Source organism: Gymnoscopelus microlampas, assembly GCF_963454915.1.
Source record: "Gymnoscopelus microlampas genome assembly, chromosome: 10".
NCBI lineage: Eukaryota > Metazoa > Chordata > Actinopteri > Myctophiformes > Myctophidae > Gymnoscopelus > Gymnoscopelus microlampas.
Window position 1 is genome coordinate 32,000,163 of NC_139947.1, and position 60,948 is coordinate 32,061,110.

Consider the following 60,948-nt stretch of genomic DNA (forward strand, 5'->3'; position numbering starts at 1 on the left):
GGCGAGAAACATGGGCTTGTTTGTGTAGTGGGTTGAGAAAGAGTCAGGTGAAGCTAATTATGCATGCTAGCATGGCGGTGGGGTGAGAGCTTAGTATCCATCATCACAGCTTCCTGCTCCCTGGTGTTTCATACTGTAACATCTGGTGCTAATCTTGAATTGCCACAGGGTGGTGACACATTTAAGAGATGGAACTCTATAAAAAAAACAAAAAAACAAAGTGGTACCCTACATTCACTCCTCTTTATTTGCCAAGTGGGCAACTCTTTAAAGAAGAAAGTGGCTCCTCCATCTCCTGACTCTTACGATCTGCATTGATTCAAACTGTCAGTCTGCAAACACCCGTCCTCAGCATCACATTGGCTCCAACATATTCAGTGAGGGAGTTAGTCCATCCACCTACCTGTCTCTCTCTGGCATATCAATAGAGTCTATGTGTGTGTTCCCTTTAGCCAAACCTCAGTGGATACAGACGATGAAGGACACGGCCTTGGCCATAGAAGAGCGGCTGTACTGGGAGTGTAAAGCCAATGGCAAGCCCAAGCCCTCCTACACCTGGCTGAAGAACGGCCAATCACTGGCCTTAGAGGTAAAAACAGGAACATGTGTTCTTGTTTTATAACCCACTCACGTTATATTTCATATATTTTGGGTCATTCTGTTATTTGTTTTTAGGACAGATCATTATAGCATGGAACAGATTTCTCATTTGGAGTACAAGGCACGGCGACATGAAATACAGGTGTGTGAGTAGGGTCACGCGTGTAAGTGCCTTGGCGACGCGTGTCGTGATAGATGCGACTGAGCTTTTCTCTGTTCTACTCCTCCTCGGCACGTTACAGAGTCTTGAGTGGATCAGTGTAGTACCCAGGAGGCCGCTCCATTTCATCTGAATGGGGCCAGTGGTTGTTTTCATTATTCATGCTACATGGTCAAGCTTCTCTAGCTTGAGGGACAATGGGCTTAATCTACTGTGAAATGTACACGGTAGCAGCAAACGTAACTCAGTTTCTGTAGCGTGGTGTCTCTGTTTTTCAACTTGAGCACAACACTGATTCTGCCCTGTTGGTATGTTCCATTTTCTTACAGGATGTTGGAGATGTTCTGTGCTAGATTGCACTTCACTTGGATAAGAATTTCTTTGCTAGTGGTCACTGCATGTTACCATAAATATCGATATAAAATAAAAATATATATATATATATTTCGTAAGAGAAACAATACAGAAATAATTAATTAAAGATAACTTGGAAGAAAATAATACTATATACTATAATATAACGAATCACCACTTTTTCAGGTGACCAATTTTTCTGCCAAAATGTATGTATTTTGTAGTGTTTTAGAATTAAATAATTCAGTTGCATTCTATCCTCTTTGTCTTATCAGGAAAGGATCCATATTGACGATGGGGTCCTCTCTGTGTCTGTCTTGATGCTGTCCGACGCCGGAATGTACCAGTGTGTGGCTGAGAATAAACATGGCGTCATATATTTCAGTGCTGAGCTCATGGTTTTAGGTAAAATGGCTTTTTCTTATCTTCGGTGCAAATCCCTAAGTTGATGTAACCAAAGAATCGGAAAGGTCACCTTACTGTCATTCTAAAGGTTGTCTGGATTAATGGATAATGGGTTCCGTGAGATTGGTTTGTGGGGTCAAACACATTTTTTTTATTTATCCTGACCTAATATACTGATTTACTTTTATGTAACCGCTGAAAAGGGCGAAGATGAGATGATAGATGAATGTTTGATTTTAATAATTTTCTTCAAAGTTGGAGCTCTTCTCACTAAATGTGAATATCAAATATGAGTATGACCATATTTTATGCAACCTGATAAAAAAAGGTTACGGTTACTTTCATCCATGTAGAGTTTTGTCATAAATCGTTCTGGCTTATATATTTAAAAGAACTTGTTATGTAAAAAAAGAAAGAAAAATCAAACAGTAGACTTCAGGGTGATTCCACTTTCATTTCATTGTAAATCCCATTACAAATGTTTGAAAAAGCCGTCTCTGCAGAACATTAAGGGTTGACAACTTTCATCGACCTGGTTGTAACCTAGATCAAGTGTCCTGTGAGATTTGCAATGGTCCCCTTCTTAGGTCTGTTTGCTTCTTCCCATCAGCCTCTCCTCCAGACTTCACAGGGAACCTCCTGAGAGCTCTGCTCAAATCCAAAGCAGGCACCACGGTGACTTTGGAGTGTAAGCCCCAGGCCTATCCTCTTGCAAGCATTCTGTGGAAGAAAGGCAACTTGCCTATTCACACCAATGACAGGTATTAATTAAATACACTAAAGTTAACAACAGTGATGATGATGAACCGTTTTCAATGTACCCACAGGGTGGTCATTCCAATGGATCCCAGGGAAATTGAATCGGCCTCTAATAATATGTGACTGTTTTTGTTTAGTTTTTTGTTCCAGAGGGGTAATAAGAATTATTGTCTCCGCCAGGCCGAAAGGCATGGCGAGAGAGTATGTTTTGCCCCCTGTCCGTCCGTGTGTCCGTCCGTCCGTCCTTCCGTCTGCGAGCAGCTAATCTCCGCCACCGTTGGCCCGGTCGCTGTGAAACAGTGCACACACACTCCCTGGATGCCACAGCAGAACTTCTGCCCCACATTTTTCAGATCAGCATGTCATAGCGCCACCACGAGGCCGACTTTTGCAAAACACATTTTTGGATATTACTGCTACAGATTTTGTCCGAACAACACGCAAATCGGTACACAGTATCTCTATAGTCATGTGATAAACACGGATCTGTCCGATTTTCTATATTCCATCCTAATTGGCTAAGATTGGCCTCCAAAGTTTGCAGGATTCCTTCGTTTTGAACAAAATGCCTCAAATCATGAACGTAGCATGTGATTTCCGTCAAATTTTCCACGTAGATTCCCACTTGGCCCAGGAAGAAATGCCACTTGAAAACTTTCACATCAGCCTCATGGTGGCGCTATAACAGGCCAATTCACGTTTTTATTTATAACTGCACCGATCTTCGTGCAACTTTGCAAGCACACTCCCTTCATTTATTTTACTTTCACTTTTAACTTGCTTTGTTGCCATGTCTGCGTTTTATAAGCGACTTTTGGGGTAATTTGGCGCCTGTTTTGGGCTTGTTTTCAAGCTTTTCATGCTTATTTCTCTCGTAAAATAATAATAATAATAAATATGGCACCTGGTACAAAGACCCCTTAACGTGCAGTAGGCGGCTAATTTGTGCCTGATGTAAAATTACGTAATATTAAAATACTACAAACGCACGACGGCGAGATTTTGTGCTTTTTAAATGCTATAATAGGCCTATAGATTGATATCATTAATGTAATTCCCACATTTTTTCACCCGCGGTTTATCCAATATTAATTCATTATTATATTTGATTGACCCAAATCCACCCAAACTGTGGTTAACTGTGGCAACCGCGGCTAAAACCGCGATCCGCGCATCTCTATTGTACGCACATTCCCACTAGGCCGAGGAAGAATTGCCCCCCTTTTCACATTGGCCTGTTATAGCGCCACCAGCAGGTCTAATTTAGCAAACCACATTTTTGGAACAAAATGCCTCAAATCATGAATGCAGTGTCCGATTGCTGTGAAAGGCCTAAGAAGAAATGACACCCTTTTCACATTGACCTATTATAGCGCCACCAGGAGGCCATGATAACCTACCTGACCTGGCGGAGACTTGTGCTCCGAGGAGCACTTTTTCTAGTTATGGTTGAATTCATGTATGTTGAACTGATCTGAAAATGTTACATATAAAATCAGCCAAACGTTTTAACTTTATTCATAAAAGAAAACTATACAATTGTCATATTATCTCACCTAAAATGTGTATTCAAAGAAAATATAGTACAAAGAATACTATTGATAATATATCTAGAACATATAATGTACACGTTCTACTATATACTATGTTGTATTATGTATAGGAGCAGAAGATATAACAGAAGTAGAAGCAGATATAGGCAATGTAGACATACTCATGGTAAGCTGAGCACAGGCTGCTGAGGCAGAGAGGGGTGCATCAGAGTAAGATTTGGTAGCAGTTACTTTACAATAAATCTCAATAAGAGAATACCAGCACTTACTTTTGCCATGTACTGTATGTTTGCACATACACTAAAGTCATTTTGGAGAGTTTGATTCATTGCACTGAATAACAACAATTATAGAAACATTTATAATTATTTGCACAATATAAAAAAAAACGATATGATGTACAATATCTCTGCTGTCCGGCCGCAATCAGCTAACTCCAAAACGCTCATTTTTCGGGAAATGAAAAAACAAATTATACGCTTTTCAGGAAATGAAGAAAACCTTATATTTTTTAAAACCGCAGCAGATCTGTCCTGTGTCTGTGTGCGCTCACTGCGTTGTGCTGTGGAACGGCACAGCAGCAGGAGGAGAGGGGGTGGAGTTGCATGGTTTGACGGACAGGTTGAGGATCCAATGGAGTTACGAGGTTTTGTCAGAGGCGCTTTTTGATACTTTTCATTGGTTCAAATTATTATTATTTTTACACAGACGTAAAGGGTGTTCAATAGCGTTGATTTATGGAGAAAAAAAAAGAAGCTGAAAATGGAGTTAGCTGGTTCCTGCTGGACAGCGACGATATACAATGTAAGCTAGAGGTTGAAATAGAAACATGTACAAAAGACATTATACTATATATCACAGTCATGGTAGGATGCTATACCAATATGATCTAGCTTGCAAACCGTCTTTGACATTAAATGTAAATGTCAATGCTTGGAAAAGCTAAAACAGTGCCTCTGTCTATGGACTTTTATAGGGTAACTCTTTCATCTGATGGAACTTTGAGATTGGCTAATGTGACCAAGTCTGATGCGGGCAGCTATAACTGCTTTGCAAGGAATCGCTTCGGGATGTCTAGTACAACAGGGAGACTCCTTGTTACAGGTAAGTTTGTTACTGTCAAATTCATGAGATGCACTTTCTAAGAAAGCTTTATAGCAAGCTATAGATTATCAGGAAAAGGGCAACTATAGCACTTCTAGAGGATGTGAGTCAATAACTGGTGGTTGGAAAACAAACAAAACAAGTCTTTTCTCTGAGAAGTGTTTCGGGGAATGTCAAAGCGTCTGAAAGTCTCTGCCCATGAGGCTCAAGTCTATGCATAGTAATGCAACTGCCTCCCTTGATTTTCGTTTTAGTTGTTTAACATTATATCGAGTGAGTAACCCCAACGTAGTATTCATTTGCAAACTTCTAAGAAGTTTTAGTCTTATACTTCTGTCTGGGTTTATCATAATTTCTTTTGCTGTTTTGTCTGACTACATCTGGCAGTGGGTGCAATAATGTCTTTCAAAGGTCTTTGTGAAACAACTCGATCATTGTTTTCCTTGAAGCAGTTGAAAGCAACCAATTTACTGCAACAAATGAAGGCGCCGGGAGGGGAAGTGAAGGAAGTCTTTAATAGAGTTGTTACAGATGCCATTATTATTGTTTGAAGTGTGTTTGAAGTCAAGTAATACTTGGGTGTTTTCCAGGTTTCTTATTTGTTTCATTAATGTGTTGAGGATTACTTGCTCTAACTAAAGTGGGACTCAAGGACATTATACCGTCAGTACCACAGTGGTTTGACCATTGATTATTAATGCTTTAAGAACTGAAGAGACACTTGGCATGTAATTATTTTAAGCCCTGACAGTTAATATCAGGTGAGACAGGTGTCTTTGTGTTGTGAATTCTCTATTTGAGTCAGGCAAATTCATTATCTTGACTTTTGAAGCACAGCATGGTTCGGCCAAACAATAGGTTTAGTTCTCTTCACACAGTGCCCCTCATTTTCGTTGGGCGTGTGCAGTAGCGCCTGTCATGCCAGCAACAGTTTTATCTGATTCTCAGTTCATTGTAATTGCTCTCAGGATTACAGAAGATTAAGCTAGCTGTGTTATGAATATTAGGCCTTTTTAGCAGTGGCAGGCTCTGTGTTATCATATTAGGTACTTGACTTAAGCTTTCATGATACCCCACTCACTTTACATAATGTTGGCCTGGATAGGACTCGTTGTCTGCCACGGTACTGTACATTCATCTGTTCCAGTAAGCAGTTATTCATAATTTCCTGGAAACCTGCAAAGCAGCATACATGAAATTATAACATGTACATGATTGACTCCCCATTACCCTGCAATGAAGTCTTTCTTGTGCTTGGTTAGTGGATAGTAATTTTTCTGACTGGGCTGCTATCCATGTGTTTATGTGGGGCAGATCCAACCAGAATCACCCAGGGTCCAGCAGACATGGAGATCATCGTGGGCGAGAGCATCGTTTTACCCTGTCAGGTTGCCAGTGACCCTGTTCTCGACGTATCCTTCTCCTGGGCTTTCAACGGACAGCTCATCACCAAGGGAGACAGACACTTTGAGCTAGTGGGAGGGGTGAGTGACCTGCTGGCGTAATGCTTCAGAATGTGTGAATGGGCAGTTGGCACCTCATTCCATCCTGCTTCACTCATCCCAGTTCTGACTCAAAGGGCAGTTGGTTTTGTGTTTCTTGGAGGGAGTTACAATGTCTATATTCTGCAGTTGTAACGCTTGCCTTATTTTTCATTATTGTATTGTCATTTTGGCCATTATCATTACCTGCTGTCACTCTGTGGGAATGAGAAAATGTTCTTGCAGGGAACTTCTATGGGATCAATTGATCTGTTAGTAGTTTTATTGATGGAAACTTGGCCTGAGTTATTGTACATGCCACTCGGGAGTGTACTATTAGGTCATTTTATTGTGGCTTCTCCATTCTATCAGGTTGTCATATTTTATGATTTCACTTCGCAGTAAAGCTCAGCTCTCTCAAGCACACTAACCTTTGGTTAACTTGGTTGGTGGAGTTTGCTCACTTGAACTTTATTTTGGTTGCAGCTTTACCAGAATCACAGCTCATGAAAGAGAGTCCTGAAGTACTACAAAACACTTATTAGAAACTGTAGCATGATCTTGAACGCCCCCTCACACTCTTTGAGATGACTCCATTCTGCATGTATGCATGTGTGTGACTGTCAGTGTTCTTATCTGAAATGAGATTCTCTCCTCAGAAATGCTATAATGTCCCCAGTCCAAAGAGATTATCAACTTAACTTTGCTGCTTCAAGGAATTAATTTACATAATTAAGCCAAGTCATCCCCACCACCCTCTTTTCCATGGCACTGCCAAGAGAAAGATTTCACCATTAATTTACTATTTTCTGCTGAGGGGTTTCTGTTCAGATGCGCATTTAGAGGGCCTCTTGTTTTTCCTTCCCAAACAACAAAAACAGCCTGCAGAAGCAAATGGAAACAGTTGATTTTGTCTAGCTCCTCCACAACAGGTTTGAAGGTCACAAGAATTAGTAATAGCTGCAGCATTGTGAGAGACAAATTCCATTACATTTGTAGAACTTATGTGACCTCTTGGCGTCATTCTTTTTCCATCTCAGTTAGATTTAATGTTCTGCTGCAATAACAGTTTTTGACAATATGACGGCTTAGACAATATGCAGTTTTACAGTTTTAACTGCAAAAACATATACGTTGCATTTGGCTTATATGTAACAACCTTTTCCCCCATTATCATGGCCTTTAGCTTCTGTTCTAGTCTTATTATATTGTTTCCTTTATAAGCTGTTAGAGTCAGATCTGTCTCAATTTTGAATTAATGCACAGGATTCACAAATGTATTTGGTGATTGACAGTATGCAGTATAAATGACTCTCTCAACAAACATATCTTTCAATGCACGCAATTTGTTGTTGCATAAAAACGAATTCCACATATAAAAACAGGTTATTTCTGATGCACACACACACACACACACATTGAATTGCTCAAAAGGAATGGAATATAATCAAAAGGAAATATTGGATGTTGTTGTCAAAAGATATAAGCGAATTAGTTCAAATACCCTAATTTGTAAAGTTTACCCCTGACTAGGGACGTGTACTTCAAAATACCTGGATTTGCCGATCTGGTCCGATGTGTTTATCTCCTTGTGAGATGAGAAAAGGCTGGGAACACACACACACACACACACACACACACACACACACACACACACACACACACACACACACACACACACACACACACACACACACACGCACACACGCACACACAAATGCAGTGAAGTTCACAAATAGCAAGAAGTTTGTAAAAAACAGTTTTTATATAAATGTAACAACATCCTTCCATCCATGTCTTTGATGAAAATTGCAAACATTTTAATATATATGTGGATTTATATAACATATATTTAAAATAATACATATTTGTGTGTGCAATAGAAATCCAGTAGACATTTTTATGCAACGATAAATATATTTATGTGCATCGAAAAGTTTTTGGGAGAGTCAGTATTTCAGTATAAATACTGAAATACATTTGTGAATCTGTGCGCATTCATTCATTTTCTTCTTTTTTTTTATTTTTTCAGTCTGATCTGACTCTTGTCAGAAGGCCTGTTATACCATGCCATGCTTCTTAATCCTTTAATTCTTTCTTGATAGAGAACAGCAGGGGATCTCATGATCAGGAACATTCAGCTAAACCATGCTGGCAAATACATCTGTGTGGTGGATACTGACGTAGAAAGCCTGTCAGCAGTGGCTGTATTGATTGTTAAAGGTAAGAAAACCTCCTTTTCTCCACACTCTATAATTACAACTGGGCGCATGGCCAGCATCATTTTGGGGAATTGCTCCAGAAAAATAATGTAGTGGTGGGTGGTAACAATAGAAGTGATATTTAGCCAAAATCAAATTCATAAAGTGATGGATTTCATCTTATCTATTATTATCTCCACTATTCACCTGTCTGTCTATGTGTCTTTCCGCAATTAATCATTGCATACCGCTAGACCAATCAGCGTCATATATGTTGTGCATTCTCTCCACGTTGACAGCTGGCCAAAGACCTAAATTCTTGAATATCTTTCAGATCAGTCACACAGTAACACCTATGTACTTTTTGTGAATTGATATTCACAGAGCAATCATCCATCCAGGGTATGGGATACGCATGTCGTGAGGCTATGGACTGGCACTAGCCAATTAGGCACCTATACTTTCAGCTTATGGGATCCGTACAACTAACTACAGGGCCTGAATTTCAGCATGGGATTGTGGGAATTACGAAAATATAGTCTCTGGCCTTCGGCCGTCCGGCCTCTGGAGACAACTAACCCATCTGATTTTAATGGCTGTAACAATGTTGTAAAATCTCTAAATCCTGATGAACTTGTGAAGTTCATTAGACTTTTGAGGCCCAGTTATTACCCCTTGATTGATTAATAATTTCCTGTTTGTATTAAATACATTAAAGTTAATCTCAATGCAGCACTTTAATTTAGCTTTATTTGCTTTATAGCTTATGTTTAGGCATTCGACCTGGGCCGCAATGTTTAATTTCTTCCAGGTCTGTCAAGTCATTATTAGGCTCACTGCTGGCTTATTCACTCTCTATCTGTATTCGTTGCGTTTGGACTTTAACCACGTGAACGCTAACGTCCCTATTCTGGGGGCGAACATTTGGGGAAAATAGCAGATCTACAAACTCACAATGCAACGTGTCTGTCCATGGTACTGAAAGCTGAATGGTGCATATCAGAGAGAATGTCAATTATTGATTAACATATTGTGTAGCCTACAGTCAGGCCCTGATTAACGCATTGGCTCACAGGGCTGCAGCCCAGGGCACGAGACTCCGGGGGGCACACATCCTCCAGGCAGCACCAATCAACTGTGCTTTCCTCTCTTTTTTCTTCCATTCTGTGCCTGCCTCGTGCCTCGGTGTGTGTGTGTGCGTGCATGCGTGTGGCGTGTGCGTGCATGCGTGTGGCATGTGTGTGTGTGTGTGTGTGTGTGTGTGTGTGTGTGTGTGTCTCAACGCAGAATGAGGCTTCAGCATGCTCTGACATAGGCTAATGATGAGTTTGGAAGACAGCGTTCTTGTGCACATTTTGGAACTGTGTACTGTGTGTTCAGTTTAAAAATGTATTCTACAAGTTGATCTTAGCCAGCTGCTTTGAGCTTAGTGGCATCACTAAGAGAGATGTTGCCGGCTTCCATTAAATATCAATACTATCAATAATAAGCAGGGCGTTGCTGAAAAAGAGTTCTCGTTCTCAGCATACCTACCCTGGGTTAAAATAAATATATAAATTAAATATGAAGCTACTGAAAAACACTTTTTTTCAATGGTAGTGGATGGAGAGAGAGGGTTTTTGTACAACCAAGCAACAGCAACCAATGGGTGCGGAAGAGGGGCGGGACTTAACAAAAGGTCAATTTTAAGCAATTAATTAAAAATAAACTAAAACATTCAGGAAGGAACATTGCATTTAAGCCATCCATTAATAAACACGCCACACAATAGAACACAGCAATCAAGTTAAGTGCAAATCAGCTGCAGTAGAACTCCTGTCTGTTTCTGCCAGTCAGTACGCTGTGTTACAAAAAAAAAAGATTGTCTGAAGTACCTATACGTAAAACCACATGGGCTAACTAGCTCCACTGAACTTCCATTTGATTGACAAAGCTGGTTAGCTACCCCAATTAATGTCACACAATCAATTTCAAATCAGTAACGTAGCAGCATAGCTAATAAAAAAAGGATCAAAAGAACAGCGCCTGAACAGCCACATAAGGCACAAAGAAACACAATTTGTTTTTAATAACCTGTTCATGTTTTGCTGACGTCTTGCTGCAATCAGAATCACATCTGCTATACACACAACTAAAAGCAATGTGCAATGCATTCAAGGTACTTAATAAAATGAACAAATTGATCACATACCCTGTTAACAGGTAATCATGGGATACCCACATTGTCGTTTCAAACCGTCTCTCTCTCCGTCATAGCGCTGCCTGCCTGATAAACACATTGTGCGGTTACTGTCACCGTTCAGCAAACCATCGGACATCATTTTCATTTCATTCATAAAAAGTAAGCCTTCCTCTGTTTACTCTAAACGCACGTTTATACTGTACATGCACTGGCAAGGCTCTAGTTCTGAGCTCTTAAGTAAGACAACCTGGATGTCTACATCAGTCAACGTAAAAGTATATAACCACCTTAAATCATTGCAACCATCCAGTAGGTTTACTTTGACACTACAAGCAACGCAAACAAACAACTGCCAGCTAACGCTGACCAGGAAATGGCAGAGGGCCCGGGTAATATTAGTGATCTAACCCAGTGGTTCCCTTTTTTACCTCGAAACCCAAAAGAGACATTTGATGTCTCCCCGCTTTGCTTTCTGTAAGGGAGCAGAATGAGATGACAAGAGTAGCAATGTTTCTTGCTTGTGTCGATAGGCTAAGTGGCCTAGCAAATGGACACCACACACATCTGTTAAATGTCATATGAGGTGAGGGATGATTTCTGTGTCAAGTTTTGAAAAGGTTGGATCCATATCTTTATCTGGTAAGGCTGCTTGCTTGTGGCCCAACTGGGTTTGTTGAGGTTCCTTTCCTTGTATGCAAATCCCAATAATCACTGCCTTTAAAAATCGAATTACATATCAAGGCTGTGTAGCTAGATTGTTTTGACCTAGTGTTTACTAAAGTTTACTGAACTTCAATCATTGAATGTCAGCTGGTGTAATACTAGTACTGCCTGCTCGTGACTGCTGCCATTAATACCATTCATTTGGACAAAGTGGCTGGAAATGTTAGGTTGCAAAGCTTAAGGCTGGAAGGTTAACAACGGCTGATTGCAAGCCCCACACTTTCAGCAAATTGACAGTATAAGAGAGTGGTTTGGACATTGCATTCCAGAATACTATACTACGGTATTCAACTGTGTCTGAGACATTTTTTGAGACCCTGGTAAGGCGGAACAGCTGACCAAATACGATGATGTTTGAATTTATTGGCAGTTTTGGCACTAGACAGGCCTACTCTGGAACTATGAAGTTGGGAACGATGCAAGTTGGGAATGCATGTTCCACCTGGTTATGCAATCCCCATTGAACCCGTTGAACCCATTGTCACTGCACCCGTTGTACCTATCTGTCTGTTCCTTTTCTGCCCATATATGGAGAAATCTGTATCTGATTGTCTGTTTTTCGGTGTCTCCTTTATGCCCATATATGGAGATCCCTGTCATCAGTATATGCCGGTTCTGACCCGGATCTCCAATACTGTATATGCCTATGTATGGGCATATCATATGGTCAGCCGCGTATCTGACCGACTTCACGCTGGGCACTGCACTCCCTCGAGTCCTCAGCAATACATGCTCAGAGTTTGTCGATCTGTCAGGTGGTTCTCGAGATTCACGAAGGACAGATACACAGAGATTACGTATCTTTAAATTACCGGTACATAATTGTGAAACATGAAATCACTTTTTTGATGATTATTATTTTATTAATGATGCACACATAAAATATAGGTTTAAGTATTTATTCATTACTAGAGGTGTGGGCCGCAACACGGCCCTCACATCTAGATCTAGTAGTCAACAATATAGGCTATATGCTATTATTACAATTATTGTGGCTAAATACATTATACATGGCTAAATATTTAATGACAAACGCAATGCAACAACAGAGGACGGCACAGAATAACACCACGCACAGAAGAACATCTTCTGTGGTCGGTGACGGTGATGAAATCTATCTGTCTGTTCCTGATACACACACACACACACCCCCACACACACCCCCCCCCCCCCACACACACACACACACACACACACACACACACACAAACACACTGGCTGACTGGCCGCGATGGTGTGGTGTTAGACCATACCGTAGACATCCGATTCTGTGACCTGCTGTTATTAGTGATGGCAGGACGCAAGGACATAAACAGAATTCAATAGGTAACCAAATGCGCTGTAACACACGACACGCGCGGTGGGCTTAAGAGCCCTTCCGGTGAAAGATGATGCGTAATCATGTAGAAATGTTGCGTAATCATGTAGTACGACAAATATGGGCCAAAAAACAAATACAAATGTATGCTGAACAATTAAAAGTAGACTATGCAACGGCTAATGGCATGATTGATTTTTAGGCAAAATGTGTTGGAAATTGGACTTGTGGTCTGCTAGAACTAAGCTCAACAAAGAATGCGGATAAACAGGAAGTGTCGAACCACAAGCCAATTGTATAAATAGATAAGGTCAAAATCTAATTTCCCCCTGTGCTGAGACTACAATAAAAACTCTACTGTACCCAGCAGTCTGTCCATTTAAATAACAGATTATTTTAGCACCCCAAGACACTGGCACAGCCTTCTTGCTACTGCCAAGGAAATATAATTAAGAGGATAAGGCATTGATCCTTGATTGTGTTTTCCATTAATATGTATTAATGAGGCCAACGTATTAAGGCTTTTTATCAAGAGCTACTAATGGGTTTTACACAGATCAATATCTTTAGATAAAGACTCATCTTTATACACGCATATACAAGGCTTCCACAAACAAAGATTATTAGCATCTAGTGATATTTAATCATGTCAATTAAACATACAGAAAACGTCCTGCCACATACTGCATCTATATCACATGTACACAGTATAATAGATAGAAATCCATAAAAATGACTTTTAAGGAACTGTGAACAGTGTTAATTTAGCTCTGACACTTACAGGTCCATTTGGGTCCATTTTTACCGTCTCAGGGCCCTATTTAGATGATCTGTGACCCATGGCATGGAATGCAAAGCGCACACTGCGTCGAGGTGCATCCACCCCAATTTTACTAGTTACACACTGTGCACTAATGGGTGTCCATTCCCTTTAAGAGAAGCTGCGCATACGCTATTGGCGCAGTGGTATTTAGATGCCGGATTAGAGGAGAAGCCCCCCCTCTCCTCACCGCTTGTCTCCGTGCAAAGAAAACAGGCACTTACCCAATACAATATATTGATAATCTGGCCCATTTAATTAATAATTGTTTTCACTGTCAATGCGGAGTCTCTCAGAAATGTCACCTTATTTGTTGAACGTGAGAAAATGGGATGGATTTAGATTTCAATCCCAATAATGTGCTGTGTAAATAGTAAGGAAATGTTTGCGTTCAGCATTTAGACCAGCTTTTTGCTGTTCTAAATGCAGAGCGCAAACTCTGTGCATAAGATAGCAGTGCGACCTGACCACACCTCATTTGAGACACAAACAGTCTTTTTTACCACATGTAGTCTACCTGACAAGAGGGAGGAAAATAGAGCGAGTGAATGGGAGAAAGGAAAGGAGAGCTACTTAATATTTTTATACAAGATGAGTATATAATGTACAACTAGAAAAGTGTGCTCCTCTGAGCACAGGTCTCCGCCAGGCCAGGTTGCCTACCCAGGGCTTTCTGGGGTTTGCTGTCAAGTTGCAAACCCCAGTGTTAGTATTTTGTTGCAAGTGGTTGCAAGTTGAAAGTAGTTGCGTTGCTAATCTTTGGTCATAAGTGTAAAATAGAAGATCATTTAGTATTTTGACAGTGGCCTATGTGGCCGTCTTTTTGCAATGGTTTTCAATGGGAACAGAGTGTTTTGTTGGTGCGTTTAATGCGTTCTATGCGCCAGGGCGCCTCTAGAAGAGAAAAAGTCTATTTGAAGCAGATAAATGCTCAAGACTGTTACCCCCCCCGCCCCCCCGCTCTCTGTCCAATCGGATGAGTCAAAGGCGGACCGGCCTGGCAACGTCAAGACAGAAGGGCTGTAAGATACTTTATTGTATCTTGCGCACGACCTGCGCTTATCAGCCTGCAACCAGGGTGCAGGTTTGACCGTAGCCTTAGAGGTAAATTAATGCTGCATGATTGCTGTGTGAGCCACAGCATTATTACTGTACCCAGTAAAATTCTCAGTGTTCATTTAACTCTGAGAGTAATCAAATGCGGTTACATTTTGTACACTCATGGAGTTACAACTGGATAAATTAACACTGAGGATTTTACTGTGTATGGTTTGTCTCATGGCTCTCTGGTGGTCTATTATTTCTGATGAGCCGACACCTTCATTAGAACAGGAAGCAGCAGATGAGGCTAAAGTAAAACATCACAGGCCCTAATTGGTGGGATAATGAAAATAAATGATAAAACTCTACTCCTTCAGGGTGCCAAGGCCAGTTTTCATCTTTTACCTTTTAATTTGCCTCTCTGCAACTCTTTCAGCCCTGTTAATTCATTGATCAATTACCAGGAGGACCATGAAAAAGAAATGATTACAAGTTAGCGGAATATTGGAGGATGAATCTTGAATTAAATTTAATTCAGAAGGGCTTATATGTTTACTTGATCCCAGTGGTTGTTGTTTTCATTGTGTTTGCGCCTGCTAATTGTAATGGGGACAATTGAGACTTTGGGCCAAGGATAGAGAATAGCACAATGGTGCAATTGGGTGTTTTATTTTGTGTGCAATTGTGCAATGTTTATTGTGTTGAGAGATCAACGATGTGGTGTGGGATCAATATGATATGTGAGTACAATGTAATCAATAGACTGTATTCAATATAACATCGTTTTTTATAGATCACTGCTATTGGTCACACTTATGCCTCTCTTTGGGTTTTACAAATTATTTACAAAAAAAGAATGACTTATTTTCTATCAATTGCACACATGAAGCATGAATCCATGGATTTATTTTTGTTTTTGTGGCATTCCTAAGCCAATAATTTGATTCCCGTCTCCTACCGGCTAATGTATCCGGTAGGAGACACAAAGTAGATCATTTGTGTCTCCTACCGGAAATACACACGGTCATCAAATTATTGGCTTAGGAATGCCACAAAAACAAAAATAAATCCATGAATTCATGGCTTCATGGGGAGAGCAATTGATAGAAAATAAGTCATTTTTTGGGTGAACTCCTCCTTTAAGCTCTATCTTATTTTTCAAAGATGGCAGTAACAGCCAATTTACAAGCTCACAATGCGCCACCATGCGCTATGTGAGCTTGTAGATCTGTCATTTTTTAAGAATTTCGCCTATAATGAAAAAAATCCCAAAATAAGAATGCCAGGTTGAAAGTGATTAACTAATGAAAAGTATCAAAGCTTGTGACTAAATCTCATAACTCAGTTAGATCTATTGGAACAGTAATTGTATATGTTATATACGGTACTGTATGGTGGTCTATGGTGATCCGGTTACTCAGCAGGGAGATAAAAGGTTCAAGTACATATTGACACAACGGTGCTCAGAGCGCCTCATACAGTACGATACAATGGTATTCAGCGCTGTCATACAGAGCTATAGCTTTAATATGATGACCATGATACTGTACGCTGAGGGACTGCATAAATTATTGGATAATAACACAATCATGTGCTCACATGTGCTGTCAGTGGGGATATGTGGGCCTCTGCAGCAGAAGTGCCAGCCCTGAACATTGCACAAAGTGCCTGGTGCACCAGAGCACACACGCTGCCTGTCACATTATACAACAGTTGACTTTGAGTCATACGAGATCACATTATTCTTTACCTCGAGAATAATTTTACTACTTTGTAATGATAGTCTTTGACAAGGTTAGACACATAGGTTTACCTCCAGGTGTAGGGCTTGGAAACGGCATAGATTGAACTGCTGCTTCTCAAGATTAAACCCATTATTATTGGCATCTGTTACCGACTTCCTAAGCAAACTGAGTTGTATTAACTTTTACAGATGCGTTAAAGGGACTACACCATGAATTTAAAAAATAATAATAATATTTAATATCATATTGTTTATGTCCCTCAAACGTTTTTCAAAAGGTTTGAGCCTAAATCAAGCCTCAGATATACTCATTCCAACTAACTTCTCTCTGGCTTATAAAGCACTTTCAGCTGCAATACCAAAACGTCCTGTTGGGCAGAGGGGTGCTACTGAGCAATTCTGTCTGTCAAAATACATGGGCAGAAATGGTTTGTGATGTAAGCAACCATGCCATTCTGAGATGGCCTGTTCAGACACGCCCATTCTGAAAATCTCTGAAATGAGAATGAATGACTGAATGTTAAAAAAAATATATTTTTTGGGGTACCCCCCCCCCAAAAAAAAGAAATTCATGGTGTATCCCCTTTAAGAGTAATGTTTAGTCAAATATTTTTTTACCTTATGTAAACTGTTTGGTTTGCAACAGGCAACAGCTAAACCTACTGGAGTGTCTGTAAATAGCCTGCCCGTGTTGGAATTGATATTGGCCTCAGAGTGTGAAGAGATCTCCCAATCAGGCATCCTTGATATTGCATTAAAGTGATCATCAAGAATTCATCAGATACATACTGAAAATCTCAGCACATAGGCTTTTCGAGAGGGATTTGGCTGATGTTTTGGGTAGAAAGTATGTTGATATGTGGAGTTTGCATGTTCTCCCCGTGTCTCCTAGGGTAGTTAATACCCTCACAAAAACATGTAGTAATCCTGGTCGCTATACCGCCTCCCCCATGACAGCCGGGGCGCCTGATGGAGGGGAAAGGAACTGGTTGGAATAACGAGTTCCTTCCACGCACTACGTCCTAGTGCGTGCTCCCCCCTGTCAGGCGACAAGAAGGTCAGTTGGCTCTCATGCATTGAAGGAGGCATGAGCTCGGCCCTGGGCTCCCTAGGCTGGTGGGGGGAGTGTAGCGCCCAGGACCACTTGTAAAATTGGCACCGGGTGAAAAAATGGTTACAAAATCGTGGGATAAAAATGTAGTAAAAAAAAAGAAAGGATGTTGATTAGGCTTGCCTTATAGACTCTTTTTTTAAAGAGCATTGTATAGTTGTACTTTATGCTTTTTCTCCAAAGAAGGAGACTAGAATTAAACAGAAGTGCAAATTGGATGACTACAGAAATTTTATATTTTATTAGACAATCAGATTTATATTTTAGGAAGTTAAAGAAGTCAAAATTGCCTACTGATTACGATAAATATATTCACTTCAGAAATCAATCCAGATATAAGTTTTAATCAATCCAGATATAACTTTTTTATGTGGATGCAATTGCTGAAAATGCACACCAGTGCAACAAATTATGCAAAGCACATAACAAAATGGGCTCCACAGGAAAGTCCAAACAAACAATTGCTGCTACTGTTGATTGGTTGTTAAATTACCTTGTGGCTCAGAGAGATATGGCCTGTCATTTGTGACTTCCTTTTAGAAAGACAAAAATACTGTTCCGGATGTATTTGAGATACTGTAAGTCCTGTTTTGTTGAGGATGTGTAATAGTACCTATTGTTCACAGTTTACCATGTTTCACACTCAGCATTTCTGGTAAAAAGGCAGATAACATATTTTTGGTCACATCTATGGAGCGATTTCTGTTGATATTAGAACTAACTTAAAGCTACCGCATTTAAACACATTTAAACCCTATATATTGTACTTCGTTGACCGAGGTCCCCCAGGAGTATCTACCCCCCCTTCCTTTTTTCCCTCTACACTAAATTTCTTCACCGAAAATAGCCTATATATACAAGCATTATGACTCGTTGTGACCTTGTAGATCTGCTATTTTGGCCCGAATGTTTGCCTATTATGACATGCCCAGAATAGGGACACTAGGGTTTGTGTGTTTATAAAGTTACTTCTATATTTTTGTATGTCAGTGAAACTCTTTGTTTCTCTGATTGAGTCAGGCCCTCCTGGGCCCCCGGACACAGTGACAGTGGAGGAGGTAACAGACAGCACAGCGCAGTTGGCCTGGAGCCCCGGCAGGGACAACGGCAGCCCCATTACCAGCTACCTCATCCAAACCAGGACCCCCTTCACTGTGGGCTGGCAGAAGGTGAACACAGGTACATAATGTAGGCAAACCACGGAGATGGAAGCGCCTGCTTCTACATTTGCATTTACGGTACTTTGTTGTCCGTTGGCTTGCTGCCTGCTGGGCAGACCTGGCATGTAGGCATTTCAATTAGGGCTAAATTGAATAAAGATCCCACGTTTAAATGTATCGCTGGAATGGTAAATTGAAGAAAATGATCAAGCCTAATTCATTTTATTTAAAGGCCGATTTTAGGGAACCTTGATTCGCCTTATTGAATAGTGAATTGCCACTGAAGCATAAAATTGGTTTCCCTTTCCCTCCAGTCCCTGAGGTGATCGATGGGAGCACGTTAACAGCCACTGTAGTGGACCTCAATGCCTGGGTGGAGTATGAGTTCAGAGTGCTGGCGAAAAACAGCGTTGGAGTCGGGGAGCCCAGCCCCGCCTCCCTCAAGACGAGGACAGAGGATTCAGGTGTGCACACTTCACACTTTTCAACCAAGTCTCATCCAAATCTTCCAATTATAATACACCCCCCATTTATGATAGCTGAACTATAATGATATCTCAAATGTAGATAGCGCTTTTCAACTTTATTAGGAAAAACACAGAGTAAAGGCTAAGAAAAGGCATGAAGATTTCAGATTCATACCAATGCTGTTTCATTTGTTTTTACTGTAAAACTGTTACTGTACAAAGGTCTTTGAAAAAGACTAATCATTGCAAAAATCCCACACTGTAAAAACCCACGAGGGTTGTTTTTACATGGAGCAGTAAACATGGCCTCTGTTGTGTAGTTCCTGACGCGGCGCCAGGTGACGTGGGTGGAGGAGGCGGAAGCAGGTCAGAGCTGGTTATCACATGGGAGGTAAGTCATCTTGTCTTACGTTCTGGTCCTACCCTCCAAAATGGCAGCAGTCGGGTTTAGTTTCAGACCACTGAGGAGGCGCTTATTATTATTTGACTCTAAATCAAAGCCCCTGCTCTGCTTGGCATGCGGGTGTCATAAATTCTGGTTCAATTGAGATCTGGCTCAGTGGGCGGCAGTTGTAATTTCTTAGTTAAAGACTGTGTGTGTGAGGTTATGGCAGTGCATACACAAGCTGACGGAGACATTATGAGGCTTGGATGTGTGAAGAAACAGCTATTGTTCAGTCAGATCTGGAATACACATATTCAGCTGTGTGGTTGCTGAAGTGTTAGAGGGGCATTTGAGCCAGTGAATTTTGCCCAGGCATTCACCATAATATATGCCCGAGGAGAGGCTGTTTTATTTGATATTTAGTTGTAATGATTTGTTTTGATTTGAAGACCAAAAAAATGCATAATTTGTCACTGCTCCTCTTATATAAACATAGTAATTTGAAACCCATAATTACGTTCCGAGCAGTGTCCCTACAGTAAGTGCGATTTTAATTTTGATAATTTCACTGAGCTTGTTTAAGATGACTAAAACACTCAGAACAAATGAGTTGGTGACCAATTCATTTGTGGTGTAAGTTTAGTTTTTACGATATGTGTGAAATTATGTGCAGAAATTATCTTTTTTTTATGTATTTCAAATTTTAATTAACCACTTAAACCCCACTTAGTTGACCGGGGTCCGCCAGGGTCTATACTTGGTCCACTGATGTTCTTTCTCTGTACACCTCTCTTGGCAAAAATAGACTATCTACAAGCTCACAACGCATCGCAACATAACGTGTTATGAGCTTGTAGATATGTTATTTTCACCGAATGTTCACCCCAGAACAGGGACGCTTGGTTTCATGTGGTTAAACGGATACAAGAAGAGTGGGCACTAAGGAAGAGATTTTGGAAAAAAAACATCGAGGTGCCCACTCTTCCTTAGAGCCCACTCTTCCTGTGGCTAAACAAATCATTAGCTGGTTAAAACTATTGTGGCCTATTTATTTTAGTGGTCTAATTTTCAACAAATGCAGAAATAACTTCATTTCAGAGGCTGCAGGGACACTCTATAATGAGCTCCAATTTTTTAAATGGCATTTAGCCCTCATTTCATTTAGTCAGGTGGGGGAAAAAGCAATTTGTGGGTCGCACACTTCTCTGGGCGTTCCAAGATTGGGTGGCGGTGATTGTGTCAGCCCAATGGTGGGCTGAACGTGAGTGGGTTGTATGTGTTTTAATATCACTATAGTTTTGTGTTTCACTCTCAGCCTGTCCCCGAAGAACTGCAGAATGGTGAGAGCTTTGGTTACATCATCGCCTTCCGTGCTTTCGGAGAGGTCACCTGGACTCACGTGGCCACATCCGCCCCGGGGGCATCCCGTTATGTGTACCGCAACGATAGCATCGCGCCTTTCTCCCCATTTCACGTCAAGGTCGGAGCTTATAACAGCAAAGGACAGGGCCCCTTCAGTCCAGTGGTCACCATCTACTCTGCAGAGGAAGGTAGATTTAGATCATTTCACAATATTATTTGCATAGCTGCAAAATTGTGCATTACATTTATTTAAAAAAAAAAAGTTTAAATCACAGGAAGCTCTGTAGTTAGATATTTCAGTGATTCAGTCATTGAGTTTTTGCTCAGGTTTGGTTACATACTGTACAGTATAACTGCTATTGGTCGTATTTCTGCTGGAGGTAAAACTATTTCCCTCAATAAGGGATCAATAAGGTATTAAATTCAGTACAATTTAAATTCAATATACACATACAGTAAATGTGTTAATTTCAGCACAGCCATGACTGCAGTTTAGGGTAACACACGTTTATGTTGTTTTTCAGCAAACATAATAGCACTTCATGTGTAAAAGAACATTGTTGAAAGTAGCTTTGCTGTCAGTATTTTGTGTGCAAATGTCCTTTGTTTGAATCCAACTGAGTAGAAAGAGCTCGATAAATAAATTATGTGGTGAACAAAAAGTGTTCCAGTGAGAATGAAAATAAAGATGAGAAGCCATGAGAAGGATATAAATAAATACAAATTTGTGTAAACATAGAAAAAACAATGGTTTTACACAAGATTGCTTCCTAACTTTGCCAGTATCTTTGAAGTCTTATCCAAGAAAAGGTCAGACTAAAAGCCACATCTCAGCATGTTTACTTGGCCAAATACTATAGTTTGTTTTTAGAAAACATCCAAAATTGAAGGGCACAAACAGGGATAAAGTAATACCTACACTGATAAATATATAATGGGTAAAATGACAAATAGTAGAATCTAGGCGCATATAAAAACATTTAGAAAAAACAAAAAACACTTTCAAAGCAATTCATACTATACTGTATTGAACATATATTATTCAGCAGATATTGTGAGCAATGAGGAGATTAGATAGATTGTATTTCAGTGATGGACTGGAGGAAATGTAAAACTCTTCAGGTTGTCTTGGGACGTTAAGCCTGATTTATACTTTGGACACTGATCTACAAGATTGTAATGTATCGCAGCATGACACATTCTGAGCTTGTAGATCAGCTATTTAAGATGCACGACACAATGCCCAACTAAGTATAAATCGGGCATGATTGTTGTTGCTTTCCAGAGCCAAGCGGGTTGCCAACAGGAGTCTGGGCCCGAAGTGTCTCAGCCTTCGAGATCGAAGTGAACTGGCAGGCTCTCCCCTTCACCCCTGAAAGAGTTTTGGGCTATGAGGTACATTACTTCTTTTAAATGCAAATGAAAATCAACACAATTCACATGCTTGTTGTCACCTGCGGTGCACCTCAAAGGCACTGCTTCCAAACTTGGCATAGACATGGAAATGGCTTTCAGCAGGTAATTTGCTTTTCAAAATTAAACAGGCCTTCACAGCACTGGCTCAACGGATACATTGGGCAGACACGAGTACAAAAGAAAATTGCCTATCCACATGCCTTGTGCTGCTCCTGTCAGGTGATAATTGATAGGTGAAAGACTTTAATTTGACCCTATACAAGACAAAATACCTTAAGTAGTCTGACAATACAACACTAATGAATACCCAGACCATATTTGTTAAAGATGTATTTATGGCATTTGTATGCATTATTTCAGATCCAATGGTCAGGTCAATGTAGAGAGACAGGAAACCAAGAGCAGAGAGAGGGGAGACAGGCGTCTTGCGAGATAGGACGGAGGTCTGATTCGATGTTATTGTGTGATTCGATTTTTTTTTTTTTTTGTAAAGATATTTTTGGGGACTTTTCTGCCTTTATTGATAGTGTATAGTGTAAATGGACAGGAAACAGGGACAGAGAGATGGGGAGAGACATGGAGCAAAGATCGTCTGGAACGGGACTTGAACCTGCGATGCGCTGTCAGGCTACATTAGAGCCCACAGAGCTTTTGCCATCTTTCCATGTCACTGTAGTATGAATCCATTTAAACATCAGACTCTGGCTTCACAGATAATGTAAGGATTTGATACTTTAATACTTAAATTAATACAGAGGAATTGTGCAGCTTGAATCAGTTGTTATTGTGTGCAATATCAAAGTAGAAGTACTCTGTTATGGGCCTTGTGATGTTAGATCCATGGATAGGAAAAAAGATAAGTGTCAGCTAAATAATGAATGTTAATTTTAAGATCAAAAAGGCTGCCCCAAATCCATGAAAGAAAGATAACAATAATCTCTCCCAAGATAGTCCTATTATCCACTGCTTCATTATCAAGCTTTCTTTTTCTTTTTCCTCTGCAGAGTTTACAAACTAACTCGATAACCTCCCTTTGAACCCCAATTAGAGATATAATATACAGTATATACAGCCCTCTTCTTCAATCCCAAGCTGTAGATCATGGCTAAAAATAAACAATTCATGCTGTCCATTCACGATAGGTGGTATACTGGGAAGATGACACTAAACCGGAGACCATGGGGAAATTGAGGGTACCAGGGAACCAAACTTCGGTCACTGTGAGTGGCCTGGCAGGAACCACTCAGTACTTCCTCACTGTCAGCGCTTTCAACACAGCTGGTACAGGCCCCTTCCTCCCTGCAATCAACGCCACTACAAAAAAGCCACGTATGTATCTATCTAAAGTAAAAAATTGTGTGTACAGAGATGAGTACCGGTATACAAGGACGGACAGAAAGGTGGTGACATTGAACTAAGAGCCAAAATGAAAAAGGTCATGTTTCTGTTATGTGATTCGATGCACAAACCGGGAAACTACTGGTGCGCCCCTGGATGTCAAATGTCTGATTGAAATGAAATGCTGTTTTTGTATCCACATGGATTAGTATTAAAAAGTAAAAAAACGTATAGAGGGTAATAACTGAATGAATATAAGTATAATGAATAGCATTGAGCCTAATGAACTAAAAGCTTAATGTGTTTTAAGTCAGTGTAATCAGTAAAACAGAAACAAAGGCTAGTCTCACTCGTTTTCTCTAAACGGTGTTTATGGGAAGAGAGAATATTATATTAGAAATGTATATGTTATGGTAATGAGATGTTAGAGGAATCACGTCTTATGGTATATAGGAATGACAAGCTTTTTATGTACCTGAGAGATCACAAGACCAAAACATGGAAGGTCTTGTTAAAATGTTTAAATCTAAATTGAGACAGTACAGGGAGTGTTTTCTCACCGGATATGCCTTTGTCCCATGCAGCACCAGCCCAACCACCACTGAATGTTGAATGGACGCTAACTGGCTCCCAACTGGCCCTTTACTGGGAGCCTGTGGTGGCTATGGAATCAGAGTCAGAAGTTACTGGTTACCAAGTAAGCAACAATTTCATAATATTTTATATTGTATATACATTTAACTCCTATTACTACTAAGTATTGAAGGGGAGCATACAGTTATTTTATGGATGTAATATTTATTTAGCTTCGCCTCTGTGTGACTGTGTCTGAGTCTGTCAGTGTGACTGTCCGCAGCTAATCTTGTATACTACTTGGCCGATCAGTATCATATTTCGATGCAATCATCCCTCCAGGCTATGGGATATGCGTCTCACGAGGCTGACCTATGGGATTCATACTACTAATTAGCCAATTACAATGCTCCTGTCCCTCTCACTTATGGGATGTACTGTAACTAACTAATTGCAGACATGCAACTTCGCCAGGGCAAGCTGGCATTAGATTAACACCAAAATAGGCATGTATAAACATGACAACATTACACCAAAACCAACAGCAGTTTTGAGTGCTGACGTTTTGCAAAGCTTGCATCAAAAATAATATAACCTAATACAACAACTTAATTTAACGTTAAATATATCATGCATGTGTATGGCTTGAGAGACCAATCTCTCTTTTCTCTCTCTCCATCTTAGATCTTATCTGTAGATTGTCACTCACAGGTCTGAGGTCTTATTCCTGAGACTATGCTGGCATGGTCTGCCACCTTTCAAATATAGCTGTGTACATCTCATCCTACATGCAGTTACTTTTCAGTTTTGTGTACCATTGACTGTCAACTTTTGTAGCTGTAATGTCAATGACATTGCACTGCCTACAGTACATACTCTTGCAAACAGATAAAGATGGAGAGAGGTATGTGTGAATGCGTATGAAAAGAGAGGGAGGAAGACAGTAGAAATGTTTTACAACTGCTAATCACGTCACGTCGCACTACTCTTTCATGACTGTTCTGTAGGTAGAAACGTAACTACATACATCGCTAATACTATTATTAGTACATGACTCCTGGCGGAGATTTGTGCGATGCTGAACGCACCTTTCTAATTGTTGATGTGACATCTAAGATGGGACCTGTGATGTTTAAGAACAAAAATGGCATGTCATGTAGGGTGTTTTTGTCCACCTTATGTCTGAACCCTCATATCTATCTACAATGCATATCACATTAAAACTGAATGAGAGGTTGGACCAAAGCCACTGGCTCAAGGGTGCGCCAACACTTCTTTCGTTTGAGAATCCATTATTTCTGTGGGTCGACACTGTCAACAGACACTTGTCTTACGGGTATAAAACAGTCTTAAGCTGTCACGCTCTAATAATACATACATATTTACTCTATAGTGTCCGCCTTGTTTCTCTCTCCCCTTCAGCTGTCATACAGGAGACAGAAACATAGAGAGGTGAACACATTTACAACAGCCAATTCAACAGCAGAGCTGACCCTGCCTGAAGATGACAACTATATTATATACATCCGGTCGCTGAGTGAAGGAGGGCTTGGCCCAGCATCGGACCCCATCCAAATCCACCAACTAAGTAAGCTGGCCGCTCACAGTTTGAAACATTAAGTGGTTGGTGTGTTGTTCATGCCCATACAGTAACATACGGCACATTCCATGTTTTATATCAATAAAATATCGTTTTGGATACTCTATGAGAAGACATATTTAAAAACATTGAAGCTACAATCCATAGTATGCACATTGTCTACCAAGGATGTTCAAAATACTAGAAAGATGGCGTTGCATCCTTCAAGTCCAAACAGGAACTCTAATGGACCAGGGGAATTTGTTCAGTGATCTGATTGGTTCTGACATAAAAAAAAGATGGACCTGAGGCCTAATTGCGGAGGCATGCTCTTGTGTACAACCAAACCCTTGCACTCTGCGGATAAGATAAGCTCCAAGGGTCATCTCAAGTGCAAGCGCAAAGTCTGTGGGGAATATAGCTTTGCAGTCTGATAGCGCTACAACTCATTTTAGCGCCTCATTTTAAGATCAACCACAGCTCCACTCGCAAAGTCGTGCAAAGCAGTTGCACGTGGGGAAGATATCACAACACCGGTGCAAGACGCTCTCAAATTAGTTTGCGCTGGTCACAGAAAATAGGGCCCTAAATTGCCTCCAAATAAGCTCTTTAGCGCTCTTATTTCTTAAAACTGTGTAAGTCACGCCCCCAAAAGTTGGTGGCGGCAGACAGACTTAGTAAATATTGTCAGGACCCGCGATGCACTGTCAGGCTACTTTAGAGCCTCGGTGCCCGGACAGCTAGGCCAGCAGTCCGGGCCACAGACAGATTCAACTGGGATTTGAATCTTTGTCAGGAATCGTATTTCCATACCTGCTCCCTAGTAAATTAAGTCACTTAACAGTTTAAATCCCTGACAGGGACATTTTGTCCTCCTGTGACTCTATAACTCTTGTCCCCCAGCCACCCCCGTTGTGCTGTGCAGCCTTGTATTTTGCTGAAATATGCAGTGCAATCCATCTTTGTCAGAGGGGTTGACTTCCTCTTTTACTAGATGCTATTACTGTCCTGTGGGACTCCAGGGGGGCTAACTCTTCCTCTCCTCTAAATGCTAATTTGCAATGTTGATATTCTGCGTTGAGCCCATGAAAAAAAGCAATTTAGTGAGATTGAATACCACACTGGCCTTTTCTATCAAATTCATTTTGATGAGGAAGGCTACGTTTGTCTGACATTTTGGTTTAAAATTTGAAATGTTCCACTTCACAGAAAACTTTTTTATCAGCCTATTGATATTCTGCTTGATAATTCATACAAACAAATGAGACAATAATCAAAGCAGAGGGCACTGTTCATGGAAGGTGGGTACTTACATTAGGCGAATTCTATATTAATTCATGGGAATATTTAACACAAAAGAATTAAAGAAAAACAACTTCAATGACCTACAAGTTACAACATTAGCTAACATTAGTCATGGGGAATTGGCCTGAACTGTATCATGCTTGAACTCACCTTAAATCTAGGCCTCAGAATCAACCTTCTTACTTATAATTACAGTAATTGCAAATAAATGAACTTCCGCCACGATTCTGCTCCGATTTTAACCAATAATATGCACGTATTTTCTGTATTTGGTAAGATGCACTTAAATTAACTCTGAGTCCTTATAGTTATACTGTATCTTCTTCTGATGAATACAATTGAGCATAGTGGGTGGGAGGCCCCATCCCACACCGACTAAACAAAATTGCCGCCATGTGAATAGTATTATGTCCCTTGGCTCTTGGAATTCATGTCAGGTGGTGGCTCAACCATAGGCACACAGTGTTGTAGGTTTGAGCAGCTCTCTTCACTGTACTGTCTAACAAAGAACTATATTGTAGCGTGACCTCTAGGAGGATCACTGTCAAACTAGAATGGTGGGATACTTCAAAGAATATAAGTAGATAAAATATTTAGTCCAATTGGACCCAAAAAGACAGGTGTTTATATATTTATAGTATGACTATGGTTTCACCTATTCCAAGAGTCTATCTCAGACGGATGAAATATTGTTTAGGTGATAATAGTCACACCACTATTGAAAGATATTTGAGAAGGCTTAAGCCTTAAATTATAAGACATTTTTATTTTCAAAGACATTTTCTATGCAGGTATATAAGTGATCATTACAGTGCATTTTGTTGCAGGTATGAGTGCACGGGGCTCAAAGGCGTGGAGTCTAGATGTCTCTCCTCTCTCTCTGCTCCTCATCATCGCAATGTCAACATTCAGATCAACATCATGACACAATGACAAACTTGACACTTTTTGAACCTTCGGTATCAGTATTTGTTCTTTTTTCTATTTGTGAGGTTTAATGTTTGGTTTACCTATTTTCGAGGTGATACGACTTACTATTTTGAAAGTGTTCCGTTTGGGTGTATGAAACAGCACAAAACTGGAGAGTGCTGTTTGAGTCGATGTACAGTATACGTTTGACTTTTTTAGACAGGTCTACTTTGACATTGTTTTGTCAACAGGAACGAGTGTTTCTCTCTTTTTGACTCCAGAATGATACAGATGCCTTACTTCCATTCATGTGCCAAAGTAGAATGAGCCTTCTTGTTGTTGTCGCTGAGATAGCTACATGCTTTCCTTGAAACCTAATTTATCAATTCTTTATTGTTAAAACTGAGTGTCAACTGCAAATTTATGTAATATAAAGTTGTATTTTTTAATATTTTAAGTTATCCTCTCTTACACATAACTCGGCAAGGCGGAGCATACTCATTCGCCTGTGCCCGTGCCTTTGGAGACTTGTAATGGCTTCATTTTAGACTCTAGTTAGTGACAGTGTTTAAGTACTTATGGCTGCCATCTTCATCTTAGAAGTATGTGTTTCATTAAAAACGTGGTTGTATCCTAAACGGAACACACGAAACAGACCTTAATAGTCCTGTCAGCCATTTTCACTTCATTTGTTCATGGAATGTACCGTGTAGGCTTTTTGAAGTTGTTATGAGCCACTTTATTCAGAATTCTAGTCTGCTGATTGATTAATTTAACCATATGCTGCATTCACTCATTCTACATCTGCATGCATACAGTCGAAGTGGAAAAGGTGCAACTTGCCTTAACCCACTGCCTATGCATTGCAGGCTGCACCCATCTCTGTGGACATTTTGTTCCAGGATTGCATGCCAGTTGCCACACGTCATCAGCCATTGCAGTGGAGAGGTTTAAGTGCTGCCAACTGTGCCAGTCTAATATTGAAATCTAGCCACCAGCTGAGACATTATTTGGCAAAATGCGATTCATTTATGTTTACTTGTGTTTGAAATGTTTGTCGGTCTATCCTTTGTTTGGTTGAATTTGCTTGGTTGGTATTGCTGCTTTTTATGTATTTCAGCATAATTTCACTGCTCAGGTATTCCGTACCTGTTTATCTCCTACTTTTAATAGTCCGTGAGGGGATATCAGAAATCTGTCAGCACATGACACAATGGTCTACTTAATGGTTTGACTTGACAAATGGAAGGTCTGATATGTGCCATGATTTAGCAGCCATTAAAACATCTTAATAAATTACAGCGGGCCTGAGGGGACTCTATGGAAAAGGATATATACTGTAGGAGAAATGGGTCTAATGGCATCCACACAAGACTTATATATCAGGATTTAGGGATGTCTAAATCAAGACAATCCCCGGATGGCACCACAAAGATTCTATGTGTGCGTGTGCGTGTGCGCGTGCGTGTGCGTGTGCGTGTGCGTGTGTGTGTGTGTGTGTGTGTGTGTGTGTGTGTGTGTGTGTGTGTGTGTGTGTGTGTGTGTGCGCGCGTGTGCGTGAAAGGAGTGCATGTGCATGCTATTCTGTGGGTGTCTTCATTTTTAAAATGGGCACATATTACATTGCCCGGTGTGTGCCATGGATGACTGTGTTCTTAGGAAGGCCATTCAGCATTTGGAAAGAACTTTAAACCCATTTCTTGTACTTACCATGGTTCAGGGCCTTGGACAGCTTAAGCATTGAGGAAGTTTTTGTACTCATTTTCAAATTGAACAATACACTACAAGGTCAGTCTGGGGGATGGAGAAACCTCATTTTTAACCTAGCCATGGGTTGAAATATTATTCTATCTATATACAGTACTATCAACACTATGGATTGCCAGTGAAAGGGAAAGATTGGAAAAGCTCAGACTGCAGCGAAGCCAAGGCTTTGCATTATGAAACGGATGTCTGTGTATACATTGCTTTTGAATGTTTACTTCCCCAAATGAGTGTTATCCACTTTAGGAAAGCAGTCTTTGAATCCTGTTTTGTTATTGTGGCTTTACTGTACGTGTGGTCAACCTGCATACATTCTCTCATCACAGAATGTCATTGTTAAGAAAACAAATGTTTACAAAGAAAATGCATCTTTCTGGCTGATTTAATAGTCCACCAAACAGAAGAAAATACAACAACAAACATTACACAGTAAATTCACTTTTGTTTTGAGTGCACAAAAGCACTACCAACCATCGTGTTTTGTATTGTATTATTAGTACAGTGGATAGAGATGTTCTTGGTTTTGGTTTGGATTATTTATTATTATTATTATTAATAATTTCTTATTTTATGTTTGATATGTTCTTGATTGTTTTTGACAATTCTGCACAAAGGTCAAGTGTTACTTTTTAAAACAACAGTACTGAATTTGTCAGCCATGGCTCATTCAAAAGTGAGTTGGACAAAGTCTCGCCCACTATTAGATATTATGTACAGTATTATTATTTGGAGCAATGTCCTCAAGTGGAGGACCATATCACAATGCCCTAATTCTAAAGGCAATTCTCAGTCAATGAAAAATACATGAGCAGAGAACAACACATTTCTAGCAGCTGCTATCACGTCCGTTTGGTGGAGTGACACAAACCCTACCTGTTACAAGGTAGTTGGCAAATGCATACTAGATACTTTTATTGTTTTTTAACGTTATGACTTTACAATTCTATTGCTACTTGAAGGCCCATCAAAAGATACACACATAAGTAGATCAGCACGAGTTGCCCACAGCTCTGTTCCATACTGGTCAAAGAACAAATACATTAAAAGCTCTGAGCGACAACGCTTGGCCTTTCTGTTATGATTCCTCTGTATTTTGATGTCCAGGTGATCTCTGTGAGATCGTGTCAGGGAATGTTTTCATATTGAAAAGTCGTCAGCTGATCTTGGTATACCGAAGCTGTGCATGTATGATATTGTTTGGTGCATTTGTGTTTTCTAAATCAGGGAGTTAATAAAAATAATTCACTGGGGATTTTTCTCTGTCTCTTTCTTTTTTAAATGCAGTTTCATTTTATCAGCATCATCCGTTTTTAGTGTCTTTGACTGCAGGAAACATAAAAGCAGTGTCTGGGGGGTACCATCAAAGCTGTAAAGATGATGTAGTGAAGAAATCATATAACGGATAGTAAACTGCTGCAGTAAAGCATCGTCCTGTGGATTAACTATAGATTCAAGAATTGATGCAAGTATCACATGCATCAATTAATTGGTTCATTGTATGAAATTGGTTGTATTGAAATACTTGCTTTTAGGATGTGATGGCATTGAGATACTCCATTTACTATAAAATAAATTAACATGCATCATGTTTGAACTGAACAAGACTACACCGTTTTACCTTACTGAAGCCTTAACTTGGAAGAGCGTTTACAACTTTAAATTAATACAGCTATTTGCTGAAGTTCAGCTACTTTCCCTGTGGAAAATACACCAACAACATAGGAAGCTACAGTGAAATATCGATTGGGCCAGTGTTGCAGAGATGCTTTTAAGATAATAAGAGGGAGAGGGCCCTGTGAAGAGATCAATACGAAGGGGAAGTGAGGAAAAGAGAGGTTTCTCGCCACACACCACAGATCATCCATAATGAGTTGGTGTGTCAATACTTGGGCGATGGCCCTTCACGTGGTATTGATCTCTGAATCAGGACCTGGGCTAACTTTACACCAGGCATAGTATGTAAACTGCTGGGATACAGGTCAAGTGCACCTAAACCTATAGGGCACCTCAATGTTAAATTGGGGGGAAAAAAGAAAATAGAATAGGAAGAATTTGGAAAATGGTCGTAAATTATGTAAAGTATACATGATTTGAACATGCAGGTTTTATCATTATCAGACCTAAATTCACCCTTCAACTTCTTGTTTGTCCCCAAAATGACTGGATATCACAGGTTTTGTGGCAATTTGTAGCATTTGTAAAAATATTAAGCCTAAAATGTAAAATAAAATCATATTTTGCCCCTCATTTGGAGAATGATGTAGATAGCCAATAAAACCAAATTTAGAATATAAAATTAATGTTTTGATATAAAAGTATTTTTTAAATGATCCTAAGCATGAATAGCCTACTATTCTACCTTTATTCTACCAACTGCCACATTTGCTGTATAAAGCTTCAAAATGATTGGAGTTTAGGTGTGGCTTGTGAACATATGGTGGTGTTTAATGTGTTCATGTGTATTAATATGTTGCTAGTTATCTCCTATTTGATAGCAGCAGCAGACTGCAGATAGTGGTCGACCTGCGTCATTTATTATCCTCTATCCCCCCAGGCGATGGGAACAACTACGGATGGGAAGCGATCATGGATCTCCATACATTTTGATAGTGAACACTGCCCTCTCGTGGTGCTACTGGTAAGCATCCCAATGTAAAAAATCCATTGGAATGGTACAGCTGAGCTGCATCCTTTAGCATCCACACTGCCTCACCATAAAAATTACAACATTCGTTGATTCAAATATTATATAATAATAATAATTATATTATAGTATGTAGCCTTGGATCAAGACAATCATATGTATTTTATCGATTTTGACATAGGAAAGTAAAAGTCAGAGTCGATAAAATACATCTATGATAGTCTTGATCCAAGGCTATAAGAAATGTTTTACAGAAAACATAAAGGCTGTATTCCTATGCAATACAAATAATGCTACATAAGATATTCTATGAATTAACTAGTATGTTCGAACAGCATTGAAAACATGCAAAAGTATCTTGCTGGAAAAAAAAAGAATTCCGATCTGGTTTCAGAACATCTCATTCTGACACATGCCTACTCTATTTGAATGACCACATCAAACATGAGGTGGACGTGGGCAAATACTGCGGCATGGTCATGCTGAACCTCCAAAAGGCATTTGACACCGTAAATCACTATATTGATTGATAAGCTAAAAGCAATCGGATATGATAGCACATCAGTGAACTGGATACAATCCTATCTGGAGGGGAGAGAACAGGTGAATCCTGTCTCCCCCCTCCCCCCTCCCGCCCTACGATGGATTCAAGTGGGTGACAATGTTATCACAAGAAAAGAGGAAATTACCTACCTAGATTGTATTTTAGAGGCAAATCTTTCCAGTGAAAAAAAAACTAAAGTAATCAAAAAAGTCAACCATAGAACAAGATTTTTGTACAGGATCTCCTCACTGGTCAGTAGGAATACACTGAGGACATAGCAGGAGCACTAATCCAATGTCACTTCGACTATACAGTATGCACCTCATGGTCGCATAGCACCACAAAGGCCTTAAAAACAAGGCTCCAGACATCCCAAAACAAACTGGTCAGGCTACTGCTTGGCCTTACTCCTACAACTCATTTAACCCCTGCACATTATGCAAGGGTGGGATGGCTCAGGGTAGAGGACAGAGTACAGCAACTTGCAATGGGCCTGGTCTACAAGATACACTACACCACAAAGCCACCCGTGTACATGTCAAACTACTTCAAAAACATCAAAGACGTCCACACACCAGAGGGACCTCCACAAATCACGCTCAACCCAACTTTGGCTCAAACAAGGGGCTACATTTGTTCTACTGCTATCTATGCCACCAAAATGTGGAATGCCCTACCAACAGTGATAAAAAAAAGTGTGAATCCTTACTCTACTTTTAATCCTTTTAGCAGACCATGCATATAACTGTACTTTTCTGTGCTTTTGTTTTGCAAACTATTAATAAAGTATTCAATCAATCAATCAATCAATCAATCAATCAATCAATCAATCAATCAATCAATCAATCAATCAATCAATCAATCAATCAATCAATCAATCAATCAATCAATCAATCATTATGCAACAAACAGGCGTGTCCATCATAGAGTGGTGTCCCCATGCGTTTGCCAGTCGGCCCGCCGCCCCTGGCCATTTGGTGGCGCTGTTTAACCCTGGATCGCTGATTTGCGAACGTAGAAGGAAGGAGCACTGCGGAAGTGGCTGGTCTTATTTCCTCAGACAGACACATGTACACAAACTAGACATTATGAGTACTTCAGGGTCCAGCGTTTCACCAAACAACGGCCAACAAGACAACAATTCGACCACAAAGGACGACGTATCGGCGGACGAAACAAAGGAGTTCTGCCCTGGTTTTAAGGACGTGGATGCGTTCGTTAAAGTAAGTAAAGCAACGGTCTGTGTACAGACAACGTGGAGAGGAGAGGAACAGGCTGGCTGCTGCTGGGAGGCTCACATAGTGGACTTGCCTGTCCTGTTAAATGTTATAATAGCCAATATTAGCCATCTGGCAGTGGTGTAAAAATTGAGATTATTATTGCAAAACATGCATTAACCACTTCAGCCCTACATATACTTAAGCTATTTGCAAATAGCAGATGTGACGCCTTGTGAGCTTGTAGATCTGCAATTTTCAAAAGATTTGTATACATTTTGTAAAGCTTTGAAATGGGACATTCTGCATAATGAGTACTTTTTGGTATATGTTGCCAATATTTGTGTACTCCTACTCAAGTAAACGTTGAATGCCGTACTTATAGTGGTAAAAGTATGTCTTCATTATGGTATTAATACTTTTACTTAAGTAAAACATGTGAGTACTTCTAGCACCACTGCATACTGTAATAATGTTATGAAAATGTCGTAACATAAAGTAGATCTGATCTACTTGATCAACACAACTTACCCCACAGCCCACACATCTCTCAATCAGGCTGTCTAAAGGAGATATTGCCTTGTAAATAAATAAAACTGAGGTACTAGTCACAAGCAACTCAAATGCTATAATGCTATCTGGCATCTAGAGTTGCAATACCAACCCTTGACAGCCCATTCATCCAAACAGAAAAGTCCTATCTGACTGTACTCGACTACGTTAAACTCACCAAGATTGCAGCTGTATGGAAAGCTTGGATTATCCTCTTTGTGTCTACCAAGTTTTTGTTTCACAAAAATCCACCATAAATAGGCGTAGACATGTTATGAAATACTTTATGTCAATAAATTCCGTGCATGTGATTATTTTTCTAAGTGTTAGTTTGGAAGTGCTTGTTGGAAATCACTCGGGTGGTCCTGCGTACCACCTGTTTAAAATTTGCACTTAATAAATGCAGCAGGACGTTGCGTTATTGAAAACGATTGCTTCCAAACTTGGAACACTTCTAAAAAATAAACACCTGCACAGAATTTATTGACAGAAAGTAGCTCTTAACATGTCTAAGGTGGATTTGTATAATACAAGAACTTGACAGATAATCCAAGCTTTCCTTACAGCTGCAATATTGGTGAGTTTAGCATAGTTGAATACAATCAGATAGGACTTTTCTGTTTGCATGAATGGGCTGTCAAGGGTTTGTATTGCAACTCTAGATGCCAGATAACATTATAGCATCTGAGTTGCTTGCGGCTAGTTAATTACATGTTGATTGTGTGGAGATAATGGTCTCTCTGCTCAAACCACCGATGTATTGTAATCTGTATTCACTCTCCCGCAGTATGGATTGGGGACTGTATTATCAGCCACCAAAGCATCCGCTGGTCTTCCTCAAACAGGAGATGACTTTGATTTTTATCGAAGCTTCCCTGGGTTCCAGGAGTTCTGTGAAACTCAAGGAGATAGACTCCTGCATTGGTGAGTAGGCCTGCACGATCACTTATGTTAAGAACAAAAGTATAACCCATAGTTTGTTGACTCAGAATCAGCTTTATTGTCACATCACAGGTTTTCGTGCATAGAAAACTAGGCACGAAAACGAATTGTAATTTTTTGTTAAACTGAAGATTCAGGACTTACTTACTTTTTTACTCTTTCCGTTTCTTAGCATGAGTCAGATTATGCACTACCATGGCTGCAGATCTCGCATGAGAGACCGGGACAAACTGACAGGGTTGGAAGAACGGCTTGACCTGGTGGTGGACTCCAATGATGCCATCCTTGAACGAGCGGTATGATCAAGACATATTTGAAATGCAGGGAAATATTGTAAAGATGGCACCCTTTTTTGTGCTTTTAACATTTTCATGTGACATGGACTGTGCCCCACATTGACTTGAATTAGTCCCTGGAGTCCCATTTCAAATGGCATTTGGGACTTCTGGAACCCCCCCATTGACCACTGAAGGTCCCCGCTCTTTACTTTGAAAACCACTGCTTTGTTTTTAAATAACTTGGCTGTTCAAGCATCTAGTACAATATTTTATCAAGAGGCCCATAATTCCTTGCAGATGCCCACATATGATCTATGGTTTCTGTTACTTTTGCTCTGTGATAGATACTTGGATTAGAAAGTCTTATTTCCTGTGAATGATTTCCAGGGGATCCTGCTTGATGAAGCTGATGGGGTGAACAGGAGCCAGCAGCCTGTCATGCCTGCAGGGTTTCAGACTCCGAAGGTTGTTGTGTCCAGCTGGAATCGCAAGGTTGGCTAATTAAAATAAGATAAAGAAATCTCATAATTTCAGCGAGTGCCGGCACTGAATTTTAAGGCACGCCAGCTCTGGAAATAAAACAGTTGAAATCTTTGGGCAATAAATCTGTATGAACATTTATGTTTGCTATTCACAGTAATTTTTATTTCATTTAGAGTTAGGGTAGGGTTAGTTAACAGTTGTCATCAATGTTCTTCCATCCAATCCCTTAATGATCAAATGTTTTGCTTTTATTTGATCAGAGTTCAGAACCTGGCCGTGGTTCTGAGACGTACAGATTGCTCCATGCCAAGAACATTATCAGACCTCAGCTGAAATTCAAAGAAAAAGTCGACAACAGCAACACCCCATTTATCCCCAAGATCTTTGTGAAGCCAAATGCAATCAAGCCCCTTCCCTCATGTAAGCCAAACTGTTATTTATTCATTTTTGCACCTCCTGATGTCGACCTTCATTGCAACAATGATGTCTTGGTACTGGTTTTTGATTTACAGGTTGTGTCATGCAATAATGATTAAAATGTTAATCATTATTGAATGAAAATAACACCCATATGCTTTGTAAGAGATTGCACCAAAATCCGTTCAACTGATTAGTATTTTTGTGGTTCCCTTTGTAGATTTCACCGACAAACGAATACGCAAAGAGAGACCCGAGGACTTGGACGTGCCGGCTGCTCTGGCTGACATGATTCATCAGCAGAGAACCCAGGAACATGTGGATGACATGTAAGACATGTGTTTCATCTTCAACTCATTGGATCATGGACATAATGTCTCACGAGATTGGTTTTCAAAGCTGTCGGTATAGGTTAGTTAGCGGCCGTTCAACTATGTACATTGCATTTAGTCCCTAGACATATCAATAGGTGGAGATCTCCGATCACCTGGCAAGCAACATGTGTATGGAATCAGGAATAATGGGTCTTACATATTAAAGGGTTACTCATGTTTCACTTATTTCTCTGTATAATGTCAACTTTACTGTCTAGCTTAATTTTTTTCCTCTGAACATCCCGATCCGTGTAGGTTTGCACACCCGTACCAATATGAAATAAATCATCTGACGGTACCAGAAAGCCTTCTGTCAAAGCCTGAACCACAGGTAAAAAACAAGATATAGAATATTGGTGCAACAACTTCAAGCACTACACCACCCCATCTCCCTACAACTATATACATTTATATATTTAGTACATAAGAAGGCATAACAGTCATTTCTATTATGTTTTTTTTATTTATTAAAGCTGGATTTATACTTAGGTGTGTGCTGCTGTCATGCACTGAAAATAGCTGTTCTACAAGCTCACAACGCGTCACACTGCGCCACATGTGTGTACATGTGTAGATTTGCTGTTTTCGGTGTGCAATAAAGTATACAGTCATTATTTCACTTAATTTTTTTCACACGTTAAGCCTATTAGTTCACAAATATTTCTTAATTTTGATGGACTTATTATTTAAAATCTTTTGGTACATTTAACAAAGGTACAATGTAGATTATTTTTATATTTTAAAATATTTTCCAAATGGACCACCTGTAATTATGCCATTAACCACTAGTTGAGAAAAGTCTAAGCCTTAATGTCCCAGTATGAACCCATGATACATTCATTATTTCCAGATGTACAAGCCATTAGATGAGACCAAGTGCTCCTTCGTGGACACACTGGAGGAGCTGGTGGCTCTTAATGAGAAGTTGTGCAAGATGTCAGAATTTGCCGTGGACCTGGAGGTACAGGACCAGATTTATTGAATTTGTTTGGCTATCAAATTGACTTGCGTGAGATCATAATAGAACGTAATGATTTTGGCTAAACTAAAGTGATGATAGATCATTTGGCAGTTTATTTTATTGCTTATTATTTTGTAGATGGTAATGCTAGCTATATTTAACAACATTGGGTGATGAATTAAATGTTCAGTATATTGTTAATATGTCAGTTTTCTATAATTATGAAACGTTGACAATTACAAACTAAGCCCATCACAGACCAGCATGTACAGCTGTGGATTTTATTTTCTGAAAATAAGACGCATTTCAGACTGTAACACATTGATCCTACATGTTGGATGTTTTTCTCCCTCTCCCAGCACCACTCTTACAGGAGTTACATGGGCATCACCTGTCTGATGCAGATCTCAACCAGAGAGGAGGACTTCATTGTAGACACCTTGGAGCTCCGCAGTGAGATGTACGTCTTGAACGAGTCTTTCACAGACCCGGGTATTGTCAAGGTAAGTGCATCCCCTTCCATCCCATCCGTTCTCCCCATAGTGCACTTAATACTCTACCTTATACTACACCTGCAAATACTTTAGATTTAATTTTAAAAGACTAAAATACAATTGTTTGTTGAGTTTACAGTTTTTCTGTATATATAATATATTATATCCTTGATTGGTAATTATTCAGTTTTTAGAAGCTTAGTCACTTGGCTCAGTGGCTCTGGGATCAGATTATATTCACTGAATAATATTCAGTGAAATCACAGGCACCCTAGTGGCGAAAGTATGGGGCAAAAATAGAACATGTATACACACTGAACACTGCAAGAGGGAAAAGTAGGCAGTTCAAAGGCCAGATGCATGACTAATTTTGTTTTTGGCAAGTTTGGAGGCAATTGGACAACTGGTCTGCTGGAAGAAAGTTAAAACACACACACACACACACACACACACACACACACACACACACACACACACACACACACACACACACACACACTCCACACGTTTTGGGTTATATACAGTATAGTACCAAATCTTAATGATTACCTTATTTTGACCAGGTATTTCATGGTGCTGACTCTGACATCGAATGGCTCCAGAAGGATTTTGGCGTATATGTGGTCAATATGTTTGACACACACCAGGCGAGCCGTGCTGTTAACCTGGCCAGGAACTCTCTGGACCACCTGCTGACACACTACTGCAACGTGGACTCAGATAAGCGCTATCAGCTTGCTGACTGGAGGGTTCGGTAGGTAGATTGGTCCTTGTTCATGTTTGGCTGTGTGATTTTAAGCTTAAAATTGTACTTACTTGTCCATTTTCATGGAAATAGGATTTGTGACCAACTCTAATACAATATACATCGCATAAAAGGATAACAAACAACAACAAAATCTGCCAGTGGATCTTGGGATCCACTGGCAATGTGCACAAGACATTTGGTTCTGGTGATCGGTCCAGCAGTTTGAGAGATTAGCTTCACACACACACACACACACACACACACACACACACACACACACACACACACACACACACACACACACACCCTGATACTTTAATTGACGGCTCGCGTCCTGCAGAGCCACACCGTAAAAGCTTCAAAAGACTAGAACAACGTAGTCTCCCTCCAAATAATACTGCATTATGTTCTTCCACACTCACACAACATTAACAATAAACAATAAAATGATATTGCAGGTTTCAAACAAGGTTTGAAGATATTTGATCCTTGTTTGAAACATCTCATACCACTACTTGCCACTAAGGGTGGCAGGTAGTGGCATGTGTTTAGTCTAAGTGTCCTTGAGCAAGACACTAAACTCAATCATTGTACGTTGTTCTAGGTAAAGGCATTAGTGAAACGGTACAAATGGCATGATTTCTGATTTGAAGGCAGGATTGTGAAGTGTTAAGGATTGTGTTGTCATTTGTTCCTGCAGACCATTGCCAGATGTGATGTTCCAGTATGCTAGGGCTGACACTCACTACCTCCTCTATGTGTACGACCGTCTGAGGGTGGATCTATTTGAATTCAACCACGGCCAGCCTGGCCTCCTGCAGAGTGTCTGGAATAAGAGCAGAGACCTCTCCCTAAAGGTCCAACATCTCTAGCAGGCTTTTCACCATGCACCCTTAAACTGTCATTTCTTTAACCACCTGGCGTCCCTATTTTGACCATGTCATTATAGGTGTTTCTTTATTATTATTATTCTTAATTAAAACATTTTCCCTCATTTTCCCTCCCCCACAAAAAAAAATATAGCAGATCTACAAGCTCACGACGTGTTGCAGTATGATGTGTTGTGAGCTTGTAGATAAGTTTAGGGCAGGGGTACTCAAACATAAATTTGCCATTTTAATGTATTTTTCCGGTTGACAATGCGTGACCCCAACGGCACCTTCCCGCGACCCATAGTTTGAGAACCGCAGATTTAGGAATTAAGTAGTCTCGCGCAACAGGGTGATCAGAGATCTCCGCCTACTGATACGTCTGGTGACATCTAAATTCAATGAATGGGCTAAAAACTGTCTGGAAACAATGTGGAAATGTAAGAAATAACATCATAGAACCAATGCAAAGACTTAAGGGTCGGTCCTTCATATTGGGACGGTATCAGGATTGCTTTTCAAAGCAGAAGGCGTAGGTTTGTTAGCGCTGGTTTTCTCCACCGTTCAAGCCCTTAGATTGAATTTAGATTTCCCCAGACATAATCGGTAGGTGGAGATCTTTGATCGTCTGGCTACGTGAAACTAGGGCTTAAGTGGTTTACAGATCCATCTGCTATCTCTTTTCGCTATGCTGTTGCCAGTGATTTACACATATGTAATTGATACTTTTATATTCTAAATGTATCCTCATAACCAAATACATGACCTAACATTCTCCATGACACTCCCCCTCAACCCTCTGCAGAAATATGTGAAGCCAATCTACACAGAGGTGTCGTACATGGAGCTGCAGAAGAGGCAGAAGAGGGCGTTCAACACCCAGCAGTTGACAGCCTTCAGATTGCTGTTTGCCTGGAGGGACAAGTTAGCCAGGCAGGAAGATGAGAGCACTGGGTAGGCTGCGGAAATTGACGGAGCAGCTGTTACATTTGCCTGTTGCAGCTACTTTCTAATTCAGAATTAATGTCTAGCAGAATTGTATATACCGTCGCTGAAACTGAAACCTTGTATGTCCATAACTTTGACTTTTCAGGAAATGTGTGCCAATGGATACTGTAGTAATTATTTTGTTAACAAGCTCATGTTAATACTTTTCTTTGGTTAAATATGTATAAAACCCACAGACAGACTTAACCACTTTAACCCTTGCATCCCTATTTTGGGCATGTCCTTGTAGGTGAACATCTCTCAAAGAAATTCAAACATTTAAGAATAATAGAGATCTACAATCTCAACACGTCACAAAGCAACATGTGTGCTTGTAAATCAGCTGTTTTTTGCTACTTTTGCGCAACACTGGCATTCGTTTATGGGGGGAAAAACATAAAAAGATGAAATATGGAGATGCAAGTTTCTGCCCAACAGCGATGATGAATAATAATGACTGACAAGAACCTGACATGAAACCTCGCTGCTCTTAGGATCTTTCAGCATCAAAGCTTTCCGGAGCGCTGCTACTTATGGTCATTTATATGCATCTCTCCTCTTTAGATATCTCCTGCCTAATCATATGATGATCAAGATATCGGAGGAATTGCCTAAGTAAGTTTATGCGATGTCTTATTTGATTATGTATGTTCCACTGAATGTGTATAGCTACTTTGTTTGGTCACACAGCTCTGTTTCATTACTCCTTTTATGTGGTAGGGTTGGGATCCTTTAGGATTTTAACGATTCCCTCTTAACGGTCCGATTCATTAACGGTTCCTAGGGTGGTTCCAAATGGGCTCTTGCAGGTCTAATTCTGAGAGTGTACAAATTGTGTACACTCTCGGAGTTATCATGGTCCTATGATAAACCAAGCGATAAACCGGTTCCGGAAACGGTCCCAAATGAGATGGAACAGAATTTTTTATCTTGTTCCGGATCCCAAGCCTAGTATGTGGTGTCTTTTTTTGGTGTGTTGTTCACACCTGTGATCATAAACGTATGGTTTGTGTTCCTTCACCCAGAGAGCCTCAGGGAATCATTGCCTGCTGTCACCCTGTCCCACCAATGGTGAGGCAGCAGATTACTGAGCTCCATTTATTGGTAATGCAGGCCAGGGACATGCCTCTTCTTAAGGTGAGCAATGATCTGTGAAAAGCATTGTTTTTATATCAGTAATGTTCTTTTACTGGTTTATTTTAGTTTAGGTCACTTGACAATAAAGGCAGCTAGATAAATTAAACATGCTTTTGTTTCTTCTTCAGGCAGAAATCGTTGCTCAGAAGAGCAAAGGACTCACACCAATAAAGAAGGTTGGTTGAGAAATGTATATCATCATCATTGATTTTGATATAACAATTCTGCCCTGAATATTTGTAATGATCTGAGATGAACATTTAATATTTTATAATCATTTTACAGCCAGAGAATACATTGTTTGGTCCTCATGATACATCAAAGGAGTCTGAAAGTGATTTCCCCGTCTTTTCACCACATGGTAAGAAACACAGAGTAGTGTACTGTATATGCACTCGGCTCCATACTTGGTCTTCTCCTTTTTTTTCCCCTCTACACAAATCTCTTTCGCAAAAGTAGCCGATCTACAGGTTCTAAATGCGTTGTGACACATGGCGAGTTTGTAAATCTAGTACTTTCGCAGAATGTTCGCCCCCAGAATAAGGACGCTAGGGTTCATGTGGTTACGTTAAGAACACTGCATTATGCCATATGAAAAGAGGGAGAGAAACCACTATGCAGGCCCAAGGCATTGCAAGAAATGCAAGAAGGAGACATTTGTGTTGGTGTTAAAAATCCAGGAAAACCTTTCCGTTCAAAGTACTGTAGACTGAAATCTAAAAGATGTTGTATGCTCTATAGATTACATAGTTCAATTTGTTCTGAATGCATACTTCTACGTTTTGATTCCTTATAAATAGACATAAAATTCATGCATCTGTTTTCAGAACTACCTACCAAGAAAGGAGTGATGTTTGCCGATGAGGAACAAGGAATGGAGATCGATGTGAAAATAACTGCTGGTCTCATTGCACCAGCCAGAATCTCACTTTTTGAGGTAGAAAACAGCTACAAAGTGTTAATGCTCAATTTTTAGCCAACATATTCAAAAATAATAGTTGATTCTTGTGTATTTGCTCTTCCTTTGCAGGAGTCGGAGTCAAATGATGACCAAGCTTCCCTCACTGTGGCTCAACAGAAAACCAACCGAATCATTGAGTCTTTCCAAAACCCTTTCAGAATGGTAAAACTTTGCCAGAGATGACACTTGAGTTTTGAAAAGATGTTGTTGCCGTTTTAAATGGATGATTAATGTTGTTAAATTTTGTCCCTGTTTATTTTTAGTATTTACCCTCCGGTGATGTGCACGTGAACAAAAATGCCAAGTTCGATCCCTCAACAAAAATATACGAGGTAATCCACAAGACCTCTATTCATCAATACATAATCACCATCAAAGCAAGGTTCAAAATATACATAGAGACAGTTGAAAGGGGTCAGGTTTAGTTGTGTTCTCTTGTACATAATTCACCATTATATCCTATTGAAAACCTTTATTTTCTTGTCGGCAGACATTTTGCGAGAGTGGGTTTCACTTCTTTTAAAATGATGAACATTTATTTTTTATGGACCCTATACTTGAATGTTGATTGCTCTACCATCTGATATTAATAGATCAGTAAAAGGTGGAAACTACAAAGCATTGAGCAGCAGCAGCGGGAGATGGAAGTCAAGAAGGCCGCAAAGCAAAAAGCAAGGGAGCTTGCAAAGAAGGTGGCAGGTATGGAGCATTAAGCTGCTTCAAAGTCTGTGGTAAGCACACATGTTAACAGTCTTCATCATACTGTACTCTATTCTTCTACAGCGGAAAGGCAAAAGACCAAACAGACCTATCAAGATTCTCTACAGGACGTTGTTACTGTCCGACAACAGGCTTCTGTAAGTTTTTTTTTTTATCTTTTTTTTATTCAGCTTCTTCTGTGGGACATACTGTTCGTCTTCCAATAATTTTGGTATTGGTAAATCCAAAATGGGCTTATCTTTACATGTTTACAATTTTTAGCTAAGAATGCAAGCCTTTATTCACATAATATGCCACGCTCCTTCTTGGTTGAATGTGTCTACATGTTAAAGTTGCATTAGCCCACCAATTGACCAATACCAAAGTGGTCAGAGGGCTAATAAAGACTGTTGCTATCGCAGATCATAACACCAGCATGGTAAAGCCCTTCTAATGTCCATGATTTGCCTGGAGAGGTATCGTGCACAGCATGGGATTAAAGCAATGGAGTCCTGTTCCTCACATACCGTTTGCTTTTTTATTTTATTTTTTATTTTTCAGGCTGCAAAATCAGGAGGAAAGAAAAGGGAGAGGGTCGCCAGTGAACCTGGAGAGTCAACTCCAAAACCCACCAAGAAACTGATGAAATCTGCTGTAGAGACACCTGGAGATTCTGACTCGACTCCCAAAGATGACTTCAAACCCTTCAACTATACCCAATCAGACTTCAAAGTCTTTGCTGGTAAGAATATTAAAGCAGTCAAATGGTTCCTTGGTTTTAGACAACTTTTTTGTGCTTTGATTTTGATCAATAGACCATCATCAGATCATGTTCCAGACGTTCCATTTTTCCGGGATTGTCCTGATTTCAAGCTGTGTCCAGAGTCCCAACAAATATCTCTAAAACTCTAATACGTGTATATGTATAGATTTTCAACATTCACTACCAAATTGTCCTGTTTTTTGCCAAATAATCGTTGTTTTCAGGCGTTGCATAGACATTCATCATGTTCTGTTCATGTAAGCATGCTCACCTAAACCAATCAGAAAACATGAACAATGCATTGTGTGTCTGAATTCAACGGTGATGTGTGTCAATCAGTCGTTGCCTGTATGCAACGACTATGGTGCGTATATGAACAAGTCCACAAGTCACCCGAACATGCGCATTTGTTTAAACGTCCCGGCATCCTGGGATGCTTAAATGAATGCTGTGAAAGCAGAATCTGTATGGGGCACTCATGAGACAGACAAGAATTCAATTTCCAAAGTATGAGAGAGTTTAAAAGTATTAATACAGTGGAGCCAACGTACATGTCATCAATGGGACATACATGCTGACTCTCTGAGGTCATGTCCCACCTCTGGTTATATAGGCTTGTTTCAGACACCCCCTCAACACCAACCACAGACAGTTTTCACATAGAGATGTTAATTTAGTCAACAAGCATGATGACAAAACAAAAGAATTTAAATGTTGCATAGGTGCCAGCCTGTCTCATAGAGGCAGGGTGGAGTCACACAGACTGCGGGGAACTTAAAAAGCAGTACAACTATACATTGGTTTGTTCTAAATTCACATTATAGAGTTCTTTCAGATTAACAATATTACATACTTCAAATTTCCTTGACAATGCGCATGTTCGGGTGACTTGTGAACAGCTGCAACACCTATAAGTGCCACAAGGTGGAAACATTTCAATTTCTATAAACCATTTACTGCTAATTTACTGCTAATGGCTCACAATAATAATTTACGGGGGTGGGGGGTCAAGAATTATAATTATATTTTATTATTATTATTCACTTACAACACACATAGAAAGAACTATACAAAATGTACCAATAAGCCATAATTGTATTCATATTCATGTTAACCAGAATGGATATATTAAAGGGTATCGGGCCACCATGCCGTCATCATTAATAGGCTACTAGACCTAAATCAGCCAAGGGGGACACAGCGGAAATAACGATATCTCTAGAACCGCATATCCCTCATATCAAAGTCCTCATTCATTCCAACTGAATATGGGGAGCCAAGATTGTGTATAATCGTACAACAACATTTCTTGTCAACTTTCCCCTTGGTGTTATTCCAATTTTTCAACGGTCTGAAATTGAAGTGAGGAAACACTGTTCTGGGAACATTGTGTGAAGTGACATGCCACAGAATATCTTGTCCTTCTGTCATATGAAAGATTTTACTCGTATCGTACCAAGCCTAAACTGATGCCAGTACTAATTTATCAAAAGAGACCAGTATTAAGTATAAATAAATACGGCAATTCCTTCATTGATAGTCTGATTCACTAATGTTTTATTGTCAGTGATTTTAGCGGAAGCTCCGCTCTTTCTCAAGTCGGCTCCGAGGCTGACTTACCAGGGGATCAAAGCTTGCGTATGTCATTAGAATGCTTTATTCTTCATGCAAAATCAATTACAACAGTACCAAACTTATGAAAAAATATGTCAAAGGATGTATTGCTTGTAGCCTATGCATAATATAGACAGATTCCAACGCTTTTTATTTATTTTCTAGGCCATCATTTAGAGCTGAATTATTATGTCCCTCAGCATGTTTGCCAGTGTTGGCCAACTCAGACAAAGTTTCACGTAATGATGAAAAATTGTAGTGAATGTTCCCCATTTTGTTTTTAAGGTACCAAATCAAAGGACAATGGGTCACAATTTGACCCAAACAGGGAAGGCCATGAGCCCAGAAAAAAGGTAATGGTGACTGTGGTCAATTTCAAGGCAACCGCAATACTGTAATTGCATACATTTCACACACACACACACACACACACACACACACACACACACACACACACACACACACACACACACACACACGTTTTAATATCTCCAACTCAAAGCTATAATCAATTATGGTTTAGCATCTCTTTTAGTAGCGGAAAGGGATAGATCACATTATTTGTGTAACAACGTATTAACGTTTGAAATTATCAGTATGCATTTTTGTCCATTCAGAAGAAAACCCCTAAAGGACATAAGTCTGATGCATCCGCTGGAAACCGTAGTATGTCCTACATGGCTGGAAAATCTGACAGGTAAAATATTCACACGTTTTAGACAGGTAGAACTACATGCCAATTATAGTTAAAATGTCAATGAGGTTAAAGTTATTTTACATGAACTGTAGGCTACTTACTTGGGAGATATGTAATAGATTCCATTGTGTAACTGTATTTTTTGTTTCTTTTCACAGAGGATTCCGACACAGCTGGCCCAAAAAATAGACTAACCTTTCAGTTCATACATATTTTTCTTTCCAACCTCAAAGCCCTTTTGATGCTTTGTATTGTTTTTTGTTTCCCTTCAAGATGATTATCAGTGTTTATTGAAGTTCAACATGTATTTTCTATTTTATGGAATACTTTTCCATGTGGTTGATACATAAAATGTCTTATGGTTGATACATAAAATGTCTTAAAGGGTGGTGTGATATATTTTTTTTAAACAAAATAATTTTGTTAAAAAGTGAAAGCTCTATATTCTGATTAGTGATTGCTATAGTTTGTTCAGTAACAGGGGTCTACCTATCTCTCCAGCTCTTTACTAAACAGAAAATACATTTTCAGGTGGGACACCAATTTCATCCAGTCAGGAGAGGGAACCCATTTAATCAGCTTCACTTTTGTCTATTTATTTTTTATTGTTTTGGTCATATTGAAGTTCAACATGCATTTTCAATTTTATGGAACACTTTTCCATGTAAATATAGCCTGGTTGATGCTTAAAATAATGTTCCTAACTTGGGAGTACTTCGGTAACCTCCTTATTAAACACTATTATAGACAACAACAATGTCTTTTAAAACACATGCTACATGATTTTTACTGGAGTATTTCCAATTTTCAATACTTTTACTTCTGCTCCACTACATCTCAGAGGCAAATATTGTACTTTTACTCCACTACAATTATTTGAAAACTTTAGTGACTAGTTGTAGATTTTGATTATCATTACAAAATATACATTTTTAACCAGTAGAGCTAAGAATTAACATTACTGGTCATTAGACCAGTTGTTCCCAAACCTTTCAGCTCATGACCCAAAGGATAAATGTGGTGTCTCCCCGGGACCCAAACCTACAAGAATACATTATAAATTAACCACTGACGCCCCATTTCAAATGTTTTTGAATAGTTGGTCTACAAGCTCGAGCTTGCTGCTGTTTCATTATTTCTTAAAGGTTTTTTAAATGATTTCCATTTGTTTTTTTTAATTTATTTTTTAATTTTCTTTTTTCATTCTTCATTTAATTATTTTTTAATTCATCTTTTGAAATGATAGTAATTGTTTGTGTAGGAAACGTAAAACAAGTGAAAGGATGTTTACTCACAAGTCACAACCCATAAAAATGGGCCTGTGACCCAAATATGGGTCCTCCTGACCCAATGTACAGAGGAAAGAAGTGAACCATATTGATTATGTTTTGCACATTCTATAACTTTGCTTTATAAAGCCTTTCCATGAGCATGCTGCTACTGTATATTCTATCAGATTAATAGCACACTTCACTGTCCACTGTGTCCAGTCAGAAATCCTTGGACAGAAGGAGTTTGAGGTTCTACTGAACTCAATCAATATTCCTTGCTGTGCGTAGTGCTTGCCACTAGCAGGCAGTATTGCTTTTCACACAGTAATTCATGCTCAACCTCCGTTCATTTTCACCATGGTGAACATATAAATATAAATGAACATGTAAATATTTAGATAACATGCATGTTGCTGCCTAAACATTTGTATGTATAATTATTTGATACATTTTAGAAGCTAACAAGAATAAGTTACAGTATTTTTGGTGTGATTGTGGACACAGAAAAAGCCTTCCTCAGGCTATCAGAGCCATGAACAAGGCAGATGACATGATTGCTTTTTACATATTTAACCTTGAACTAAGTGTTGTAGGTCAACTCTATATCCAATATATCAGTTCCTAAATTATTATCCCATCATATTATGTACATTCTATAGCAGGGACGCAGTGAGGGGGGGGGGGGGGGGTATCCGCGGCACTTTTTGCCACTTTTCTGACCTCTGACCTCACTGGACGGTCCGCCACACTTTTTTTTTACACCTCTCGGGCTTATCCGAGAGTGGTATTGTAGAGGAGGTATCCCTGAACGCGTGCGTATGTTCAAAGTGTTGCCTCGCGGAGCCGTCTCCTGTGCGGCGCCAACTATTGTCTGAAAGCGGCACTTTTTGCCACTTTTCTGACCTCTGACCTCACTGGACGGTCCGCCACACTTTTTTTTTTACACCTCTCGGGCTTATCCGAGAGTGTGGTATTGTAGAGGAGGTCTCCCTGAACGCGTGCGTATGTCCAAAGTGTTGCCTCGCGGAGCCGTCTCCTGTCCAGTGTCCAATTTGTATATGCATTCCTTTGAACAGCATTTATCCATTTATATAAATTATTAATGTTTTAAATCCCTTTTTGTTACACAGAAACATAATATGTGTTGTATAGAAACATAATATGTCGTTTAAATGCTTAATTTATAGTTTTAATGTGCAAATTAACCGTTTTTCAATGGCTCCTTTTTGCTCTAGAGGGTACTCTTATTCTGAAGAGATCGTCCACCGGAAGTCTTATTGTTGCCACCTTATCGTTGCTGACGGAACACAGCTGTTATTTCTGCTCACGGAACACAGCTGTGTGAAGCGTGTGTAGTCGATCTCCAGTGGGTAGAACATACTGATAAAAACTAGGACGTTGACAGGTCAGAAAATGGTGTTGGTTGACTTGACACAAAAAAAAAACAGTTTTTAAATCTAAGACGAGGGATTCACATGGGAGATAAAATATATACACTACTACACTATAACTCCCGGTTATATGAACCCCAGGTAGGCTACTATTCGGTAAGTTTGGCTACCTGGCAGATGTTGCAGAGTTGTGACGTTTTTACAGACGGGGCAATGTGTATTTGTTAACAGGTAACCTGGAACATGAAACCAACATGGACCACAGGCATTAACAGTAGCTAAGGCTACACATGTGCTCTGCATCTGGGATGGAGCAGCTGTAGTGTGTGTCGACCGGAGCTATCCTCCTGTCCTGTCACCAAACAACAGCTCACCCAATTCGTTTGGATTTGCGCAAAACTGGGACTTCTACAACAGGCACAATGCAGTAGTAGTGGTGGTAATATCATATATCTGATATGGCTAATGGCGAAATGTAAGGGCTTAAATTTGTAACTCCGAGAGATATTAAACCAAATGGACCCAATTGGTCCATTTGGTTCCATTCGCACAATACCAAATGGTAAATTAATGCTGGATATATTTAATGTGTCTGCAAACAAAACAAGCCCCCGAATTGGTCTTTAAGTCAATAAACCTTTCAGTTTAGTTCTGGTCTGGTCCATCCATATAGTTACTTAAAATACACTTTCGCTACTCACCTTGAAAGCTAGCTCCATAAAGAACCTCTCACTCCGCTATACAGCTCCGAGATGAGGCTCTATGTGGTTCTCATCCGGGATCGGTCGAACGTCCGCCAAGGCTCCGCTGTTTACCCTTTTGTATACATCATATCCCAAAACTAATGGTAGATTCCAAACCTCACGGATGTTTAAGGTTTGGACCGGAGCATAATATTTTAGGTCTGGAGCGAAACTACCCGTTTAAATCGCTTATTTAGTCCGCCGGTGGCCATGTTTCCCATTCCACCCGGAAAACCCCCCTACGTCCGCTGCCAGTACTGCTCCTGATTTGGCTACAATGGGAAACATGGCCACCGGCGGACTAAATAAGCGATTTAAACGGGTAGTGTCGCTCCAGACCTAAAATATTATGCTCCGGTCCAAACCTTAAACATCCGTGAGGTTTGGAATCTACCATTAGTTTTGGGATATGATGTATACAAAAGGGTAAACAGCGGAGCTTGGCGGACGTTCGACCGATCCCGGATGAGAACCACATAGAGCCTCATCTCGGAGCTGTATAGCGGAGTGAGAGGTTCTTTATGGAGCTACTTGAAAGCCTACTTTCTTAAGTGGGAACACTCGGAGCCCCCACCTCACGTCTAAAATACACTTTTTGTCCAGAAACATTGTTGTAGTTACACAACTGCGCCCCTACGCCAGTGGTTCTTAAACTTTTTCATGTCAAGGACCCCCAATTGACACTTATTAGCCCGCGGATTTGAAAAAATATGCCAGGGACCCCCATAAGAGAAGATTTTTACGGCTCTAGCAGTGATTCTCAACCATTTTAATTTCAAGGACCCCCAGTTTGACATGCATTAGGGCTACGAACCCCCATTTAATGGCATTTCTATCTCTTGGACCCCAATTTATATTGTAAAAGCTATGTTAAATTTAATTCTGAGCGTGTACAAATGGAACCAAATGGACCGGTCCATTTGGTTCCATTTGTACACGCTCAGAGTTACAGACCCATAAGGGTCCATTTGGTGCCTAATCTATCATTTAGCTGGGGACCCCCTGGAACTCCCTCAAGGACCCCTGGGGGTCCCCGGACCCCACTTTGAGAACCAATGCCCTACGCGTCTAACTGTGATCACGGCTAAATTACTTTCCACCGAGTGTCAGACACTCCGTTTGTTTGGTGCTAGGCCTACTAGTCTTGACTCTAAACTAAACAACATTCAACGCGCATCTACGTGTAACAAACGGGTAAGTACGTGCATATGAATGAATCTTAAAAGATGAAAATTGCAACGTTATTGAGCATAAATATACTCTGACCATAAGTAAATTAAATGATATCGAAGCGCTCAGAAATCGGAGCAGATTCTTTTCGCATTACCGATGGATGTTTATCATTCATAGGATACTAGCCGTAGATTACGACTCTCGTAGATGTATTTCATCGATTCAATGTCAGAATCAATAAAATACATCTACGAGAGAGTTGTGGACACACACACACACACACACACACACACACACACACACACACACACACACACACACACACACACACACACACACACACACACAGAGAGTATGTATGCAGTGGTGTAAAGTAACTCAGTACATTTACCCAAGTAGCCTACTGTACAGTACAATGTGTAGTAGCTCTGGTCCAGAGCGTTAGTGAGTTCTAGAACTCACTAACGCTCTGGACCAGAGCTAAATTTGTAGGTACTTTTCCTTTACTGGAGTATTAACAAATTTCAATACTTTTACGTCTACTAATCATGGTTTGTGTGCATGGGGATCTCATTTTAAACAAGCTTAGTGCTTTATGAGTCTTCCAGTTTAGTAGATCTTGTATTGTGAATTTGTAATTCCATTAGTTGTTCTCATGTCTTACTAAAGTACATCAATCAATCAATCAATCAATCAATCAAACTCACTATAGGCCTACATCTCAGAGGCAAATATTGTACCTTTACTCCACTACAATTATTTGAAAACTTTAGTGACTAGTTAGATTTTGATTATCATTACAAAACATATGACATTACCCACTACAGCCAAACTACATTTCGGCCATTTAAAAATAGCCGATACAAGCTTAGATCTTCTATGTAAAAATATATTTTAACTTGTGAAATGGATTCTGCATAATGAGTACTTTCTACTTTTGGTACTTTAATTAAGTACATTTTGATACCAATACTTTTGTACTTTTACTCAAAAGTACATAAGTACATTTTGAATTCCGGACTTTTACTTGTAATGGCACGGTCACACCCTTTTAATTGACCTATGAGGGCGGATTCTGCCAATGCATTTCAATGGTGTCAATGGAGCGGTTGTGGTTTTCTGCAACAACAAAAAAACACTTCATTTCCATTAAAATGCATTGGCAGAATCTGCCCTCATAGGTAGGGTAAAAGTGCGGTGTGACCGTGCCCTAACAGAGTATTTCTATATTGCAGTATTGATACTTTTACTTAAGTAAAAAAAATGGAGTACTTTTTCCACCACTGACAGTATGGCACTTTCACGTGGGGACAACAGCAGGAGAGTTGTGTGAAGGCGAACAAGCTACGTGAACTCACGCTCGCTGCGTTTCCATTGGCCAATACAACTCGCTCTGACGTCAGCGTCGTCCTATTCGCTAGAACTCCAAGCATGTGTGGTTGACCGAAACGCCCCAATGAAGTGTCACAGCACCTACTTGCAGGGTTGCCATGTCTGCTTATTATAAGCGACTTTGGGCTTGTTTTTGTGTAAAGTCGCTTGTAGGGTTGCGGTTTTTTGGGCTTGTTTCTAAAGTGTCGTTGCTTATTTGGGCTAGTGTACTTGATTTGGTCTTGTTTCTAAAATGTAGCTACTTAATATTTGACCTTGTTGTAAACATTGTTTAAATCAGTGGTTCTCAAACGTTTTCATGGCAAGGACCCCAAATTAATAATGTACAAATATTATTTGTAGACATACCCAACCTTCTGAAACTATCTTGTGCCAGAGACCCCCATACAAGATTTGTGTGGATTTGAAGGAAAAAAAATCCACAATTTTAACTTTTTTTTTTCTTTTCATTTTGAAAATAGCAGCCATTTCAAATAGCCAATGTAATCGCTTCTTTTGGGCTTGTTTTCATAGACGTGGCCGCTTATTTCTCTCTCAAGACCTGGCAACACTGCTTTACTTTGCTCTCCTCGCATCACATTGTTGCCACACAAGCAGCAGCAAAACCCCCTTCGAAAAAGGACTGTCTGGTCGTCTTATAATAATAATGGACAACATAAAAGAAGGCTGGTTCACGGAGACGTGCACGTTGTGGCCGGGACAGGCCATGAGCCTTCAGGTGGAGGAGGTCCTCTATCACCAGAAGTCCAAGTTCCAAGATGTAATGGTCTTTAAGAGGTCAGTATACTTTTGGGGCTAGTCAACTAGCCACACTACGCTAACTATTAACGGTTCTCCCTCTTTCTTTGGTGTTTCGCCCAGGTAGGCGCGGTTATATGCCTAAACCTGACCTCAAAACGATCCCTCAAAACCACGCCCACCTGGTCGAAACACCAAAGAATGAGGCTCTCCCAACTATTAAACATCAGTTAGCATTATAGCAGCCAGCCGGTAGTACCTACCCTTTTGCTGAAGTTGGTTTAACAACATTTTTGACAGTGATTTTTGTCCGCAACTTCTGCTAAAACAATTGTCTAGCTAGTGGCCGATATACATAGATATAGTGTATTTATGTTTAGCTTAAAGCACCAGGTCTATATTAGTCAGTCAGTGACAGCTGGCTGCCAGCAGTGGCTATGAAAGCATGTGCTAGCAGAGTCAGCAAAATATAGTATGTATGTATGTATATTACATATTACATAACTGGCTTAGGTAACCTGGCTATGATCTATGTCAATGCTTCTCAAACTTTTACATTTCAAGGTCTCCCCTTATCTCTGACAGTGTACAAATGGAACCAAATGGACCCGTTAAGGTTCATTTGGTTCCATTTGTATACTGTCAGAGTTACATACTTGTAAGGGTCAATTTAAACCCCCCTAAAGGAACCCAGAGAGTCCCTTAAATCCACTTAGAGAACCACTGATCTATGTATGTATGCGTATGTGGTCTCGATCACGTTTTGCTCTCTCTGTGTTGCAGTAAAACCTATGGAAACGTTCTGGTGCTGGATGGGGTCATCCAGTGCACAGAGAGGGACGAGTTTTCCTATCAAGAGATGATTGCCAACCTTCCCCTCTGCAGCCATCCCTGTCCCAAGAAGGTATTTAGTTTTGTTACACCAACTGGTTAATTGTGTACAAAATTGAATAATTATCTTTATCTAAACATTGATCTCCATAACCTGTTAAAGTAAATTACATTTGTTGTTGTGGTGGCTGCTGCCATTCTCTTCGCAGGTATTGATCATAGGCGGTGGAGATGGTGGTGTGCTGAGGGAAGTGGTGAAACATCCACTGGTTGAGACAGTGGTTCAATGTGAGATAGATGAGGTGTGTGTGTGTTACCAAATTACCAACTACATGAAAAGCTGCATCATTTCCCCCATGCTTCATCCGAGTTCAGCCTTCAAAATTATTCTAATCAGTAGCTCACATAAACAATGCTGTTGTTTCTGACTGTGTTCATGTCATTTGCCAAAGGACGTCATCAACGTATCAAAGAAATACCTCCCAGGGATGGCCAAGGGGTTCTTCAGTCCAAAGCTCACCCTTAATGTTGGAGATGGGTTTGAGTTCATGAAACAGAACCAGGATGCATTTGATGTAATTATCACAGATTCATCAGACCCTGTGGGTAAGTCCTCAACCAGGACCAGTGTTTCTCAAGTGTGTTCTTTCTTTGCAAACTTGTTGTAATTGGTGTGTATATCTGCTATGGTTTGATCTCTATTCTTGTGTCATAGGCCCTGCTGAGAGTTTGTTCAAGGAGTCTTACTATCAGCTGATGAAGACAGCCTTGAGAGAGGGTGGAATTCTTTGTTGCCAAGGTGAAGTTTTTTCCACAGGGAATTGTTTTTTGTAATCTGTCATTGAGAAGCAATACTAATCATGCAGGGTGAAGGAATATTTTTTTAAAGAACATTATTATAAGAATATTATAATTATTATAAGAATATCCTCACAGCAGGGCCTAACAGCCTAGATTGCTAGGCCGAAGCTGCCAAGCCCTCTCTCCCCCTCTGCCCTCTCCGTCCCAAGCACTCCTAGGCTGGGACAGAGAAAGAGATTAATACTTTAGGTATAGCTGTTGGATGGAGGACAAAGGAGGATAATCAGCAATAGACCCCATGACCTGGGCTATCAAAACATGTATCATATAACTGGGCTAACACCTTTTGTCTTCCTCAAGAATGTTAGAGTAAACAAAGAATAGACACCTTGGCCTGGGGCTATATATAGCCGTATAAAAGCCTTTAAGTAAATACAATATTATACATATTAGAATTGTCATATTTCCCATCACAAATCAATAAAGCCAGACAATGAAGGCATGGCCAGACAATAAGATTCTGTATGGTATTGGGGTGTTTTTTACTTGCTCTCCAACTTCACCCACAACAATTATTATATGCTGTGTTCGTGGGCGCACACTTCCGTATCTCATGCGCCAAATAGAGAGATGCCCACATGCGTGTGTGCACATGTCAATTATATAACCGGCTGCACCACTTGAAAACAAGTTGCGCTTTAGGCAGAAAGTAAAACTGAGACCTGATCTACCACCCAAATTGAAAAGCTCTATGAGCCAGACTCCAAGATCTCTGCAAAGGCTTATCAACTGTCCAAAAGCTGTCTCTAACTACAGGACACATGGATGGGACCGGTGGTCAAATATTCAAACAAAACTGTCCAGAACTGTAGAATCTTCAAATTTGCCTGTCTGAGATGGGACTGATTTTGCAATTTTGACTGTAACCAACTAAAAGTAAATATTTTCTGTGGGGCAGCCTGCTGATTGATGTCTTAATGAGTAAAGAACACATCACAGACGTGTTGTGAGCTTGTAGATCTGCTATTTTTGACGAAGAGGTTTGGTGTACAGTGAAAAGAGCAGACCAAGTACTTGGTCTGTTTTTTTTGCTCTAAACAAAGTTTACTAAGTATTGAGGGTTTAAGTGCAATTTCTGAAAACACACATTTAACATGAGTCCAATATGTAGTGGGGGTCTGCCGGGTCTCTGCTTCTTCTCTCAGAGGTGTCCTTGGCCTGAAAAAAACATTGAAGATCCCTGTACTAGAAGACGGAGACAGTTACTGACAGAAAATGGCACTTCCTGTGCACTTTTGTGTATTTCTGCAGGAGAGTGTCAATGGCTCCATTTGGAGCTGATAAAGGAGATGCGGACCTTCTGCAAGAGTCTCTTTCCTGTGGTGGACTACGCCTACTGCACCATCCCCACATACCCCAGTGGCCAAATTGGCTTCATGCTGTGCAGTAAAAATGCTGTGAGTGTTTTTGTCATTCTCCATTTGTCAACCATTGTCACTGTCTTCTCTATAAACAGCAAAGGTTTAAGGCCTGTCCACACCAAGAACAATAACTATAAAGATTACGGTGAATGTCATTTTAATTATTTTTCTAACTCAAGTGGATGGCTATATCATGATGACAGTTGGGAAATGATATCTTCACTTCACGTGATTTGATGGATGATAGAAACGGTAAGAGCCCATGAAAATACATCAGTATTTAAAGGGCTTCTTGTTCAACGCATCATGTTCTGCTTACTTGTAGTTATCTTTATAGTTATTATTCTTGGTGTGGAACGACCCTTTACAGTTAAACTAAACAGTTTGTAATAATGCAGTTAACTACACTTTGACCAATGGAATAACTGAGGTTGTAAATGTTTTAATTAGGAGACGAATTTCCGGGAGCCAGTGAGAGAGCTATCGAAAGATGAGGTGGAAAGTATGAACCTTAAATATTACAATCCTGGAATCCACAGAGCATCATTTATCCTCCCAGAGTTTGCAAGAAAGGTATATGTTGATGCACACTATTAAAAATAAATACATTCATGTAGTAGGATGCTTGTAAATGAACTTCTTGCATTTCATTTTTACAGTGGTTGCTAGCTCAGTGTTTCCCCTAGAATGAAGTAGCAGCAGCAGTGGTGAATCGTGTCTTTGAGATCGACAGGTATCGCCTCCAGGCAAAACAAAAACGACAAATTACCTGAATATGTAGATAGACGGAGCCCGATCTATTGAGAGGGTATGCTTAGTAAGACCCATAGACTTCGTTGTAAACAGAATATTCACATAATATTCAAACATTTATTGCCAAAACCAACTTACAGCTGATTTGGAATTTGTTTGCTCAGAGATGACAAGGACAAGAAAAATGCTAAAGTAACGTGAGCGCGTTGCAAGATCTTGTAACTCTTCCAATGGGTCTGGACAGAGCGTCCTCTCCTTACAAGTGTGTAACTGCCTGGACACGTGTCGTTACTGATATATAATATAACTTAATTTTACAAAGACTAAAAAATAGAGCCGTCTTCTATTGTTAAAAAATATATAAAAAGTTACATAAATTGAGCAGTGGCACTCAACAGCACTCGGCATTCAACAGCGGCGCCACTTTTGAATGCATAAAGGGGAAACACTGTAGCTACTCTCATATCTGCTGAGCATGTTGAACTTTGTATCCTCTCAAACCTTTGACAGGTACTCAGTGAAGCTTGAGTGGCAACAAAAGCCCACCCTGTCAATCCTCAACCTGGCTCTCTGACAACAGAAGCTCCACCTTGTACCACAATTGCTGCACCTCCTCTCCAAACACACAACACTGTCCACGCGGTACTGGAGGGGAGTAGGAGGAGGACCCGGTGAAGATTTTATGATACAGTCATGGGGGATGCTGGGCCTTACAAGAGAGTGTTAATTCCTTCCAATGCTTCCCTCCTTCCAGTCTTACATGCTCTTTGTATGTATTTATTTGTTTCAGTAGATTGCATTGTTTTTCTTCTGTCATCCTCTTGTAAAGAACAATGGAGTGGTTTGGGTTGAGTGGACACAAAATGGCTGTCATTACCTGACCTTTTAAAGCAATGTGCTCTTTAAATCAGCCATTATACTATAGTACATATTTAGACTACATTTCATTTTGGTTATTGTGAAGAGAGAAAAGTTTTTCCTCCGGTTAATTTTGAACTTATCACAATATGAAAAGCAAAAATCTGTCTGAAATGTATAGTGCCTGAGATTTGGTCGTTCCAATTGCTGAAAGGCAAACATTGCTATTGTGTGCCTCCAGGCAAATAGAAGAAAGCTAAGGTCTCAATGTTTGAGAACGTTTTGCTTCTAAAATATCAATGTTGTATGCACCACATATTAATTACTTATACTACACACAGTATATTAATTTTTGTGTGGAGAGTGATACTTTACTATAGCCTTGAAATGTATTTACCCACTACTGACCACAGAAACATTAGCATCTTTTGGCCCAAGGTGTTTTCTTTTTCTTTTTCTTACTTCAACTTCTCAAGTATCTGTTACAGTATCATAGTAAGCCTTAAACCGAAGACTTAATGATACATTCTTGAGCTAGACTAACATTTTCAAAACTATGCCTGGTTTTGGTGTTTTTAGAGGATGGGTCCTGTTTGAGATTTATGTGATAAGAGAGTAGTTGAATCACATTGCAAATGATCTTCATGGAGTACAATGGTTGTAAATCCACAATGAATTTATGTTAAGAAATTGTCATACCTGAGCAATGAGATCATGTTTTTTATATGAATTAACTGTAATAAATCAATCAATTATGTAAATTGCAGTATGGGAGACCTATTCAAATTTTGTTTTTGCTTTCAAGAGAGTTAAAGGTAGGGCAAGTGATATTTATTTTGTGATAAATGGCTCCTATTCTGATCAGCATTGCTAGTCATCATTGCTATAGAGCAAGGGTCTTCAACGGGGGGTCCTCAGAGTTACAACAGGGGGGGGGGGGCAAATGTTCGTGTGACTAACTTTTATGTTTTGTTTTTTTACATTAACCACTTGAACCCTAGCACTCCTATTCTGGGGGAACGTTCACCAAAAATAGCAGATCTACAAGCTTGTAGCTCTGCTGTTTTTGGCTGAGAGATTTGGTGTTCAGGGGGAAAAGAGCAGACGAAGTACAGAGACAAAGGTCAAGTTTACTAAGTATTGAGAGTTCAAGTGGCTATGTGGTGACCCACATCAGGAGGTCTTGCTGTTTCCCAACCCCACAGCTAAATGTTTTGAAAACATGAATCCAACACAACAGAAAACATAAATTGACAATACTGATGTTAGTACTGTCAAACAAGTCTATGAAGCTATATATATGAATGTTTATTAACACATTAACACAATTGTATACAATATGTAGTGGGGTCCCAGCTTCATCTCTCAGCTAAGGGGTCATTGGCCTGAAAAACCTGGAAGACCCCTGCTAGAGTGTTTGTTCGGGTCTTCCTGTCTCAACAGCTCCTAGTAAATCAGTTTTACCCACCCGGGAGAGAAAACCCATACCGAATAAACAAGGGAATGTGAATGAAATGGAAGTAATTAGACTAAGAAATAAGCAGATGCATTTTACACTGGAATACTAAAATAGAAGCTGATAAATGAGTACTCAATTGGCTGAAATTGGCAACCCATTTGAAAATGTATCTTCTGTTTATTAAAGAGATGGGGGGGAACCCTGTCACTGAACACTAACTATAGCAATGATTGATTACTATCAGAATACAGAGCTTTAACGTTTAACAAAAAAACATTTTGTTTAAAGGGAAAATATCACTTAATCTAACTTTTATGCAGCAAGAGGATTACTCCACACTACAGTACATGTCAATCAATGGTCCACTAATAATGGATTCCTGTGTATCTACAGTGGCCTCACACTACTGTATAATTGTCTTATGGATACATGGATACTTATCTGGCAAGAAGATAAATTACAGATATTGGTATTTCACATAAAGGGTGGGATCACAGGAAAAGCATTGATTTACCTGTGTGTAAAAAAGGACCCTTGGTTAAATTTTTACATTCAGTTACAAATGGATTTATCAACAACAAGGATTTTACTGTGGCGTGTTTCACTGTTTCTGATGAAATAATGGTAAATATCTATTGAGGCGATAGGTATTAGGTCATGATGCAAAAGTATGGTTACATTATTTAGACACTAGATGGCATACTTTGTTTTCTAATGTAAAAGGCCTCATTCAATGTGGAATTGCAACAAATAGATTGTCCATAAGAGTGTGCATAAACAAAATGTCATAGTTGGGCACAGTCAAGTATATCTGTAACCAGGATTTACATGGAAGGTAAATAATTGTCTTACTGTTGCATGCACTTGCATCAACTAATTTGGTCTCAGTATTTCTGCGGTTGTATGAGAACTCTCAGTAATT

The 60,948-nt window shown here is 39.8% G+C and overlaps 2 protein-coding genes across 2 annotated transcripts in view; both read left to right on the forward strand.

Annotated features, from left to right (window-relative positions):
• Window positions 1-28,156, forward strand: part of LOC311054442 (contactin-3-like) — a 36,382-nt gene extending 8,226 nt beyond the window's left edge. Inside the window, exons 8-22 of the mRNA XM_084070412.1 lie at window positions 453-589; window positions 1,390-1,519; window positions 2,130-2,280; window positions 4,808-4,935; window positions 6,250-6,419; window positions 8,522-8,639; window positions 18,577-18,735; window positions 19,031-19,180; window positions 19,504-19,574; window positions 20,884-21,118; window positions 22,216-22,325; window positions 23,489-23,675; window positions 24,269-24,381; window positions 25,680-25,845; window positions 27,969-28,156. Coding sequence (XP_083926538.1) covers window positions 453-589; window positions 1,390-1,519; window positions 2,130-2,280; window positions 4,808-4,935; window positions 6,250-6,419; window positions 8,522-8,639; window positions 18,577-18,735; window positions 19,031-19,180; window positions 19,504-19,574; window positions 20,884-21,118; window positions 22,216-22,325; window positions 23,489-23,675; window positions 24,269-24,381; window positions 25,680-25,845; window positions 27,969-28,066 — 2,123 coding nt within the window. The 3' untranslated portion in view covers window positions 28,067-28,156. The remainder of the gene's footprint in view (window positions 1-452; window positions 590-1,389; window positions 1,520-2,129; window positions 2,281-4,807; window positions 4,936-6,249; window positions 6,420-8,521; window positions 8,640-18,576; window positions 18,736-19,030; window positions 19,181-19,503; window positions 19,575-20,883; window positions 21,119-22,215; window positions 22,326-23,488; window positions 23,676-24,268; window positions 24,382-25,679; window positions 25,846-27,968) is intronic.
• Window positions 28,157-34,040: 5,884 nt separating this feature from the next.
• srm (spermidine synthase) lies at window positions 34,041-60,077 on the forward strand. The gene is made up of 33 exons (XM_084070064.1): window positions 34,041-34,225; window positions 35,559-35,695; window positions 35,886-36,009; window positions 36,379-36,483; window positions 36,735-36,894; window positions 37,112-37,220; window positions 37,521-37,596; window positions 38,116-38,226; window positions 38,586-38,729; window positions 39,284-39,474; window positions 40,169-40,325; window positions 41,143-41,291; window positions 41,889-41,939; window positions 42,350-42,461; window positions 42,590-42,637; window positions 42,747-42,822; window positions 43,289-43,398; window positions 43,492-43,584; window positions 43,686-43,754; window positions 44,016-44,121; window positions 44,206-44,279; window positions 44,683-44,863; window positions 46,784-46,851; window positions 47,116-47,195; window positions 47,354-47,379; window positions 53,705-53,942; window positions 54,687-54,807; window positions 54,944-55,036; window positions 55,187-55,340; window positions 55,450-55,533; window positions 56,847-56,992; window positions 57,407-57,529; window positions 58,220-60,077. The coding sequence occupies exons 1-33, from the start codon at window positions 34,091-34,093 to the stop codon at window positions 58,235-58,237; spliced, it is 3,669 nt and encodes a 1,222-aa protein (XP_083926190.1). The 5' UTR covers window positions 34,041-34,090; the 3' UTR covers window positions 58,238-60,077.
• Window positions 60,078-60,948: the final 871 nt, after the last annotated feature.

Excerpts from the sequence above, each read along its gene's own strand:
- srm (XM_084070064.1), top strand. The coding sequence starts at position 34,091 with ATGAGTACTTCAGGGTCCAGCGTTTCACCAAACAACGGCCAACAAGAC. Across the intron at positions 37,221-37,520 it reads CAGGAACATGTGGATGACAT|GTTTGCACACCCGTACCAAT; the intron begins GTAAGACATGTG and ends CGATCCGTGTAG. Across the intron at positions 47,380-53,704 it reads CCGACACAGCTGGCCCAAAA|ACCTGGCAACACTGCTTTAC; the intron begins AATAGACTAACC and ends TTCTCTCTCAAG.